The sequence below is a fragment of the Amborella trichopoda genome, chromosome 8, assembly GCF_054954075.1.
Source record: "Amborella trichopoda isolate Santa Cruz 75 chromosome 8, AtrichopodaSantaCruz75HAP2 v2.0, whole genome shotgun sequence".
NCBI lineage: Eukaryota > Viridiplantae > Streptophyta > Magnoliopsida > Amborellales > Amborellaceae > Amborella > Amborella trichopoda.
The window spans coordinates 3,552,667-3,617,575 of record NC_142343.1 but is presented as its reverse complement, the minus strand read 5'-3'; the positions used below and the strand labels follow the sequence as shown (position 1 = coordinate 3,617,575).

The window sequence follows — 64,909 nt, the reverse complement described above, 5'->3', positions numbered from 1 at the left end:
CAAATTCACAGCGCGCACTGTATTTATTGGCATTGCATTTCACTAATTTAGGGGAGGTAACGGATTGGGTTCCGGACTCGTAAAAATTTATAGGACTAGGATCAGAACCAGATCTGAAGTTATCAAACCGAGATTTAAGTAGGCTTAGACCTAGACCTAGACTGACCCAAAAAATAAATAAATAAATATATATATATATATATATATATATATATATATATATATATATATATATATATATATATATATATATATATATATATATATATATATTTAAATATTAAGACTATTTGGGTCTACGTGGACCTGGACCCATATCCGGACCCAAATCTGAATAGTGTTCGGTCAAAAGATTTAGATCAGGATCCAGCCTGTTGGGTCTTATTTGAACCTATACCTAGACCCAAGTTGGGTCCGGTTGTCAGGTTCGGGCCCATTGCCACCCCTAATCACTATGTGAAAACAATGGGTGGCTGTGGGCAAGAGACGCATCATTGTGAAATGGAAAGGGTATCATTTTCATTTTGGCGTTTTGGTACACATCTTAATGAGGTTTTTGTGGTGCCGAGGTTATATGAAATTTGGTATGTACCCACTCCAAAACCCTAAAGGAAAAATCCATTTCTGGCACCAGGAAATTTCTTATTGGCCAGCAAATTTATTTCCACCCGTGATTGCGGAATTCAAACCTCCAAAACATGTGGAGATCTAGTGGACAAGACTTAAAATAGACGGTTCCAGATAAAATGTTGCAAGATATCCGGATTTTAGGGCTTGAAATATTATTATTTTTCTCCAAAATCAACAATCATCCAGGTGGAGATGATCGATGCCTAGGTTTCTTGGAGCCAATCTGCATTTTGAACTGAAGTTTAAGGTTCGACTTTATAACCCTACAAAATACTTTCCTCTTTAATACATATCAGTTCTTACTTAGATATGGTTTGGTTCTGTGATGTGAGATTCAAACACCCGATTGGTGAGACGGAGGCCTCAATTTGGTAAGTGAAACTATATAACTCAATCAATAATGTAATGTGTTTTAGGTTTGAAATGAAGGATTTTGATTTTGCCAACTACGAATACCTGTCCTATTAAAATAAATGATAATTCCCAGTAACTAGAAACTAGAAGTCCGTGAGTCAATAGTAGGTCAAGATCTTAGTTGTCTCCACACCTACAAATTTTGTTGTTTAGTTGAGGAGGCAGAGCCTCATTTCCAAAATGTATATGGGGTCTTAACTGTTAACCATTGTAAAAGGCAACAGCCATTTTCATCTACCTTCTCTATCTAGAAAAATACAAAAAAAAATAAAATATATTGGGTAGACACAACTACTACCTACAAATTATAAATGTTAAAATTCCTTTGCCATGTAGGTTTGGACTCTTTGAGAAGTGGGAGTAGTCAGTAGTGAGAGCTCCATTTAATGGAATAAAGAAAATTGCTAACACCTGGCATATCTTTGCAACGATATTTTCGGATAGGTAAACGAAATTGAGGACTTAGACATGGTGTAGTTGCATATGATCCTTTAAAACTATTAAGACATAATAAAATTTGTCAGGAACTTTTTTATAGTTTGATATAATGTGATTGTCAAAAAGGAAATTTATCAAAATATATTTAGGTTTATTTTTGATAAACTTCAAAAGGAAAAAGATTATACAAGGGTGAGGCCTTAAACAATCAAATTAAGGCGCACGCCAAAAATTTACTGCAAGAGATTGTTTTGGCCGAAAGACTCTCAATTCGATCATCTTGTCCTCAAGATGCATAGATGTGTGAAAATTTTATTTCAAGTCTTGAAAATAGTGCATCTTGTAATGTATTATCTAGCCCGTCAATTTCAAGTGTTCATAGACCTACTCGATCTACACTATTTTGAAGGTGTGCCTTACTTTGATTGGTTAGGGCCTTAGCCTTATAAAAACCACACCCATTTTGATGTGTCATTTAATGGGTAATTTGAAATTTGACTAGAATGATGAGCAATTTAAAATTAAACAAAAAAAGTAAAGGTAAGATGTGAAGTAGCTCAAATTATAGGTGTGGTTTGATAAGTTTCTCTTGTCAAAATTTATTGTATGAGCACCTGTGCCCATTTATTCGTAAAATTGAGCCTATTTACATTGGACTCTACATAGAATAAAAATTTGTAACACGCAGCTAAGATTTTTGTAGCCCTTCCACATCCACTTCTATACGATTTGCATGCAAGAATGCAGCATCTAAAGGGCGAATTCTGTTTCATATCTCGTCCAACACCAGCCTAAAGTTACCGGGATAAGTATCTTTTATCAACAATCCACCAAATGACGTTTTAACAATGGGAAAAGTTTATATATAGCTGAGGCTCTAAACAATCAAATTTGAGCCTACTTCAAAACTTTCACTATAATAGGTTGTTTCGACGCCCTAATATCTTCAAATTGATCATCTTGACATCAAGATGCATGGACATGAGGAAAAAAATGGATTTTAAGTTTTTGAAATAGTATATTTTGTAACGCATTTTTTGACAGTCAATTTTCGAGATTTTGAAGTTTTCAAAAATCTGTCGGTCTACACTATTTTTGAAATTTTAAACTTTATAAATAAACATGATAATATATTTTAAGGCTATCACAAAGATTTCTAATATTGAAACCACATTTCTCGACGCTATTTGAAGGTAGGCTCAGAGACTAGGCTCTATACAAACCGCTCCCAGAATTTAAGAATACTGGTCCTTTCTAACCACTAATTTCCTCTCATTAGAGACATGACGTTTGCATCATTAGAGTCGTATAAAGCTATCTTTCTTGGCCGAGGCCGAGTCGACTCGGTCAAGTCCAGGAACACGGGAAGAGAGCTAACATGTAAAAAGACCTTTGTTGTAGAGGCTTGTCCCCCATTCTCGGCTTCCATCATTAAAATATCGGGAAAAAAAAAAAAGGTCTCCATTGATGCAATTTTAAATGGGCCCCCACCAGTCCCAGTCCAAAGTTCCTTCTAAAACTACCATCAATATTAACCTTAATAGCTCATTCTAGGGACCAGACTCATTTATTTGTTCTCTTTTTTATTTTTGGTAAGTGGTTGCTGACAAAAATACTGTTGGAGTACTGATGAAAAAGAAGAAAAGAAAAAAAAAAACAAAAAAAGACATAGTTGGAGGTACTTGAATCTGTCATTCAGTAGGGAATGGGGTCAGCCCAATAGTGTCATACACAATCAAAATTTCCCTACCCTCTATCTATATAACACCAAAACATTTAGCTTTAGAAGGCAAAGCCATTATGGATATGCAATAGGATTAAAGTTAAAAAGAATATGCTTCCCTTGGGCAGAAGACCTACTTGGGAGGATATTTTCAATTTGAAATTTGGGAAAGATGATTTTTCTTAATAGAAAAAATTTGAATTTTAAGTTTCTAAGACTTAGATCTCACCCTTTAAAAATTGAATGGTCTCTACTCAACCTTGAGTCATTATTAATTTTAGGGAAAATATCCTATTATTCCCTATTTTTAACTTCTATATCTCATCAGACCCAAGATTGAAACTATTACTTGTAAGCAAAAGGACTCCATATTTTTTATCTTCCAACCCCCTAAACCCTTTTGACCATGCATTATTGACCTCAACAACTTATTAAATGACTCTATCTCTCTCTCTTTAAACCTTAATCTCTCTCTCACATCATTGTCTCTCTCTCTCTCAAAACTCCATCTTTCTCTCATATTATCGTCTCTCTCTCAAAACTCCATCTCTCTCCTTAAAACTCAAACTCTATCTCTCTCTCTCTAAAGCCCAAACTCCATCTTTCTCACACATATAAGAAGATGTTCTCGTGCTCGAGCTCAAGCTAAAGCCTTTGGCTGGTAAATTCAATGAGAAGCGAAGAGAGAGAGATAAAGTTTTAGGGAGAGACATGGAGTTTGAATATAGTGTCATTTTGATGTTTGTTTGGGTAAAAAACGTCCAGGGGATTGTAAGATAGGAAAGATAGAGACATTTTGCTTACAAGTAATATTTTCAATTTTTGGGTCTCATGAGATATAGTAGTTAAAAATAGGGAATAAGGAGATATTTTCCCTTATTTTTATATGCATAAAGGGTGCAAATAGGAAAAAAATTCTTATTAAAATTAATATATGGGTTGAATAGGTTACATCCCCTTAATTTGGGGTCCTAAAATTAATGCTACATGGATTTTTACCCGTGGGAGTAAATAAAAAGTACGCTCCCACTAGAATATAATATCTTTTGGCAAAGATAAAACTTGCAATAATACTTGTCCGACATTCAAGTAATCCAAACTAAGCAACCTACCAAAGAACAATACAGTAAAACACAGTTTCAATATAGAGATTGTATACAATCAGATTATTTACCTTTGGTATAAGAAGGTCACAATTACGTATAACTATCTGATGTAAAATCCGATAGCTTAAATGTGTAACAAAGTTCGAGAAAAAAATTTTGAACTTTGAACTTGGTCAATGAAATAAATGCAACTACCCAATTTCACCTCCAATGGTCGAGATTAATTGTGACCACTTTTTACCGAAGGTAAATAGTATTGTTATATACTTTTCCATATGAAAAACATATATAACTTAATTTGTAAATCTTTTTTATATAATGGCAGGAAACATATACAATAAGACCATTTACTTCTAGTACAAAAATGTCACTATCATTTTCTGTCCTTAGATTTTGAACTTGGTTGATTGAGGTGTGCCATTGACCGGGCTCAAAATTCAAAAAAAGATATCTCAAACTTTTTGATATCCCTCAAGCTATCGGATTTGACATTTGATGGTTAGAGTTAATTCTGACCTCCTTATTCTAAAAATAAATGGTCTAAAATAATGCATAAATTATATTATGTAAATTATATTTTATAAGATTTTATATATTTTGTGACCATTTTTGTGCATATAGATGATACTATGGAGAAGTTTACTTATATATTTGAGTGAGTCGCTTAAGAGTTATCGTAAAATCTAGACTGATTCATTTCAAATACTTCCGTGCCCACTACAATCATAAGCTATTTGAAGAGGGAACCAAGAGTCCTTTTTTAGGCTAAGCCAAAAAATAAACAAGACCCACAATAAACTTCAATTCAAATCCATCATCCATTTTGAGGAACCTACAAGACTATACCAAGAATTCACTAGTGATTTTAAAAAGGGAAAAGTTTATATAGAGCCAAGGCTCGAAACAATCAAATTGACCCTATTTCAAAAATTTCACTAGAAGAAGATGTTTTGATGTTCAAATATCTTCACATAGATCATCTCGACATCAAGAAGCATGGACATGAGAAAAAAATAGATTTCAAGTTTTGGAGATAGCGTCTTTTGTAACACATTTTTGGACCGTCAATTTTCAAGATTTTCAAGTTTTCAAAGATCTGTCAATCTACACTATTTTTTAAGCTTTAAACTTTATAAATAAATAAAAAAGATATCTTAAGGCTATCACAAAGATTTCCAATATTAAAACTACATTTCTCGATACGATTTGAAGATGGGCTCTAATTTGGTTGTTTAGAGCCTAGGCTCTATACAAACCACACCCTTTTAAAAATAGGCAATCCAAATCGGAATTGTTGGATCTACGTTGGAAATTGGTAGTAATGGGACCGGTTCGTAGTCGAAACAAGGAAATTAGCCAGTTCCTCATGGACTAGCACTAGCAGTATTTGTCAAGGAATCGGGTAGAAAATTTCGAATATCTGTACATGGGATTCAATATATACCTATACATGGGGTATTTTGGTAATTTGTACTATCTATCTAGGACTTGATATATATTATTGCGATGGGTTTTTTTAGAGTTAAGGGAGAAACGCAATCTCTTTGTAATAAGAGATAACAGGGAGGCGTGAGAAAGAGAGCTATTGTAGCCCTATTCTCCATTGCTACTAAAGAAACTCTCATCTCCCGTGGATGTAGGCACGTTGCTGAACCACGTATATATCTTTGTGTTGTGGTTGGTTGTTTCTTTTTTTTGTGTTTGTTTCTTCTTTTTTGTTTTTGTGGATTGCTTTTCGTTTCTATATTGGTTTCCACATTTTTTTGTTTTTGAATTTATTTATTTTTTTCATTAGGAAATTCTCCCAGCCAAATCCAGATAGGTAGACCAGTTTTGAATATCAAACATAATAGAAACAAAATTCAAAAATCCTAGTTTGAGAAATGCAACAATAGAAATATCATTCTTTCCTTTTGAAAGAATGTAACAAGATAAGAAAATGTGTATTACATGCAACAAAATAGGAAAGTGTCCATTATACCATTATATCACTATTATATATATAATGAAAGAACCGCCACAATGTTAGCGTAGAGCACAATTATTTCATGAGAGAGTTCCTCTCTCTAAAATTATTTAAAATCGACCCCAAATGACCCCTAAATGATGCCACAACCCTACAATTGAAGAAAATAAAAAATAACTTGCACAATCACACTGGGTGTAAATCAGAACAAAAAAAAAACTAAAGGAAGATGGGAACTCCACATAAATTTTAATAAGAAAAACATACCAAGAGACAGTTTACTTTTAATACAAATAAGTCATAATCAAGCTTATCCATCAGATTTCAAATTGGGTGGCATTAGTAAGTATATCATTGACTAGATTCAATATTCAAAAATAAATTTTCAAAATTTGTGCACACCCCAAGCCATCCAATTTGACATCTAATGACTAAGAACAATTGGGACCTTGTAATAAAGATAAACAGTCTTGTAGTATACAAACTCATTTCTATATCGTAATTACCATAAACGTTTTCTAATATTATTGTAAATTTTTAAAGAGTTGTATTGCATCATGTGCAAGTTGGTTCAAGTGGAATGCTCTAAAAAAACAAAATGTAGGCTCAATAGGACATGGTTGGAAGTAATGAAAAAATATATGGTGGCTTATGGCTTCATTGAGGTAAAGCCTGGATAGAGCACAATAGTGGACCAAGATTCATGTAGCCGGCCCCAAATAATTGAAAAGAAAGATCGGATGATGATGATTTATTGCACACCATTACTTGGGAGCACTATAACCCTCAAAAATTCCAATGGAAAAAGGCCTTACCTCTACCATTTGGTTGTGACCATCCGATGAAGCCACCCCTAAGATTTGGTTCTCTCTCTCTCTCATAAGAGATGCACCAATCGTCTCTCTATTGATTGTATAGATTTTTGGGTGCTCTCTCCCATGTTATGTTTGCATAGGTTCTCGGGTGCATTGTTGGAGAGTGTTCTTATTGTTTAAGAAAGGGTTTGATTTTTCAAGTCCCATGTTTTGAGAACAATGAATTGAAGAGAGTAAACAAAACCCACTAAGCTTACAGTTTCGAAAATTGATTCCCTAGTGCATGGTGCCCTAATATTTAGCTATTCCCTATGCACTACCAAAAGCCAAACACTAGTTGGACATTCTTAGAGACTTCTCTAACCTAGAAACCCCCACTAAATTTGTCTGTCCCTTTTGTGCCTCATTTATTATTCTTTTGCCATGAATGAAGTGCAAGGCATGGATCTTTTATTATTAGACATTCCCGTTCCAGTGAAACCTTTTGGAGTACAACTTGCAATTGATAGAAGGCCCTAGCTCTAGAGGCAATGTCTACTCTGGGATGATCTGAACCGTCCATCCACTACTCTAATGTCCCCTGTTCTATGGTTGGACATGGGTTTGCATCTTTTCGGGAGGCAAACTTTTTTTAATTTCCTTGATTGGGTAGTGGTTTCCTATCCTAATCCTCTAAACCAAGTACATATATTACTTAATTTCCTTGATTGGGTAGTGGTTTCCTTGATTGTGCGTCTTTATTCTTTAGGAAAAAGTTTATATAAGGATGCAACCTTATAATGTAGAACTACGGATGCACCTCAAAAATCCAACTGAAAATGTATTTTAATGTTGAAAAACCCTTTGATTGATCATTTCGACATCGTGATGTATGACCATGAAAAATAAAAAGATTTTAAGTGTCAAAAATAGTGCATTTTACAACATAGTATCTACATCGTCCATTTTCAAGATTTTCATATGTCTATAGATCTACTTGATTTTAACCATTTTTTAAATTTTAAAATTTATAATTAGATATAAAAATAGATTTTGAGATAATCCTAAGAACATTTTACGTCAAAATTATATACCATGATAAAATTTGAAGGTGCACCTTACCTCTACACCTACGGATGCATCCGTATGCCAGCTGCACCTTATTCTTTAGGATACAACCTTTGTACACCTTTCTATGTGTCTCCATCAATATGCATTCGGAGAACTGCAGTTATCCAGTCAAGATTGAATAACAGAGAATAATTGAGTACCATGTCTATATGATCGTCAATTATGTCAAATAGGTCATTAATAATGTGTGACATTATTAACAGCCTACTTCAAGATTGAATAACAGAGAATAATTGAGTACCATGTCTATATGATCGTCAATTATGTCAAATAGATCATTATTAATGTGTGACATTATTAACAGCCTACTCTCAACTATCTGATACATTTGGATGTCTGCATGCTTACTGTAATGAAGCACCCTTATTCTTTAAGGTAACCATGAGCAGTAGAAATTGACAAATATTCAATGGACACTACATAATCAATAAAGATCCCGGCTAGTGCATTAATCTGTCCATGTAAGTACAAGTACAGCACTTGTTTGGAAGTTAGTGGTTCCCATTCAGATCACATATCAAAACCCTAATAAAATAAGCAGGCAAAATGTGCCATATCATAGTAATGGGCTTTTTGTAGGCACCACGTCTACATTAGTGTATAAGACTAAAAGGGGTGGATGCCCATAGTTCCACAAGGGGATGGACCTTGTTTTTCTATCCAATTTAGGGATCAATTGACCCAAGCATGTGCATATGTTCTTTGATTCCTTAGCTATAAGACAACAGAGTCCATAATTAAAGGGGTTTGGAGATGGGAGGTCATAAAAATGGAGACCAAGCTGTATGGGGCCACAATCTTTGCCATAATTCCTTCTCCTTAGGAGTGGGGCTCAATCCCAACACTACTATATTGACCAATTTTTGAATGAGAGAGCATGATCCTTAGTTTGCAGCCCTTGATTCTAGTGGATCTAAATCTAGACCGTTGGTTTCAGCGGCTGGTCATCTGTCACAACAAGCCAGCCATGGTGTCAGTTGTTAGTGTAGTGCTCATGCGATCTCCTTAAAGTGATTTCTCCCTCACTTGGGATGAGGATTTGGTAGCGTGGCCACTCCCACTATTACTTCTATTTTTAAGATCTCTACCTTTCTATCTTTATTTAAAAGAAAAAGTTTATATAAGGTTGCAATCTTAAAATGTAAAATTATGGTGAACTTTAAAAATCCATCATAAATGGTTGTTTTGATTAAGAAAATTTTTTTAATTGGATATGAAAAGAAAATTAGATTTTGAGTTCTAAAATAGTGTATCTTGGAATACATTATCTAGATCTACTTGTTTTGAACTATTTTTTAAGTTTACAAATTTTATAATTATAGATGAAAATAGATTCTCAAGCCATCCTAAGATTTTTACCACAAAGTTACATTTATGATAAAATTCGAAGGTGTGCCTTAATTTGATTGCTAAATATTGCAACCTTATAGAAACCACTCCCTTTCAAATAAAAGGGTGTGGTTTCTATAAGGTTGCAACCTTAAACAATCCAATTAAGGCGCACCTCCCAATTTTATCATAACATGTAATTTTGGTGTAAAAAATTCTTATGATTATTTCAAATTTTAATTTCATATCTAATTATAAAATTTTAAACTCCAAAAATGGTTAAAATCAAGTACAACTATAAACATAGAAAAAACTTGAAAATGGGCGGTCTAGATAATGTTGCAAGATGCACTATTTCTGCGACTCAATGTCAAGATGATCAATTAGAGGATTTTTTGACATTAAAACAAATTTTTCCAATGGATTTTTGAGGTGCATCTTTAATTCTCCATTTTAAGGTTGCAACCTTATATAAACCTTTTCCTTATTTAAATGAAAGGAGAAATTTAATACATAAAAGTTTGGCATAAGCTTTAGGCTCTAGGACAGAAAAAAGTAAAGCCCCATCTCAAATTCTCAGTGGAAATTGTAGTACCAATGTTGGGAAACTGTCGGATAGATCATCTCACATCGACAATTATGAATATGAATTTTGGCTCTAAAAATAATAGAATTTGTAACATGTTATTTAGATTGTCCATTCAAATGTTCAACGATTCACTAAATCTACATAATTTTTTGAGCTTCAAATTTCATAATGTTGAAAATAAATATATTCCAGGTCATTGTAGAGTGTCTAATGTCGTAGCATATTTTATGAGCAGGTTTTGAGTTACAGCTTAGACCTTACGCTAACCATGGTCATCAAAGGCAGGCCGAATCAACGGTTTGACCAATCAAACTGCTGACCGGTGCTTTTGATGGTCTCGTCTAGAGTAAAAATCAAGTTCCATCGAAAATAAGTCAACACTAGTGTATGACCGATTTGGCCAATGGTTTGCCCGATTCAATTGGCCAAACAATGTGGGCAACTTTGTTCTAATATATTATATATATTAAACTAATGTTCATAGTATTTTTTTTAATACTTTTAAAGTCCAATCAAATCAATTCAACAGATGATCCGACCGATTTTGACTGAACTAGATCTCTCGTCTTGGGTTCATCCTGACGCTAACCACACCCTTTTATACATAACGCAAACATGTTGGCATTCAACGATTTATTTATTTAATTCGTTGAGATTATTTTCCTCTTATTTACTATTTAAATATGTTAATAGGAAAAAACCAATACCCACCCATGACCACGTCTTTTATTTTATATTTTTGGGTGGGAAAATCGAGTTTCAAACCCCAGCTCCTGGAAGTTATAGACCCAAGAGCATGTTAGGAAGATTCATTGGTCAATTTCTTTTTTATTGCAACTGCATCCTCGAAAGGATTTCCTTTATTCATTTATTATATTCTTTAATAAATTTATATTTTTGGATAAAACTCCAACCCAATGTCTACCTAGGCACTTTAAAACATTTTGTTTAGAGCCCAACTCAAAGCAGACCTTTAATGCTTTGAAATAAAGTTATCCACTATTGGATGGGGCTTTTACGAGTCAGCCGACGACTGATACTGTACATATGCGGCTCCCCCATTAAACTATCTTAAAAATGAATTTCTAATATAACATTTTAGAGATTTATGATGATCATGAACATGAAAAATAAAATAAAAATTACGATATTTAAAATGTGAATTTTTTGAAAAAAAAAGGATACACCTTGTGAGCCTTACCGTCATTGGTCTCTTGCACCTGCTGACTCATGATAGACTTTTCCTTTGCTATAACCCCTTTATTGGAGGTTTAAAGAGAGAGAGAGAGTGGGAGAGGGAGAACTGACATTTTTTTTAAGAGAGGGGGGGTACTTTCATTTTGAGAGAGAGAAAGAGATATTAGCTCTTTCATTTCTAAGAGAGAAAGAGAGAGAGAGAGAGAGAGTAGTTTTTTTTAAAGAAGAGAGAGTAGTTTCATTTCTAAAATAGAGAGTAGTTTAGTTTTTAAGAGAGAGAGTGTGGAGGTCCATTTCTAAGAGAGAGAGAGTAGTTTCATCTTTTAGAGAGTGAAAGCAGGTTCCATTTTAAGAGAGAGAGAGAGAGAATAGTTTCATTTTTAAGAGAGAGAGAGAGAGAGAGAATGGGTTCATTTATTTATTCAAATTGCAAGGTGACATCTAGCCTCGGCCATGTTACACACATTAATAAAGTAAATCATCCAAAACCTAGGTTGACTGAGCCAACTGGCCTCTGCAATTTTGGGAAATATAAAGATACCTCCCTTTGAAAACGCACGCATAAAATAACAAATTTAAAATTGTAATGTGCAGTGTATATTGCTCAGCTCAACCCCTTTTATTTTATTTTCTTTTTCTTTTTCTTTTGGCTTCAATATTCTCCCCTTTCATGCCCAGTGCCTGCCACGTACGAACTCAGACCAATGTCAAAAGCATCCCTGCTTTTTCTAAAGTATGACAAAGTTGCCCTTAACTCATGACGAATCAACTGACTAAATATGTCCTTTTAATTTTTTTTTAGACTTTAAAATTATACCTGTCACTTCAAACATACTCTTTATCTAAAGATGATTTCAAAGTTGTAATCTGCCCAAAATGTGAGTTTCCTTCGCCATTTTTTTCCTTAGCCTCTAAGTTCTTTAAGGATTCAAAGCAAAATTACTTTGTTGCTTGGCTTACGTATATAATGAGATTATTTATATTTGGTATATGAAGGTCGCAATGGAGCTCGAGCATTGGATGTAACATTTGGTGCTTACATTTGTTTTATGGATTCAAAAGAATTTAACAAGTGATTGTGACCTCCTTGTACCTAAAGTCTACATTCCGTTTAATTCCAACCAAAAAGGCAAAGAGAAAAAAGAAAGATTATGTGTGTTGTGCATCTAATCCCTCATTCAAAAGACTTAATGAGGAAGGATTTTTTAATCTAGATAATTATTTTCAAAATAAAAAAAAATGATTTCTTTTTTTTATGCTGAGATCATGTCCTTCAACAATTGGACATTCTCTTTTCAATCTGGATATACTTAATTTTTTTTTTTTTTTTTTTTTTTTAATTGAAGTTCATCGATAGGTTGAAGAGGTTAGACCTTGGGTCCTAAAATTACTCCTATATCGGGTTTACTCGAGATAGTAAATGGGCATTGTACTCTTGCAATAGTTTTTTTTTTTTTTGGCAAAAAAAAAAAAAACTTAAAATCAAACAAACATGGTACATGGTCCTAGGGGAGCATATGAGCCATTTATTCCCTCAAATGAAATTCTATTTAAGAGTACTTTTAGGAGCTAAACTTCTAACCTCCTCAACCCAGTTACTATTCTCACCGAAAAAAAGTTTCACACACTTTTATAACTTTATATGTGCCTCAAAAAATGATGTTTTACGATTGAATTAAGACTTTCAATTTTTTAACTATCGAAGTCTAGGTTCTAAGACCCATTGTAAGAAAAATTGGGGCGGTCTGGCTTCTAACTTTCAAGTTAGATTGGAACCGGCGAGTGACCTGTTTCTGTTTTGGATGGTTTTGGTGATTGACCGGTATTTTAAAAAAGTTAAAAAATATATATAAAATCTCAAAAATAAAAAATTTGGTTTGTAGTATATTTTTTAATATTCTTTACATTATGGTAAAGATTAAAAAAAAAATGTCATTAATACTCACGTTAATTCAAAATCGATTAGTTAAATTTTATATTTTTCATTAATTTTAAACTTCATTTTAATGTGTTTTGCTATAGTTATTCTTTATATACTTTTCATATCTTTTCATATTTTAGTAGTTTTTTTTATCTTTTTTATTTTTTCAACTCTTTTTTTTACTTTCTGGGACTTGCTTGGGTAGAACGGTTGAATCAACCGGTTTACCGGTTAGGCCTGTTAAATCGCTTCTAGACCCATGTCTAGTTAATCATTCTGGTTTGATTTTGCGAACACTGCTAAGAGCTCAGATTTTTTTTTTTATTCAAAAACTCATTTGGTGATTCTACAATGGATTCTGAAAATTTAGATAACAATTATTTTTATAGTAGCTTTTCTTAATTAAGTGTAAAGTATGCTCCAATAGTATTTCTCTACATTCAATAATAATGTGCTATGAACAAATTTGAAAATTTGAAATTCATGTGGAATTCCAATGGATTATTGGCATTTGCATTGAGAAATGGAGTCTAGACAAAATCTATATTAACGATTATTTTTTTTTAATTTCAGCTATAACACAAAGTTGTTATTTTCTTGTTATGTTCTTTTGCTCGAGGGAGTAAGTCCAAGCTGTGTTGCCCGAGTATTTCTCATCAATAATATAAAGAAATTTCATCATTGTCAAATATTTTTTTCAACTAATTGAAGTCGGCTACATAAATTCTAGTATGTCATTATGCTCTATTAAGGGCTATACCCTTAGAGAGGTCATAAGTCTCCATGTATTTTCTCAAACTTCAAAACACATCCATATATATATATTCTCAATACTTGAACTAACTCACACCTCCTAACAAGTATCGTACTGGCTCTACACTACTTGGCCAACCTACCAAAGTCTACTCCCTCTCATCTTATCGCCGTGGTGACACCTAAATTTTTTCAAATGTATTCATTTCTTGATTTGCCACTCATCCATCAAATATTCTCATATCTGCTACACTCATTTTATGGGTATATTATTTTTGAACCACTCTATATTCTGCGCCATAGAGCAAAGCTAGTCTCGCAGTTATCTTATAGAACTTATTGTTCAGCTTTATTGGTATGCGACAATCAAATGAATTTCTGGTTGTACATCTCTACTTCACCCATCTCAACTCTAATTCTATGTACATGTTGACAGTTATAGAAACCAGATACTGAATTTCCTATATTGTATATTACAAAATATTAAGTTTCCTATATTGAGTTTCTTATTTTGTGTGATTACAGTTGTATTAAGTTTTGTTTCCTAAAAAACAATAATTGTAACTCTATAAATTCCTGATAAATTAGAGTAATCCCTATGAATGAGATATTGGTTCACCCTCTATGGACGTAGGCACTATTGCCTAACCACGTATATGCCTTGTTGATATTTCCATCTCTTCATTATTTCGATTGTCGCAAATTCTACAGTGCGGCATCTTCCTCAATCTCTATTATCGTCCTAAGATATCGAAAGTGCGATTTGGATGTCAATCTTAACTACTTTTTCGTCTCTACTCTTATTATTACTAAACTTGCATTTCATATATTATGTCTTAGTCAGGCTAATTTTAAGACCTTTAGATTCTAAAGAATCCCTCCAAAGTTTGAACATTGTGTTAACGCCAACTCAGGCTTTCTTGATCAAAACTATATCATCTGCAAACAATATGCACTGCAGTAACTCGTCTTGTAGGTGTCTAATTAAGTCGTGCATAACAAAGATAAAAAAAACATACCCATTGACAACGAGTAATTGCAATGAGAGATGGGGTCTAGACAAACAATCTACATTAATTTTTTTTTTTTTTCGTTTATAATTTCGACTGTAACACAAGTTGTTACTTTCTTGTTGTTTTCTTTTGCTGGAGGGAGTAAGTGTGGTGTATGCTTTAATAGTATTTATTTGAATTCAATAATGTACTAAGAAAATTTTTGAAACTTTTGGAATTTAAGTGTAATTCCCATGGAGACTTGGCATTTGCATTGAGAGAAGCAGTCTAGAAAGCAATCTCGATGAATGATTGTTCTCATACCTAATTTCGACTATAGCGCAGTTGTTAATTTATTGGGTAGGTTAAAATTTGAAGTTAAGACCTTGTATTGAACCCTTACATACCAAGAGAATTTAATAATGAATCATGTTTTGTTTTTTATATTTAAACATGGGTGGGGTTTGTATAGAGCCTATGCTCTAAACAATCAAATTAGAGCCTACTTTCAAATAGTATCGAGAAACATGATTTAAATACTGGAGATCGTTTTGATAGCTTTAAAATATATTTTGATTTTTATTTGTAAAGTTTAAAGCTTAAAAAATAATGTAGATTGATAGATCTATGTAAAGTTGAAAATCTTGAAAATTAACGGTAAAAAAATGCATTACAAAATACACTATTCCCAAAAGTTGAAATCCATTTTTTTCTCGTTTCCATGCATCTTGATGTCGAGATGATCAATTTGAGGATATTTGAGAATCAAAACAACCTTTTCCAGTGGAAATTTTTAGGTAGGCTCTAATTTAATTGTTTAGAGCCTCGGCTTTATACAATATTTTCCCTTTAAATATAGTCCTATATACGTCACATTTTTCAATTAGGTCCCATTTTTGTTAGAATATTTGTATTTTATTTTTATCTCTTTTTTATAATTAGATTAAATTCAAATTTGATATGCCCATGCACATCGTCATCATGGCGTATAAAAACTATTTTAAAAATAATTCATAGTAAATATAAAAGAGTAATGATCCTATTAGACCCTCCCATACCCATGTGTGTAGGACCCCAAAATATCACCATTAAATTTGGTACAAATATCTAAAAAATGTATCACATGGGTGTGGGACTTGAGTTGTTTAGAGATATGTGTCAAATTTAATGGTGATGATTTGGGTAAATAAAATAATCAAATTATCCTTGAAAACTATAGAGATAGTCCGGCAATTTATTAATTTCAAAATATTTTTCATTTTTTCTATGTCTATAATATACACTTTATGTTATTAAAAAATGGGACTTGATTATAATGTTATTTTTAGGGAAAATTACATTTGTACTGTTATATATTATCGTTAAAACAAAAAGCCCAAAAAATACGTAGTATTTACATGAAAGGAATAACCCCATCATTTTTTTTATTTTTCCAACTTTGCCCCAATCCGATGTTTCAAATATCGGACCCCTATTGATTTTCATTTTTGTTACCACACTACAATTTTTAAGGTACCCCCCAACACAAGCAGTCTGATGTCAATGTGAACAGAAAGCTGTCCAATGTTTTCAAATATCGGACCGCTTGTGTATGCAGACACACGAAGGAAAATATGAATAAATAAACAATATAGGAGAGAGAAAATATACTTTTTTTAAAAAAAGCTCTAACACAAGTGGTTCGATGTTTGAAACATCGGATAACACTACAAATTGTCTTGGTCCATTTTTTTTATATAGGATGGCCTTGTGAATATAAAAAAAAAACAAAAATGAAAATTAACAAGCAGGCTGACGTTTCGAACATCATACCGGGGGCAAAGTTGAAAAAAATATGATATCATATATTTTTAGGCTTTTTTGTTATAACAGTGAAATAATGTAGTACAGAAGTAATTTTACCTTATTTTTAATAAAAAAAATAGAATATAATTTATTTATAGATTACCTGTATACCAAGAACCCCAACCACCAAGCCCAGAGCCTCATATTGAAATGATTTAATGCCACAAAGACGGTAGTTGCCCCTTGATCATTTCCTTCACTTTGTACTAGGATAAAAAGTCGGTGGCATTTAAATTTGGGGAGCAAATTTCAGCAATGGAGAAAACGCATAAAAGGCAATACTATAAAATTATTACACCAACAAAAGAAATATATCCATAGAAAAAACAAACCTTTCACGATAAAGGAAAAAAAAAGAAGCAAAAATACCGAATAAATTTTATGGAAGCAAAGATCCAAGTGTGGCCCCCCCTAATAAGAAGAGGTTAATGCGATCCAAAGGGGGGGAGTGGAGGTGCCCTCATTTCGACTTGCTTTAGGTGGCCAAAAGCAAGAAAAAGGAGGGGCTGGAGGGTATCATGGAAGCTTAAAGAACACTCAAAACACACACCCCTTAATAATTAGGTCACTTCCATGTCTACCCCACCAAATTAGGGCACAAACCCTCGTATTCTATACACCTCCCATCAACCCATTCTCATAAAAGCAGGCCATCCCCCATGGATACGATAGACCACAGTAGTGTAGGTCTTAGATATCGGGATCGGCTATTGGAGTACGATTTAGAGTCATCCAGTTTGAATCGGATCGATGTGAGTCTGATAGTACCATATTTTACCAAAAACAATAATAAAAAAATAGTTAATCAAGAAACTTTGTCGATTTATAGGGTTTTCTGACAAAAAATGGCTAGCTTCTTGAGGCATCAACCTCTTGACCATCGATGCCCAAACCCCTTTTCTTAGTCAATCATTAATTTAAATAAATAATATTTACCATAGTGCGGTAGTGAATGGTAGACTATCCCTTCCGTACTATGTACTATACAAAACAATGTGTGCAGGTGCCGCACACCACTAGTGTGTAGCACTAGGCCATAGAACTATATGTGATCCATATAGCAAAGGATGATGATGGAGAGAAAATGGGGATCTGCAACTTATCAACTAAATTGCATTGTGAGGTCCACTCCCCTAGCACATTGCATCTATTGAATGGAAGGTGATGACCTCAAGGTCCTAGGATTATGATGAGATATTGGCTTATTCATAGTGCCCAGGCACCATGCATCGTTAGGTATGATATGGTACTCGATGCAATTTCTCTAAGGCTTAGGTTTTATAAAAACAAAGGTAAACGTCGACTAAAATCCCCATCCGAAGAGTATGTGAATATTTATTTTTAAGGTGAAATGAATTGTCTACATAATATATTATAATATACATTATTTTTAAAACTTAAAATTTTTTCTTTTTTATTTTTTTTTCACAACCATATTTGCCTAAAACTAAGATGATCAATTTAAAAGTTTTTCAAAACAAAAACTGCAATTTTCCTTAAGAGTTTCCAAAGTGGGACTTTACCTACAATATTAAGGTGAGTACCACATACCGTTACTATGCTCCCATCCCAACCACCAAAAGGACCAAAATCGCCAAACCTTAACCAAAAACCCTAGTCCCCACCCGCTTCAGTGAAATTTAGCTATTTATGCCACTCATTCTTCTAGTAATCCACCCATTTGAGGGCAAATATATAATTTTTTTTCACTATATTCCCACCCATGTAATAATAAATGGATTACTAGTAAAGTGGGTGGCCACACTAGCTCTTTATGCAAAATCAGAATAAAATCTTTTCCGACCGTTGAGCCACTTTCAAATTTCAAACTCGGCCGAAAGCCGAAAGCGACCGTTACGAAATCTCGGTCCCCACCGAAATTTCGGCTCCTCGAGATTCATAAACAAGGAAGCAGTAGGTGGCCGTGCAGGCTGGCCGGCAGACAAGCGGCCTTTTTCGGCGCTTCTTTTCCTACTCTCTTTCTCTCTCTCTCTAAAATATTCTCTCTCTACAATTGCCCTTTTTTTTTTTTTTTTGTGAAAAAATGTTTTATTAAATTGGGTTTTGAAATTTGGTTAAAATCCAAGTGATGACGCAAGCTGTCTTCGGGTTGCAACCCGTGCAGTCCTTTTCGGCAGGTAAAGCACGGAACTCATCCAAATTTACTGAACTCTATTTAATATTTCGGCCCCACGTCCACTTGAGACCCCGTCCCCCTGCCATGTGTTATGATTTCATTAATTTTTTTTAGGATTAGTAATCGAGGTCAGGTTTTTGATATTTCCACCTAAAACATGGTAACAATTTGAAGGTGTAGGTTTAGTGTTAGAAGCTCTTACGATGATCTGAATTCATTTTAGATAATATATTACGATATATAATATTTTTAAGATTTTAGTTTTATTTATTTTTTCATATCCAATGTCTGGAAGTTGATATAATCAATTTGAAAGTTTTATGACAATAAAGCATTATTTTTAATTAATTATTGAGGGGTGCCACATAGTTCTAATATAGGATCAACACTTTAAAAATAAATATTTTCGTTTTTAGGCATTTATAATGCGATATTGCTTACTTGTAGTAAAACCAGGTCACAATTACAACTAGCTACCAATGTGAAATTTAATAGCTTGGAATGTGTGCCACAAAGTTTGACAATATTTTTTAAAAAATATTAAATACGATAAATGATACAACCTCGCATCAAATAGTTGAGAATGATTGTGACCTCCTTACAATAAAAATAATTAATTTTATTATATTGCCTGATGCACATTGAGAGAAAATTTCGATTATACTGGGCTTCGATGAGTTAGAAATATATATATGGAAGTTAAATTTCATATATGTGGAAGTACAAATTATTTGGCCTTCTTCAATACGTAATGAGTGTCGCGGACAAAAACTATTTGAATTATTTAACATTTTATTTGTTACTTTAAATTTAATCTCAACAAAACATCGAAAAATACATAATCACGAGTTAGATGATAATTAATCAATGTGTACTTGAGAAATAAATGAAACATTAAGAGGTTGGTAGTCTTTTCATATATTAGTTTGATACAAGGTAGTCACAATTATTTACAACTATTTAATCTGAAATTTGATAGTTTGGATGTGCCACAAAGTTCGAAAAAATTTATTTTTAAGCTCGAGCTTAATCAATAGAATAATTGCAGTCACCAAATTTTACATCTAATGATCAATATTAATGTAACTACCTTATACCAAAAGTAAATAGTCTCATTTTATACTTTCCCAAATTTTATTTATTGGGTTTCATTACTTCTTATTACTTCTATTTAGTAAGATTTAAAAAAAATTCCCATATTAGAAATGCATTTAGACGATGGTGGGTGTAAGTAATAAATATTACTCTTTTGACATGGGTGGAGCGTGGGTGGAAATAATAATTATTGTGATTTATTTGATAGGGAAAGATTCTTTTGTGATCCCTCATGCGCCGTCTGACGCCGGCAAACACGGTACGCTTTCGTGGGCCCGGACGCCTTCATGGACGCCGTTAGGAATGACGGAAAAATAGTCGGTTTCCTTTCGTCCGAAATCCACTGAAGCGCGCCGAAATTTGTTTCTTTTGTCAACTTTGGTGGTTGTGTTTTGCGCTTGTGCCCTCTTTTTGTTGGCAGCGGAACGGGAGTTGGAAATTTCGGTCTTTTGGTTTTCGTTTCGTCTCGGTCTCCCAAGACTTTGAATTTCCACAGGGTCTACGTAAGATTTCGTATTCAAGCGTTTAGAACTTCCACCGGTATTGTCAATTTTGCTTCGGGTGCTTTTGGATTTTAGGCTACGCATCCGTGAAATTTGTTTAGGGTCGATTCGGCATAAGCTTTGGTCTAAACAAAAAAATATTTATATAAAAATACTAGTTTTATTTTTTAAAAAAAAATATATATTTTTTATTATTTGAATATAAAAATATTTAAAAAAATTATATTAATTTTTTAAAAAATTCAAATTTATTCCCCAAATTAGTTAAAACACCGAATTAGTTCATTTTTATCACCTAATCTTACACTATTTTCCTGGTGGGTGGAAGCACTATTTTCTTTGCAAATTATAAAAACCTTGACCCTTTTATTTAATGGAAAATATAGCCTTAGTGGAAATTTTCTTATTTTTAATTTTCTGGGACCATACACCAATCTCGGTACGGGTGTAGTGTATACAATAAGCGCATTTATGTTTGTTTGGTGACAAATTTAAACAATATACAAATATTGGGACCAAGCTTTCTCCATAAATCTCGCCTTGTAAGGAGGTTGTCGTGGACAAGAATAAATGGAAAAATGAAAGTGAAGAGCAATAACTTTCCCCGAATTTTTAACTTGTTAGAGTTTCATGAACAAAACATAGAAATGCACCACATTTTCTTATTAAGTCTCAACTGTTCCAATATTGCTTTCAATAGTAAGTTCAATAATAAATTTGTCAGTAGTTAGTTGGGCAGGGGAAACTAGAGAAAGAAACCCAAAGTCGTATAAGTTGGGAAAAATGGTAAAGAAGAACTTGGCGAGGACTGCACAACACATACTTTTTTTGAAAAAAAAATGTTAATTTAGGGAATGGAGCTTGGAACCGGTGTCATATTGTGGAACCCACCACTTTGAGCATCTATGTCTTGAGTTAAATTTCAAAATGCTCTATTTAGTTTGGAACGGTTATTTAGAAATGAACAATTCGACTTATAATCGATTGAATCTACATGGGAGTTGGTTTATTTGTTAAAGCAAGGGGATCATACTCAAGAATAGATGAATTGGAATTGAATCCATAATGGTTTCGTGCATGATCCCTATCACTTATTTAGTAAAGTAGGAGTTTTTTCCTAAAAAAAACTAATTAAAAAAGACTAAGATGCTTATTGAGAAAAAATTCCTCCTCCTCCATGGCAAAGCCAAAACAAAAAGTACAATAGTAGCTTTATTTGGTTATTTTTTTGTATCAGGACTAAATTATTTTATATAAAATAAAATAATATAAGATCAGAATTGGTGTAGCCGACCCCAATTATGTGAAAAAAAACTATGATGATGATAATATTGAGGATTTGATGTGTACTTTGTCTTAAATATAAGGTTCTTTAACGGGAAAAATAAGATGCGGAGGGTTGTTGCCTCGACATAGGGTACTAGACTCCATTTCCATTGTTAATACTCTTAAAAAAAGGGATTATTCGGCTATTGAGCTATTTTAAGTTATTTTTGGCGAAATATTTTGAATAAAACCAGACTAACATTTTAGAACTAAAAACTGATATATGACATTGCCTTTTGGTCTATTCTGGACCGGGACTGTCGCAAATATGAAACGCCCGGCTTTCGCAATTCCAAGTGTTCGCCAATTAAAAAAAAATTACCGAGACGAAAATCAGGTAAAACTCGGCGACCCAATCAAAATATCGTGGCGCCTTAAAAATTTAAAAGAATTTAAAGCTTGGCGCCATGTCCAACAAAAGTGGCCTTGAGTGGACAAACGGCGGTTGCCCCCTCACGTCAAGTAGATTCAGATTCCAAGATAGTGGGGGCTCTACAAAACGGTTATTTTTTTTTAAAGGAAAAAGTTTATATACAGCTCAGCTCTTTTGATGCTCAAATATCAGATAATATCGATTTAAAGATATTTTGATATAATAAAAAAATAAATATAGATTGTAAATTTTGAAAATAGTCCATTTTGTAATATATGTTTAGACAACCAAATTTCAAGATTTTCAAATTTTTATAATTTTACGTTATTTTTAAAATATTAAATTTTATAATTAAAAATTAAAATATAATTTAAGACTATCACAAAATTTTTCAATATTAAAACCATACTTCTTGACATTATTTAAAGGCGGGCTTTGATTTTATTGTTTAGCACATCAGCTCTATACGCACCTTTATTTTTAAAGAGCAAAAACTTTCTAAATAAAATAAAAGATATAGAAAAAATAAAAACAATAATAAAGTGACCCTTTTTTTGTCGGCACTTAATAATTTCAAAGTTTAAAGCTTAAGATTTTTAAAAATAAATTAGTTCATTTCAAAACTCACAAAATAAGAAACTATAATTTTGGCGTTAAAAAACTACCAAATCGATCATTTCCACCTTAACTATTGTGGTTGTGAATAATTTTAGGATTTCTAAATCGTAAAAATAATGTATATTATAATATTTTATTTTTCTCTAAAAATAAGTGTTTACAGGTCCTTGCAAGATTTATATATTTTTCTAACTTAATGTTTGATATTGATTTTGAAGTTGTCATAGATATTTCTTATGCATCTACCCAAAATTTATAGAAATTTTATGCCCAAAATGCTTTCAAAGATAATTCGTGGAGGTTTTACATTATTTTTTTTTATAGAAAAATGGTTTGAGAGTGCTACAGACATGTCAAAATAAGTAGAACCTCACCTCATAATTTGTTCAAAACTACAATCCGAGCATTCGAAAACCTTTATATCGATCATCTCGGCTTGAACATAATACAAAAAAGTTAAGATTTTAAGCTCTAAAAATCACATATATTCTAATAACTTATCTAGACCATCAATTTCACTCTAAAATTAAGTCTTTCAAGATCCACAATAACGGTATCATTTTTTTTATTTTCAAAATTTATTATCGGTGTTGAAAATGGATTTAGATCCATCATGAATATTTCCATTGTCGAAATTACTTTCAAGATGAGGATTCATTTTATTTTCATAAAACTAAAAACTTCATCCTTATTTGTAAGGCTAGACCTTATGGAAACTACATCCTTCCATTTGAAAAAATTGGAAGCCTAAATAAAGTCCTGGAAATAGATAATGGGATTTGATTGGACAGAGTAATGGCGGGAGAGTGATGTAACGTCTTTGTGGTCGTACCTTCTTTTACATGAATTTGTCTGAAATGACCCTAAAATTTAGTTCAAATTTCTGTTATAGTGTCACAAAGTTACTATTATACCCCTTGACAGTGGGAAAGTAATTAAACATTCGGTCAAATCATCCGAAATTCCATTCAACATGCGGCGAGAGTTCGAGTGGAATCTCCCGTCCAAGAATACAAACACACGACAATGCCGTGAGGACGGGGCCTTGGAAATTTCGGGAACTTTTCGGCCGAAAGTTTAGGCGGTGGGACAAATGGGTCATTCGTGAAAGACCAAGGGTATTTTGGTCATAAAAAGTTGAGTTTCGAATAGTTTAGGGTTTTAGAGAGAGGAGGGGGGATGATGGTGATTTCTCTTTTTTTTTTTGTAGAGAGAGAAAATAAAAAGCGGGGATGTAGGGTTTATTTACAGATGGCAGGGTGGTTGCAGAGAAGGACAATTGTCTGAGCCAACCACTGAGGGCAGAGAGAAAAGAAGAGAGAGAAAGAGAGAAAGAAGGGAGAGAAATTGAAAAAAAGAAGAGAGAGAAAGTGGCGCCAGTTGTTGCATGGTCTCTGTGTGTAAGATTTTTGTTGCGCCCAAGCTTTCAAACTCCCCCCGCCCCCCCCTGAAACCTTAATAAAGCTGCCCCTTCAACATTCTTCCACTTGGACTCCTCCCCCTCTTTCTCTCTCTCTCTCTCTCTCTCTCTCTCTCTCCTCTCTTTTTATTAACCCCTGTTGTATTAACGCCTTTATCTCTTTCTCTCTCTCTCACTCTGCTCTCCTTTTGTTAGGCAAACCGTTTCTTTTTCCCACTTCTTAGCACTTTTTATTGGGCCCCTTCTCCTGCAAATCCAGCCCAGCCCCATCTGCCCTCACCTGATTATTATTACTTCTCTAGCCAGCAAACCCTTTCTCTCTCTTCATATACCTCTCTTCCCTCTTCTCTCTCTAGGGTTTCTTTCAAACGCTTATCCACTTTCTCTCTTTATTTCCACGGGCGTTTCCGCCATGGCTGAGGATTTGGACGATGGGGAGTTCTGGTTGCCCTCTGAGTTCTTGGCGGACGATGCTCTTTGGATGGAGAACAAGAGGGTTTCTCACTCTGGTGGTACTGGTGCCTTCTTTCCCCATGAGTTTCCTTACGGTGATGGGTCCTGTGGGTTTGGTCATGACTCGAGCCTCTACTCCCCTGTCGAGTCGGTTGTTGGTTCTACCGAGACCGAGAGTGATGAAGAGGACTACATATCAGGTTTAGCTCATAGGATGGCGGGGTCGATGCTTGATGATGACGAGAAGATGAATATGGAGCAGTTTCCATGGCTTAGAGATGGAGGGTTTGGAAACCAGAAGGTAAGATTTTAGAGACAGAAAGCGTTCCTGACCATGCTCATTTTGTTGGATTTGGTTTTTCTTTCAAATGGTTTTCTTGGGCTTTATTCCAGGTTTTATGGGGTGGGTTTATCTGAATCTTTTCAGTTAGGAAATGATTTAGGAGAGTTTGTAATATCTTGTCCTGACTTATTCGCGCTGGTTTTGTGGTAAACGTTGTTCCTTCTTTTCCCTTTGATTTATTGTTTTTCTGAGGCGTATTTTATTGTTTCAAATAGTTTTCTCTCATTTCAAGTGGTTTTGGGGCCTTTCCTTCTCTTCTCAATTAAGCGTGGCTCCATTTTTTCAGATTTTTCTTCTATGATATGGTTTTGTTTTCACCTGGCGTATGTTCTATGGTTTTTCTTGAGCTTTTGAGTAGTTTTTCCTTGTGAACTTTTTCTCTTTCTCTCTCTAGATTTGTATTTTTGATGTTTGGGGTTTTGATGTATATGTTTGATTCTTTAGGACATATTTGGTCGTTCCGCTCTAATGTGTTTGTTTTGAGCAAATTTCTTTTTTTTTTCTCTAGATTTAGAATTTGCATGGTCTGCGTTTCCCCCTTTAGTCACCAAATGATCTGTTTGTAGGGTTTTTTTCTTTCTCTCTCTCTCTCTAGATTTGGCTGTACTGAGTAGTTCTTTATTTCTATATTCAGTCGCCAACTGCTCTCTCTGGTTCGCCTCAGTCCACTCTATGTGGAATAGGTAGCTGGTCAGGTTGTAGCAATGCTTCAAATGGAAGCAGAGGAAGCTCTAACGGCCCATCTCAAGTCTCTTCTCCTCCTTCAACTCCATTAAACCACAAGGAAGATGCTTGGAATCTTCTTTACGAGGCCGCTGGTCAGGTTGTTAGACTTAAGATGAACGATGAAGCTTCGAAGCTCCACAGTCGGGGTCTTTTGGGCCCTCCAAAGAGGCCTGGTTCCATTAACAAGTGTGCTTCTCATGTGAAGCCTCCTGCTTATCAAGCTTTTTTTCCGCAGCAGGCTTCAAATTTATTGCCGGACAAATCCAAGGAAGCTAGTTTCCTTGTAAGTTTCTCTCTCTACTTTACCACTCTGTGCTCTCTGTTGTTCACTCCTCTTTTCTACTTTCTCTCTTTACTTATGCCGTTTGCTGCATTTCCTCTCTCTAGCCTTTTCATTTGTATTCTTCTCCAAATCTCTCTCTCGAGCCTCCTCTCTTATTTTCTCTACCTATTCTCTTCAATTTCTCCATTTTCTGTGAATTTTTTGTTTCTTGTTTGTCTTCTTAGTCTTGTCTTTTTTCTTGTAGTTACAGCAATTGAAGCAGCAGCACGCTATGAAACAACAGAGTGATTTCACAGTTTGGGCACGGCAGGCAAAAGCCCAACAGACACAGCAGTTACAGGGACGAGTTCGTTCTTGCTCTTTTGGTGCGAGATCTGGCGGGAAGCCATTGGGGTTTTCTTCCCCTGCCTGGATTCCTCCTCAACAACAAATTGCAGGCTCCGGTATGAGAGCCGTCTTCCTCAATGGAACTGGTTCGAGGAGAGAGAGCGGGGGAACTGGTGTTTTCCTTCCTCGACGAGCTGGGAGCCCGAATGAAATGCGCAAGAAACCTGGTGTGTTTTCTCAGTGGTTCTCCTTTAGTTTCAGTCGATTCTTTATCTGGTTTGTTTATGGAAGGGGGGGTTTTGGAGAGAGTGGTTTCTGGCTTTGGTTGTCAGTTTCCTTCAACAATTTGAACTCTGTTTGTTTAATGGTTTTTGTGCAGCGTGTTCGACTGTTCTCCTTCCTGCCAGAGTTGTGCAGGCTCTGAATCTCAACCTTGATGACATGGGTCCTTCTCAACCATGTTTCCAGAGTGGTAGCGCACTCTCTTTCTACTTTTGTGGTTCATTTTACTTGTCACAATTTGGCTATATCTCTACCCTTTTGTGCTTTTGCTGCTTTGTTCTATCTATCCTTTTGTTGTATCAGTCTTCAACTCTTCTGGACGTTTGTCTCCTTCTCCCTCTTCGGCTCATCTCTCTGTGCCTTTTCTCTCTCTTGTGGCACGGGTTCCTTCATTCATGGGACCTTGTCTTCTTTCCATACGCAATCCGTTCCATATATTTCTCTCTCTTCCTTTTGATGTGCCATTCTTTCTCACTCATTCTAGAATGCCTGTGATTTTGATTTTTTCCAAACTTGTATTTGCAGATGCTTATCGAACCGTCGATCCGCGATATCAACAGAGCAGGAGCTCTGTCGTTGCGAATACTAAGCAGCAGCGAGCCATCAGATCTCAACCCACCCCAACTAACCCTGAATTCAGCCTACCTCAAGAATGGACTTATTAACCCCCCCCCCCCCCCCCCCCCCCCCATCTCTCTCTTGGCTAATCTATCCTCTCTCCTCTCCGATCTTTTTTTGGTGAAAAGCATGGGAATTTCCAAGACAAAGGAAGAAGATACAGGGGGATAAAGTATATATACAAGATAATAGATATTGAATTGGCAGAATGTTGCTCTAGTGTTAGGTGAAAAAATAAGTCTCGTTTTGTTGAGGAAAGATGAAACAGTTTGTTTTTTGATGGGGTTTTCTTCTCTAATAAGTCTCAGTCTTTTTGGTCGGTGGCCCCTCGACTTCTCATACCAGAAATTAGGGGGTGCAGGAAAACCCCAAAATCCAAAATCCTCTCGGATAATAAACCTCTCTTTCTATTACCCCACCCTCTCTCTCATGTTTTTTTTCTTTCTAGTCTTCCGTACTGTAACAGCCGGTTTTGAAGGCATGCAGGGTTGGTAACTGTAACTGGTTAATGGAAGTAAATGAAGATATTCGGTGGTATTTTTTTTGAGTGTGGTGTTTTTTTTTTTGAAACCACTTTTAATGTGATGGCGGTTTCTGGAGGATGTGATATTTTTTCTCTTTTACTTTTGCGGCAGATCCGATTTTTTTTCTTTATTTGTTCTGCAATGTTATTGAAAACGGTATTTGAAAATAGTACTATGGATGGCTACTTTTGAGAATTTGAATTTGAATTTCGTTTTTGGTGTTGTCCTGGCTGCTGTATCTTAGTGTTGTCGGGTAGTCCCGCGTTGCGAGGTGGAATCTGTGAATTGTCGAGGAAAAAGTTGAACAACTGGGGTTCGGAACGATTGGTGAAGGCGTGTTGGAATTTGAGTCTGTACTGTGCTCTTGCTGGTGCATACTGTGGTTGTACCCCAATTGCAGAACATTCTTCGGGGGCCTTCTTTTGAAATTCTTGAAATCATTCGTGATCTCGAAAGGAAGGTTTTTTTTTAAATTTTAGGATTTGAACCTTTTTAGATTTTGATATTCTTTGATAGAATTTATAAAGTGAATGCAAATTGTAATATTCAAATTTATTGTACTGTTTTCTGAAGAACTCGTTTCCCGAAACATGGGGACTTAAAATTGGTGGTGGATTTGGTTTTTATCGGCATGGAATCTTCTTTTAATCTGCTGGCACATCGAACTTTTATCTTTCGGCGTAATGAACTTTCAATTATGAGGTGGAATGGGATTTGTTGACCAGGTTTTAGTTCTGCCAAAATGAGTCCTTTTTCGAGTGAAATTCGTTGGGAAAAATGGTTTGAAAATGTCTTGTGAAAGAGGGGTGCGAGGGATTGAATTTGAAAAATTATAGTTAGGAAGTTCGAATTTTGGTTATCATTTTGAAATTTGTTCAAAAAAAAAAAAAAAAAAAAAATTGTTGTTTGATTATATATTATAATGGCAATGGCCTTTTGGTATTTTTGGGGTTTGCTTATGGTTGAAGCATGGTGGGTGTGTCATTGCGTAGGCTTAACGTGAATGGAGCGAGTCCTGATTGCGACTGATGCTGGTCTGATTACCTGGTCAGTCCTCTTATTTTATTTTATTTTGATTTGGAACTTTGGTGAACCTCTGTGGTGAGTACTATCTGCTGCATAAGGACCTGTTGGTACTGTTTGGATGTTTTATTTTATTAATTTGTCAAAAAAACCCCATTAGTTGGTTTGAGTACTAGGCTAGTACCGACGGAGAGGTGATGGCCTTATTTGTGGGTGTTCGGTAGTCAGCTTGGTTCTGATTAGAGAGAAAGAGTGAGGGCAAAAAATAGACAAGTATCCGTAGTGTTCTTCTCATGGTTTTCTTCATTCCAAGCCTCCTTTAGGCATTCTCAGTGGTGACTCTTTCTCTCTCTAAACTCTTTCTTTCTCTCTCTCTTTAACTGGGGGGCCATTGGTTTCTAAATCCCTATGAAGCTCTCTGCGTATGAGCTGTTGTTGTTTTTCATTCTGTGTTTATGTGTGTGTTTTTTGGTGATTTTTTTGGGGGGCTGATGCCTATGCCGTTGGTTGTTTTTGAAAGGCATTTGGGGCCTTTTTCACTTTGAACTGCGCTTCACAGTTTGTGTATAAAACCACTCAGCCTGCAACTCTGTAATAGATAATGGTATAGTTTTTTGGCCTCCAAATATAGGGAAAACCTTAGTATTTATGAATATATTATACCACCTTTATGGGATCAGGGTTACTAGACTTCTTTGAGCAAGATTAGAGACTAGGGTTGAATTGTGTAATTGGGTGGAGGTCATGGCCATGGCTCCCATTTCTGCTCTATTGAATTGCTGCTCTTTTTCTCGCATGGTTAGTAGCACGCATGCAGTCTTTCTCAATATTGGAAAGATGGATGCCAAAAACCAGAGCTCTCTCTCCATATAAATGGAGGGAAACAAAACAGAAGAGCTTCCCTAGACAAACAGAGAGAGATTGAGGAATACATATTCCCTAAAGAAAAAGCCTTAAGCTTCCCTAGAGAAGGCATTGAGAAAACCAGAAAAATGACGTACCTGTTTTTACTCTACAACTGCCTTTGATGCTTTGTGAGCTTTAAGCGAAAGAGGGGGCTTGATCTTGGGAGAGCGAGGTGTTTTTGATAGTAGCGGAGAGTTTTTTCGCAGCAGAGCTGGGTTTTGAACGAGCGAGAAATAGAGAGTTTCTACGCAGCAGAGCTCTAGGTTTTGAACAAGGGAGAGCATAACTCTGTTTGCAAAGCTTTTGACAGAGAGAGAGAGAGTAGAGCTTTGAGTTCTATTTTTGCGCATGAGAGAGATCAGAAGGAGATGAGGGAAAAGCAGGGAGGAGAGGGAAGAATGTGAAGGTTAGAAAGAGAGAGAGAGGCATGAAAAACGTAACTGAAGTGGAAAAAATTCAAGTCTAACTTGAATTTTTTTGGATGGCAATTTTTGCCTTGAGATAAGATTTTTTTTTCTTGCAATCTAAAATTCTTACAAAAGCATGCAATTGTCAAAACGGTCAAAGTCACTTTCACAAAATTTTTAAATTGCAATCTTAAAATATTTCAATTTTGAATACATCCAAACTGGCCCTAAAGTAGATTAAATGCCTCCTCTCTCTACGATGTGAAATAACCAAGAAATGCATCTTTTTCTTTAATTTGGTTGGTCGTTTTTCCTTAGTGTTGAGGAACTCTTTTGTCACTGATTTGGACGTAACACCTTTTTCAGTTTTTCTCTAAAAATCTCGTAATGTTGTGTTGGGCTTTCCAGAGATTGTGTACATGGTTGCAGCCTTAAATTGTAGAATTATGGTGCATCACAAAAATCCATTGAAAAATGGTTGTTTTTTTTGAGCAAATAGGACAAGGAAAAGTTTATATAGAGCCGAGGCTCTAAACAATCAAATTCGAGTCTACCTCAAAAATTTCACTAGAAGATATTGTTTTGATGCGTAAATATCTTCAAATTCATCATATCGATATCAAGATGCTTGGACACAATAAAAAAATGGATTTCATGTTTTGGAAATTGTGTATTTGTAATACACTTTTCAACCATCAAATTTCAAGATTTTCAAGTTTTCATAGATCTCTCGATCTACATTATTTTTAAAGATTTAGACTCTATAAATAAAAATGAAAATATATTTTAAAGCTACCAAAAAAAATTTCGATATTGAAACCATATTTCTCAACACCATTTGAAGGTAGGCTCTAATTTGGTTGTTTAGAGCCTACGTTGTTTTGATATGGAGATGTATGTATATGAAGAAAAGAGGCAAGTTTTGTATGCTTTTCTTATTGTATAGAAGTAATATGCTTCCCCCCATCTTGCAAAGTCCAATCTAACGGTTGAGGTTGAGATGGACCCAACTACAATGTCGTGTCTCTATACTGTTTTATTTTTTATTTTGTCTATAAAATATTATAAAACCAAAATTTAGGCGTTTATTCTTCTCTTAGCTTCGCACTTGTGAAAAATATAATGTAAATATTTTTGAAAAAATAAAATGATTGAAATACCCTTAACAGTTTTTAAGGCAGTTTGGTCATTTTATTTTATAGGAATATTTATTTTGTATTTGTTTTAGGTGCACTCCATTGAGATGATGAGATATACCAATTTCACATTTATATGTTTTATAGAAAAACAATGAAAATTAAAATACTATGAGGTATTGGATCTCGATCAAATGGTAGTGACTCACTTGATCTAAATTGGATGGCGGGAGAGAGGGGAAAACGTATAACTTCTATACAATTGGGGAATTATAGAAACCTTTCCAAAAAAAGAACAAAAAAAAAGATTCCAAGTGAAAAAATTAGTGCACCTTACGATATATTATTTGGACCATATATTTTCAGAATTTTCATGTGTTTATAAATCTACTTGATTTAAACCATCTTTAAAGTTAAAATTTTTTATTTCTTGAAATGAAAATAGATTGGGGCCATTGTGACGATTTTTTATCACAAAATTGCATCTTATCACAAAATTTGGAGGTGCGCCTTTAGTTTTGTTGTGTAAGGTTTCAGCCTTGTGCAAGTCCCACACGCTTTGAAAATTGCTAGGGTTGAGCTTGTTTTCACTAGTGTTGTGAAATCTGCTTTGCGACGCCCCGAAGAGACCGAAGCTTTTGGACTTTTGGCCTAGACTGTAGCAAAGTGAAGTCTGGTGCCGTTGATTCAATCGGATTCGAGCTGCTATGGTCATATTCAGGTTTGCTTCGAGCCGATTTCAACCGAAGTTTTGGCCTCTTCGACCTAAAGAAAAGAATATTTATATAAAAGTATTTTTTAATTTTTTTTTTTTAATTTTTAAATGTAAATATTAAATTTCGTTAAATTTTGTAAAAAAATCCGATGTAATCGGCGCCCGATACCCCAAATTGCTTTATTTTTCTTATCAAACCCAAATGAATATGACAACATTAGTTTTTGCGATAAGTTAGGTCTTCAACGAAACGTGTAGGCATCCATTTGCCCCTCCTACCCTCGAATGTTGGCCGAAACGTGACCAGATATTCCCTCTCTCTCTCTCTCTCTATCCCTTGGAGTGGTTTCCATTAATATAGAAGACAGGGAATTGGAATTGCAGAGGTACAGAGACACGAGAATGGTATAGCGTGCTCTTATCGACAAAGGCAAAATTTGTCCTGTGAGATTCTATTCGATTGGTCACATATGGATTGGTTTCCCAACATGATTAATGCATGTGAGTCCTCTTCTTTCCTTTCTCTCTCTTCAACACATACGGGGAGGCGATATGATCAATGTATCCCCCTCTCTCTCTCTCTCTCTCTCTCTCTCTAGAAGCATGTGAAGTTATAAATAGGGGATTAAATGAAGACATTGCTGCATAGTATTTTTGTCAGGGTTGAAATGTAAATAAATACATGCCCTATCGGTCATGAGATGGGTAATGCAATATTTAATGCTTCCTCTTCTTTAATTTTCTCCATTGAAATGGACCTTCCAGTGGCCCCACACATCACGCGGCTCTTTAAACTCTTTAAGAAGGCCAAAACATTTTATGCTCCCAACGGAACACATTTTTTATTTGGTCCATGCGAAATTCTGTGGTGTTTTTTTTTGACCTAAACGTTTTTGAGTTAATGTTTTTATAGAATAAAATTTCTGAGATGAGCAAGCTAAGATGGTGAATGGCAATATAAAGAAAGATGTAATTTATAATGAATACATTCCAAGGAAGTTAAGGTAGCTCCGATAAGAGATAAAAGAGGGAAAATAGACCAATGCAATTTGTTCATATATATAGCTTTGATCTAGAATGATTCCGGTTAGGAGGGGTAATTTGGTTCAAGTGGAATGCTCTAAAAAGGCAAAAAAAAAGACCCCAGAACCACATGGATAGAAGCAGTGAGAATATATATTATGATTTATATTTTAACTGAGGGTGATAAAGTACAATGACGAAATATAATTCGTATAGCCGATTCAAATATCGGAGACAAGGCTCTAATGATGATGATAATCATAGTTTGAAAAATACCTTCCTCGACACAGCAACCAACCCTAAAAAAATATGAAAATTCTTATGTTTTATAAAACCGTAATAGTCTCGAGATTAAACAAGAGAGCATCCAATTTTCTGCACTAAAAACAAGAGACTGTCTAGTTTTTGGAGGATCTGATCTAAGAGTTTTAAAGCTTCAAAGCCAAATTTTTTATTTTTCTTTATTTATAAAAAATCTCATTCTAAGGTGCATCTATAATTCATATCCAAAAATTGCCGCTATTTAGGTCTTGAGGATATAGATGCACAGCGTGCTCCAGGTGGGAGCATCTATAAGAGAATACTGCAAATCTCTTTGTCCTTTTGTTTTCTATTTACTTTTTCACGTGTGAGCTTGTTTCCTAGTACCACATCTACTGTTCTCCATGTTCCCTTTGAGCAAGTAGGGTTTAGTCCCACAACATTACTTCCGGAGATCTGGCCCAATCTAAATTTTCATGAAAATTTTTTATATAAGTCCGAGGCTCTAAACAATTAAATTAGGACGTGCCTCAAAAATTTTACTATAAAATGTTGTTTTGATGCCCTAATATCTTCACATTGATCATCTTGACTTCAAGATGCAAGGACATGAGAAAAAAATGGATTTCAAGGTTTGAAAATAGTGCATCTTGTAATGTATTTTTAGATTGTCGATTTTCAAGATTTTTAAGTTTTTATAGACCGCTCGATCTATACTGTTTTGAAACTTTAAATTTTATGATCAAAGATGAAAATATATTCTAGGTCTATCACTAGGATTTTCAGTATTAAAACCATATTTATCGATACTATTTGAAAGTGCGCTTTACTGTGATTATTTAGAGCCTCAGCTTTATACAAACTCACCCTTTCATCATTCATTTAGAAAGGATCCCCAGATCTAAGGATGGAATTGGTGGAGATTGACCTACTTCTTATACTGAACTACGAATCAATTTGATTTCAATAAACTCATATGGTTCTATCATATAGCTGGTTGATCTGCATAGTAGGCTTCATTTATTTTTTTTAATTTTTAAAATTTAAAGATATTTATTTATTTTTATCAACTCCGACACCATGTAGAGTGGTTAGATCTGCCCAAATCAGCGATTCAGATTGGTCCAATGGATCACCGATCCGAGTTTCATAACATTTGTCCTAGACAATTTGACCGATTAATAATAAAAATAAATGATTTCGTCTTATGTGGTATGCATCGTTCTACAAGTTGCTGCACAACAGTATAGGATAGGGTTTTGGTGTGTTTGCCGACAAACTGTGTTCAATGTGGTTGCTTTCCGAAAATCTATCATTGACATGGATTTTCGATCTAAAGTTTTAAATGCAATGGATTTTCAATCGAAAGTTTTACATGTCATTAATATCGAGCACCATGTTCATCACTCTTAAAAGAAGTAAATTTTAAACCTTGCAAACAGATCCTTTTTTAAATTTCGCTTTTGGAGCATTTTTTAACTGTTCAATTTAGTCGTTTGGAAGAATCTATTAAATTTCTATTTTTTTAGATTCATAATTATAGTGGTCGAGATGATTGACCGGTGAAATTTTATATCCAACATCTATCTTTAATATGGAATTTTAGAACATGGCACATTTGAGCTCTTCACAATAGTATAATCTGTATAGGATGAGGTTTCTATGAGGCTTAGGTTTTATGAAAACGACATAAAACCTCACCTCAAATCCTCGTTCGAAAAGTACATTGACGATAAAAATATCTATGATGGCTCTAAAATCAATTTTCAATGCCAATAATAAAATTTTAAATTCCATAAATGGTAGTGGATCTGTGAACACTTGTTTTAAAGAAAAATAAACGGCTCAGACAATTTGCTCCAATATACACTATTTTTAGAGCTTAAAATTCTAATTTATTTCACAACTATAATGTTCAACTCGAGATGAACGATGTAAAGACTTTCGAATGCTTGACTTGCAATTTTCGACTGAGTTATGAGGTCAGGATCTACTTATTTTGATTGGGCTGCAGCCCTATCAAACCATTTTCCATATGTATGGCTTCGAAACATTTGTACTCCATAAAAGGGAGGGCAGAGATGAAAGTTTCTACTGCTTCAATCTCCCATTTGCGGAAAACGCTTGATCTTCATTGTCTGTTGTCGATGGTGGAGTAGTATAGTGTAGCATATCTAACGTACTTGTATCCATTGTTAGAAAAACAAGGTGAGGTTAGATCGGAATGGCCGGTCACGATTTTGGGCAGTTTTGGTGACTGATCGGTATTAAAAAAATAAAAAAATAATATATATATATATATATTTTAAAATAATGAATTTGATTTGTAATGCATTTTATAATATTCGTTACATTATGGTAAATGTTAAAAATTGTTTTGTCATTAATACTCATTTTAATTAAAAAATCATTTTGTTAAAATCTATTTTTTTCAATAATTTTCAAATTCATTTGAATGTGTTTTGTTTTAATCTTTCTTTATATGCTTTTCATATTTTAGTATAAATTATTTTTTTGTAATTTTTATATTTTTTCAGCACTTTTTTTACTGCTCGGGACTTGCCTAGTTAGAATGGTTGAATCGGCCGGTTTACCGGTTAGGCCGGTTAAACCGCTTCCAGGCCCATGTCTGGTTAACCCTTTCGATTCGATTTTGCGAACACTGCTTGTATCCTGAACATGCGCCACCACATTTGGTATTGAGCAATGTTTTCCTTGGTCGATGGTGTACTAATACACTGTAGCGTACCTAACATACTTGTATCATGAATATGCGACACCACATTTGGTATGCCTGACCATGGTTGGTTGTCCTTTGTTGATGGTCGAGACTATCAATAGTTTACTGTAGCATACCTAACATACCTGTTTCAAAAATATGCGATACCACATGTGGTAGGCTAAACTTTTCCATCATTATTTATGGAAAGTGTACTTAGGCTTGGGTGGGAGAATGATATCTATTTACGAGATGATAACAACAATCACATAATGTTATTTATTTATCAACTTTTTTTTCATGCGGCAGGGACCATATGTTCTCCGGGATATATAGCATCCATATTAAAGATGGATGCAAATAGGTGGTCCATCTAAAAACAATTGAAACTAACGGTCCAAATTTTTTCTTAATATATTTATTATTTTTAATATTTAAAATTTATTTATTTTTTCATATTCATGATCTCCATGTTAGATATTACTTGTCGTTAAAAATGAGGTAAAAAAGTTCACTTAAAAAATGGATTTGTAAGCGGCGACTCATTTCTACATGGACTCATAGAAACCGTGTCCTTTATTTATATTTGGTGTAAAGTATTAGTTTGGTAGGGGTGTGGCTTCATAAAACCACACCTCAAAATTTGTTAGAAAACTATAAATTGATCATCACCATCTCTACAATCAAGGATCTTACAAAGACAAAAAAAAAAAAGAAAAAAGAATAAGAAGATTGCAAGCTCTAAAATTGGAACACTCAAAACGAAAGTTATCGAGCTCTGAAAATGCTACATCTTACAACAGGTTCTGGATCATACATTTTTTTTAAGGAATTGTCTACAAAGATTCCATTTATCTTTTGCACATAGAGGTCACAATTCTTTTTGTCCCTTAAATTTCAAAATGGGTGGTTGTAAGAGTGTCATTGAATAGACACAAAGTTTCAAAACGAATATTCTTAGACTTCGAGACTCATCCCAAGCCATCTAATGAGTGAGAATACTTGTAACCTCCATGTATAGAATATAAATGGTCTCTTTATAGACAATCATTTTAAAATGGTTTTGGGTCATCCATTTTAGGTATTCACTAATCTGATGGGTATATGTAATTTTTGAAAGTTCAAATTCTAGAATAAAAATTGGAAATAGTTTTGCCATCACAAAGACTGTAAAACTGCAAACTTACAAAAGCCAAACCCTTTTGAGGTATTATTGACTATTGTATTATGACCAAGTCTCTTGTCAAGAGATCTTATAATTTTGAGTGAAAGCATTTTTAATTATGGAAATTTCCATTAGGGTATTTGAATCGAACCTTGCAACACAATAGTCAATCCCCTTTTGCGGTATGGACTATTGTCATATGACCCAGTCGCTCTCGTCAAAAGATCTTATAGCTTGAGTGAAAGCATTAAAATTTCCATCTGGTTACAAACCCATAAAATATGTTTGAAATACATGGATTCTGCCAAAATTTCCAAAAAAAAAAGCATGCTCTCACTAGATAAAAGTTCTAAATCATGAAGAAAAAAAAAATCTTATATACCATGAGAGAAAGTGTGAGGGGCAAGTGAAAAATCCAAAACCAAATCTTAATAGAAGTCGCTATTTGCTCTTGCAAAACCTAAAGGGTGTGTTTTGTATAAGGTTGCAACTTTAAACAATAGAAAATAAGACGCACTTCCAAACTTTGTCATAAGATGCAATTTTGGTATTGAAAATTTTAAAGATGGCATGATAATCTATATTCATCTCTAATTATGAAATTTTAAACTACAAAAATAGTTCAAATCAAGTAGATCTATAAAACGCATAAAAACTTAAAAATGGACGGTCCAGATAATGTATTGCAAGATGTACTATTTTTGGGACTTGAAAATTTCATTTTTCCATATCCATATATCTTAATGTTGAGATGATCAATCAGATAGTTTTCCAACATCAAAATAGCATTTTCCATAGATTTTTGAAGTGCACCTTAATTGTAAATTATAAGGTGTCAACTTTACCTAAACTTCCTCCAAACCTAAAAATCAGAGATAAACCCTAACCTTGATATGGATACTTATGATTGAATAACGAGCAGATTAGTCGCTCTTATTTTGAATGTTTAATAGAGATACTTATGATTGAACATCGAGCAGATTAGTCACTCCTATTTTGAATTAATAATTGAAAATAATTTTTTTTAAAAGGGACGTTGTCAATCATGAATAATCAAAAAGAAAAAGAAAAAAATGAAATCCATATACTATCTGAGAATGGGAGAGAGAGGATAAGGCATCAATAAGAGAGAACATGAGAGACATATTCTCTCTCACCGATGTAGATGTATGGTTTGCTGTAGATGATAGAGTGGTTGACTATGTTCTATCTAAAATGTGGAGCCTTCTAATATCTCACAAAGTACAAATTTTTTTCTAGCTTTTAGGACGAGGTAAATTGCCGACAATTGATAACCTAAGAAGAAGATGTAAGATTTTACGTTATATATGCTTGATGTGTAAAAATGATAAAAAAACATGTGATCACTTACTTATTCATTGCCCTTGCATATATTACATGTCGATGTAGGCAATTTGGTAATTGGATTGGACGAAATTCTACCTCAATCCCCCAATCTCCAAAGTTGGGAAGTCTTTAATGTTGTCAATTATGTGGAATGTTTGGAAGGAAAGAAATAGAAGAATGTTAGAAGGTTGAAAAATCTGACGAACAAAATTTTGGTAACCATTCTAGCTACAATGGTCGAATGGTGCTCTGGTTCGAAAAGAGTGTTGGGGAATACGTAGGAGTGATCTTATTTACAACTTTGAACATGTCGCGAGAATGAAAATCCAGAGAATCGACATATTAAAAAATAGGAATCCCCGACCCATGCCCACCATTAAACTAAATTTTGATGGTTGTCTGATTAGAAATCTAAGAACAAAAGGAGTTGGGGGATCATTAGAGTTCATGAAGGTAATGTCCTCTTTATGTATTCAGGGCCTTGTGGGTTTCTTACTGCAGATGAGGAGAAGGCCTTAGCTATCTTAGTGGGGCTCAAACTCCTCATTTCAGGAGTACAAAGTGGTTGAAGGGGATTCATAGACTGTAATCAATAGGGTTCACATGTCTTGTGCCACATGTTTTGCATATAAATATAGAGCACCCTGCATAAAAGTTGGCATACTTGTAAAGAAAGAAAAAAGATTAATGAAAAGTTTTTAAGGTACTGCTTGAGGGGTAAAAGGAGAGAGGAGAGTAAATTAATTTGTTAGAAACTCAATTGAGCGGCCAACGAAGGAAGCCAAATGTAGATATTTAAGTCAGTGTTTCAATCTAGATTGGGAATCAGCTGGGACTGAACTTCAGAAAGGTATCGGTGCTAGTCATGTCCCCTTCTAAATCCTATTTTAAAATTTTTATTTTTATTTTTTAAATTTTGGATTGCCGATTCAGACCGATCCAACTAGATTTTCATTATGGATTATTTATCCCATCGGTTTGAGCTTTGAGATACTGATTTAAATGAGGAGAGATATAGAAAATAAGAGAAAAGGAATGTGTCAAAAGAAAATGGGATTATCTACAAAGAGACCATTTATCTTTTGTACATGGAAGTTACAATCATTCACACTCATTTGATATCAAATAGGATGGCTTGGGGTCATTGTATTATTTTCTATGTAATATTGACATGGTTCATATGTATATATATAGTGTGTGGTTTGTATAAGGTTGAGGCCCTAAAGAAACAAAATAAGATGCACCTTCAATTAATATTGAAATATGTTATTTTGGTATCATAAATCTTTATGATGGCCAAAAATTTATTTTCATCTCTAACCATAAAATGTAAAGATTACGTATTTAGTTGTTTTTTTGGGAAGTACTAGATATTTATATATTAACTTAATGGAGCTATGAAAAGCCTATTTTAATAAAATATATTATTTTAATAATTATTTTATTTTATTTTATTTTGAAAGGTTCTTATAAGGTGGATGCTTATGAGAAACTTGGAAGGAAAGGGTCATGCCTCTATTTTTTTTTTTTCCTAATTACATATGGTTTTCCCAAAATGTGAGGTCTCTACCATACTTTGAGCAATAATGCTTATTTTTTTAAAAGTTTTTTGTATGGTGCAAGCTTTTCAAAAACATGGAGGGAAAAAGAAGTAACACAGAAATTTCAAAAGTCAAGGGCCTCTAATTGTTCTTTTTATCCCAAATATCCAAATACAATTTACTAAATATGGTTATATATGCAATATTATTAATGACACTGAAACTATCTCAACTATCCGCTTAGATCAACCAATTTTAAAGAAACAAAACATAAAAAGAAAAAACATATATCATTGCATAAGGTAAGGGGCATGTAGTCGGGTTTCCCTACCATCCTTGCTCACTGTTGATTCCATTTTATATTATGTCCTATGTTGAATTTAACAATAGGTGTGGTTTGTATAAGGTAGCTGCCCCAAACCATCAAAGCAAACACTATCTCTAAATAGTAGCGAAAGATGGATTTTTCGGTAGCAAAAATCTTTGTGATGGCTTGAAAATTTATTTTTCACTCTAATTATAAAATTTAAAAATTTAAAAATAATGTAGATTGAGCAGATCTATACACACTAGAAAATATTGAAAACTGATGACCCAGATAATGCAGTACAAGATCCGCTATTTTCCAGACTTGGAATCTATTTTTCTTTCACATCAATACATCTCGAGGTTGAGATGATCAACTTGAGGGTTTTTCAACATCAAAACATCTTCCGGTGAATTTTTAAAATGCGCCTTAATTTAAATGTTTAGGACCTCAACTATATATAAACTTTCCCCGGAGTACTCGCCACATTTGCCATGATGCAAAGTCGTGCATGCTAGTCCTAAAATGCGTAACCATTATTGAACGTTCTTTTTGTTGAGTGGGTTTGCTTACATTAAATCTAAATTCCTTTTGAGTTACCCCTCCTCCTCCAAAAATAACAACTCTTACACGTGAGTGGCAATACTTTGTCATGCTATATGAGAGAAAAGGAAATCTATTCAACAATTTCCTTTTTCTATGATAAAATAGCTGGTAGTTGGACTTTGGACATAGTGCTCACCTAACCATGGAGCACATGCTCACCTAACCATGGAGCACATGGCCTTCACCCATTCTTGGTATATCCTTTGTAATTCACACATTTTAAGCTCATTCCCTTTATTTGTTTTTATATTTTCCCACCAATTGAGTGACTAGCAACGAATAGGGGTTGGCTTTTGATTAGTAATGTTTCAAGACTCGGTCGAGTTTTACTTGAACTTAGATAGTAACTCGGCCTGGCCCTAGTGGCGAGGTGTGAGTACCTTGGTACAGTGGGTAGTCACAAAAAAAGGGGCAAAGCCCCCCTTATCTCATCTCTCTTTCCGATAGGAAAACCCCCTTTCAATTATAAACCAATTATTCTCTCTCCCCCCTAAAGGCAGATGATTTCTGACCCATTTTCATTCTTCTCTCCCCCTCTTGTCTCTTTCTCTCTCCCTCATTCTATCTTTTTTCCATTTCTCTAACCCTCACTCTCTCTCATATGTTGTTTTTTTTTTTTCCAATGTTTAATTATATGGGTCATTGCTCGGACGAGTCCACTTGAGTAACTTACTTTGGCCAATGGTAAATTGCAAGTCGCGGGAGACCTTTAAAACACTGGTTTGAACTAATTGAGTGGTTTATCATTATTGTAACTTGTGAGCATGGTCCCTTGTATTGTCATATTATTTGGAAATAATGCATGAAAAACTGGACTTGGTCCAAGACTCAGCCATGGACTGGGCTGAGCAAGCACATCCAGTTTTGGGTTGGCTTGGCCAGTCTCGTTGAGTCCCGCTTAATTGGCCTTAAATATAAAAAATCTAGGAAAATCAAATAATGGTGCAATTTCAAAAAACTCATAAAATTCCTAATGTATGTTGATGAAATTTTAAAAAATTTAAGATGCTTAGGATATTTTATCCATCAAAGTGGAAAGCATTCATTCAACAGGGCAAACAAATAATTAGTTCTATTAAGGCATTTATATTTTAAAAGGGGATTGTATACAATGAGACTATTTACCTATTATACAAGAAGGTTATAATTGATTATAACCATCCGATGTGAAATTTGATAGCTTGAGGGTGTTGCAAAGTTAATGCAACCACTCAATTTCCTATCTATAAGTTAAGATTAATTGTGACCACATGTAAAAAAGATAAACAACACGTATTATCATAACAACTGTAAACTGTTACAAACTTAAAGCAAACTGAAAGCAAACTTGTTACAGACTCAAACTTAACTAAGCAAACTTGAAAATAACAAAAATCAAAACGACTCAAAACTTACAGGCTCATAAAACAAAACAAAACTTACAGACTCATATAACAAAACAAAACTTACAGACTCATATAACAAAACTTACAGAGTGCAGATACAGTAACTGCATAATAGTTTCATTGTATACTTTTCCTTTTAAAACTGTGTGGTTTCTATAAGGCTGTGGCTCTTAACAACCAAAGTAAAATGCACATTCAAATAGTATTGAGAACTGTAGTTTTAATATTAGAAATACGTGTGATAGATTTAAAATATATTTTTATTTTTAATTATAAAATTTTAAAATTAAAAAATAATGTTGATTGAGTAGATATATGAAATCTTGTAAATATTAAAAATTGACCATCGAAAACTGTGTTACAAGATGCATTAATTCCCAAACTTGAAATCTATTTTATTTTTCTCACTAATTCCAAAACTTAGAAACCTATTTTTTTTTTCTTACGTCCCGAACCTCTTAAAGCGAAAATTTTAATGTGGACTCTAATTTTATTGTTTAAGTGAAAATTTTGAATTGGACTCTAATTTTATTGTTCAGAGGCTCGGTTCAGGTATAAACTTTTTCCTTGTTAAATATGCAAATCTCCATTTTGGAGGGAGGACTTACAAAACCTTACCATTAAAATATTTTTCAATGTCCGTGGGAGTCATCGTATTCACAGTAACTTACAGTGTACACGGTCCATGGCGCGATAAAACCAAACCACATCAGTCACATTTCTAGGGTTTCAACTGCTACTGCTTGTACCAGGTGCTTTCCATAAGATTTCATGGTTTTATTTTATTTTTACTCCTATGAAATCATTCGTATTATAAATCGTAATTGTTATGATTTGCTTTTTTGGGTATTTAGAGCTATTGCATCTAGTTATCTATGATTTCTTTCTGAGTCATCAAAGAAAGGTGAATTGTTTCCGTTGTTCGATAACGTTTAATTCTCATATTTTTCTTGATTTGGGTTTCTAGAGCCAGTTTTAATGCTCCTTTTTTTTTTTTTCTAGTTATCTCATAAAAGAAAGATGCACTGATTCCACGGTTTAAACTTTAAAGATTAATGTCTATGGCGCTTTTTCAGCAGTTTAGGGCCAAGTTTTTTTTTTTTATATGAATCGTATGTGCTGAATTCTAGTTGTCTATTGGGGTTTATGCGGGCTATTTTGAAAAGAGATTTAATAAAAGTTTTGCTTTGTTAGGTTTTTAATTAATTTATGTGCAAATTGAAGTATTTTAATGTTTTGTTAGGTTGGATATTTGAAAACAGTGAGCAGTGTTTTCTTTGCGCTGGGAAAATGGCCGTGGAGGAAGATGAGGAACAAGAATTTGTGCCTGAGAAGAAGAAAATTTCTAAAGAGGAAGAAAGAAGGTATCTTGTGATCCTCTTTTTTTTTTTTAAATGGTTAATTTTTCTGGTTCTCTTAACTTCTCCTGGTCAATAGCATTAGTTATACTTACTTTTGCTGTGGTAGACTAGTTTGATATAGCTCAATATATATAGCTATTTGATACATATATACATGCCTCATTTTTTTCTTTTCTTTTTTTTATACTTATGTACATTGGGATTGAACAAATATATTTCTTTCGTACATGTACTGGATAATCATTTTTGTAAAACATGAATATCATGTGTTGTAAATTTTGAATTTACTGTCATGTAAAATCAAGGAAGTCATGAATTCAGGACATTTATGGATTTGGTTTAGATTTTACATTTGTGAGTAGCTTATTTGAGATATTGAATATTTTCCTTTGTTTTGGTTAGGAAAAAAAATATGCCTCTTGGTGGTCTCATGAAAGCTATTATAAGACCAGGTGGGGGTTTAGAGAGACCAAAAGATGGTGATCAGGTAGGTTGTTTGGGCAAATTGTTTTTTTTTTTTTTTTTTTTGATAATTGGTTTAATTTGTAAAATAATTGGTGCCTTACCTTAATTTTTCTTGTGAAATAAGTTATTTATATTTATTGATATTTTTCTACAATCATATATCATTCTCTTGAATTTGGATGGGACATATGCATGGAAGATTTCTCTTTCTTATCTACACAGAAAACCTTTGATTATTATAAAAAAGAAACAATTCTTCCCAAAATATTTTAATTCATATTTGATTACCTATTGAAACTAGAAACATGCGTGAAAGATGTCTCATTTTTATGTATGGTAAAATCTTTAGGCCCTTAGCTAAAAGGGAATAATAATGAATCCCTTTAATTTTTTTTATTTATATATGCTTACCCAGCGCATCAGAAAACCAATTCAATTTTATGCAGGAGGTCAACAACTGAGGCTTTTTTCCTACTTAAGCAACTGATTGAGAAGTTTAGGGCGAAGAGAAAAGACATCCACATGGTCTTTATTGATCAAGAGAAGCTTATGATAGAGTATCTCGAGATTTGATTTGATGGGTGTTGGAAAAGAAAGGAGTCTCCAGACACTACATTATAGGTGAGATATGTACGACAGTACGAGAGACGCTAACTAGTGTGCGAATAACTTGTGTGGAGAGATGAGTGAATTTTTAGTGACAATAGATCTGCATCAGGGGTCAGCATTGAACCCATATCTCTTTGTCTTAGTTATGAACGACTTAACTAGGCACCTACAAGAGAGGTACCGTAGTGTATGTTGTTTGGGGATGACATAGTTTTAATTGATGAGACCCGAAATGACATTAACACAAAGTTAGTAACTTTGGAGAGATGCTCTAGAATCTAAATGTTTTAGACTTAGCCGGTCTAAGACATAGTATATGGAATTTAAATTTAGTAATAAACTAATAATAGGAGTAGAGATGAGGAAATAGTTTAGATTGACGACCAAGAAATACCAAAAAGAGTGCAGTTTCGATATTTTTGGTCGATAATCCAAAAATATAGAGAGATTGGGGAAGATGTCGCACATAGAATTAGAGCTGGATGGGCGAAGTGGAGATTTGCAACCGGAGTTTTATGTGATCTTCGTGTACCAATGAAGCTGAAGGGCAAGTTCTACAAGACAACTTTGAGACCTGCTTTGCTCTATGCGGCGCGGTCAAGAAACAACATACCTTCAGTATGAATGTAGCTAAGACGAGGTTGTTGAGGCAAGACAAGTGGGGATAGAATTCAAAATGATCGAAAAAATTTAGGTATGGTACAAATTGACGATAAGATGAGAGAAAGTTGGCCATATACAGCAAAGACCCGGTACAATAGTTGTTAGGAGGTGCAAGTTAGTTCAAGTGGAAGACTCAAAAAAGGCAAGGAGTGGGAGTAGGCCCAAAAGGACATGGTTGGAAGCAATGAGAAAAGACATAGGGACGTATGGCCTCACTGAGGGTATGACCCTTGATAGAGTAGAATGGCGGACCAGGATTTTTATAGCTGTCCCTGATTAGTTGGGAAAGGGCTTTGATGATGATGATACTTACCCATCGTATTGGAAAGCAATTGCAAACTCGTTGGTTTCTTTTTTTATTTTTTGGAATTAGACTTCATTATCTATTGGAATGGGAGTGCCAATGATTGCTTGATAGTTCTTCTTTAAATAATATTTGCCCCCTACTCTTGCTCTAGGTTCCTCTCCTCAAGATGCTTTGGGTTCTGGGATAATTCTCGTTAGGAATGTATAAAAATCAGGGTGATTCAAGAATTTCATAATGCTTCTCTTACATGGCAATTTCTTTTGAAAATTTGATTATTATTTTGTCATCTTAAGTGATATGCCTTTAAGAATCGTATGCTTTTTCATGAGGTTCTTCTCTGATTGATTTTTAACACTTTACCTCTTTATCTTTCCCTTGACATACTTGTGTTTGATATGATGAGCCTTTCTTTCTATTTTATTTCATGACAAATTTTCCATTTGCTCAATTTTTTTGCTAATTCATGGTCTTATTATTTTGATGATTTTATTGTTATGATCATTGAGAGAGTCTTGCAGTTTCAGAATGAATGCCGCTAAATATATTGGTTGAACATTTTCTCGCAATTAAGTTTCTGTTATTCAAGTAATTACCTTTCATATTGCAGGTTATTTTTCATTGCACTACAAGGACATTGAATGGAGTTATTGTGGATTCCACAAGATTGGAACTTGGAGGTATTTCATTAAACATGACAAACATTTTTCTCTCATTATTTATTAATTGTCAATATGGCATATGTTTGGTAACTCATATACTCAACTATTTACTTGTTTCAGGAAAGGGTAGACCGATAAAATTGGTGTTGGGCAAGAGCAAAATGATACTTGGATGGTCTGAAGGAATTCCTACCATTCTAAAGGGAGAAGTGGCTATGGTATACCAAGTAGTACAACCCATGTGTTTAACTTTTTCTAAGTATATGTAGCCCCTAAAAAAAAAAAAAAAAAAATGTTTGTTTTAGATATATGTTTACTTTGTTTTTCAGTAGTTGAAAAGTCCTTGGTTCCATGGCACATACAGCTTAGAACTTTTTATTTTTCTTTTTTAATAGCATATTTATCATGCACTTGTGTTGGGAAAGTGTGCTCTAAACACCCGGTGGATATCTTGTGAAAGATTACTCCTCCATCATCCAATATCAACGAAGAACAGCGACTATGAATTGTTCCTCTGTTCAAGTCTGCAATTGTTTGTCTAGCAGATTAATTGTTTATCTAGCAGAGGAATGCTTTATCTCCATTGTCTATCCTTGACTATAGAGGTAGACATGGAGTAATATATACTGTTGTACTCTTCACCCATACACACTTGCATTGCTTTAAATTATTACAAAAATTACCAAGAGAGTTGGGAAATGTTGAGTCGCATCCCTGCTTTATCCATCAGCTTACTTATTTGATTCTCTATTTTATATGTCCTGGATTTTGGGAAATGTTGAGTCACATCCCTGCTTTTTCTATCTGTATTTGTAACTTGGCATCTTAGTCTATGTCGAGATAGCTTAAGAAGAATTCTTATTGTTTGAACTCATCTTCAGTTTGTTTGATTATAATCATACTGTTTTTACCATTCGCTTAACTTTTATTTGAGTGATGCTTGAGCAATCTATTGGTGCAGCATTCACAATTTAGATTTCCATCACACCAAGCCCAACCATGATGACTGATACAAATTGAAGTTGGTTTTACCCATAAGGGATAAATCTTTCCATTTCTTTTTATTTGGAAAGAAATAGCAGATTTTACTTGGAACCTTCACAAATTTATGGTGTTGGATTTTGGACTGTAGTTGAAGGTGAAACCAGAGCTACACTATGGAGAGGCCGATTGTCCAGTTGTTGTTGCTGAGAACTTTCCTAAACATGAAGAACTTCATTTTGAGATTGAGCTTATAGATTTTTTCAAAGTCAAGGTAAGAAAGTATAAAAATATTTCCCACTTTTGTAGTTTGTATAGGTTTTTCTAAGTCAAAATTTACATTTTTTTAATAGTCATGACAACCTTTACTCAAACTTATAAATGTTTACGAGATGTTTACTATATGACGAGCACTCATATAGTCATATGGAAGTTAAGATCTTTGACACTGCTTTGTTACATATTTTCAGACATGGATGCTCTGCATCTACAATATCTTGTCTGGCACGTATTTATTTATTTGGCTGGCCGCAGTTTATTGTTCAAGCTCATAAGTTAGCTGCTTCTTGTTCCCTTCTCTTATATTCCACTTCTTAGACAATAAAAAAGAAAAATGTCCTTAAATTTAAGTTCTTATTAAAAAAAAAACAAGGTCCTTAAATTTAAGTTTCAGTGGTGATTTGTATGTTTCTGTCATCTTGCTTCTGCCTGTACATACCTATTGAATGTACAGTATATCTTTATTTTGAGTGTACCTAACAAAATCTTTTCTCTACCCCTTTCAGGTTGTCAGCAAGGATTTGGGAGTTATTAAGAGGGTACACCACTGTTATTAAATCACCAGCTTTTTTGACTGCTTTGAAAAGAAAATAAAATAACAGACATTTATTTGCTACGATTTTGATAACTTCCAAAATAGTAGTGCTGCTTGGTATGTGAAATGATAATTATGATGCTTCAGGAAATGTGTTTCACTTGCACCTGCATCAACATGATGCATGAAATAAGCAGTTTTTTTACCATGTTATATGCATGGTTCTTTATGGGTGTGCTTGTCAACTGTGTTGGACACTTTTTGTATGGACTGTGGGCCCTTTGGCCCTCCATTCTTCTTTATAGCTGTTGTGATGTTTTGGAATCAAAGCCACTCTTTCTATTGATGTGTTTTCTGATAACATTTAGAAAACATTGGATCTTTTGTTCCATGAAAAAATCCAGAGATGAATTGCATTGTATCTTTACTGGGGAGAAAGGGATGAAGGAAATCCTTTGTACTGATCATATCAAGTCATCATTAACATCATAAGAACCTTTTTCCAATAATTTGGGATCGGCTATACAAATCCTGGTCTGCCATTCCACTCTATCAAGGACCAAACCCTCAGTGAGGCCATAAGTCCCCATATTTTTTCTCACTACTTCCAACCAAGTCCTTTTGGGCCTACTGAGCCTTCCACTTGAACCAGCTCGTACCTCCTAACAGGTATCGTACTGAGTTTGTGCTGCACATGCTCAGCCACCTACGTCTACTTTCTCTAAATTACACACATGTATGTATATATTGCTTTACCCATCCTTGAAGGTACATCAATGAAAACAAGCATATCATTCCATTCCATTGTGCTCTTCTACAAACTGGACTGGTGCAACATGCTCCATTGTTTTATAGGACACTGAGGTTGCCTTTTCATTTATTGTGCACTTCTATGGTATTTTTACATCAATGTTTTGTCTGGTTTTCTTGCAAAGTTTTGCATTTGCTATGTATTCATTGTTAGAAACCTAGAATATTTGGGGTTTTCTTCCTGACATAAACTACATTTTCATACATTTGTTCAATATTTCATTGATCAAATGTGATTCTCCTATTTATGCGAACAGATATTAGTAGAAGGACAAGGCTGGGAATCACCAAGGGATCCATATGAAATAAAATCATGGTAACATTTTCTTTTGCTTTCCTCTTTTGCGTAAATATTGGTGCATGCACTGCGCGTAATATATCCCTCTATATGTGAAATAGTAAGAATGGCTTTCTGGGCTGGATTGAACCAGCCAGTTGATCTGTTTGGCCTGAACCAGCTTTTCTTTAAGTTGAGTTGACCCTTGAACCTTAAAAACATAGAGATCTATGTCCTACCCTTTAGAATTGAACCAATAGAATTAATTGAACAGGGCGATCTGATGCCATTCAAGTGGATATACCTCCCAGTTTAGTAGTTTGACTGCTCCACAATTTTTTTTGGGAGCTTACATGGTTTGGAAGTTCATGACTCATGAGTGGTCAGGGTTGTGGGTGCCACAACAAGAACTCTAGAGCTCCACTGCCACTAGGTCGCAAGTTAACATTTTAAAAAAAAGATGAAGCCCAATTTAAGGTTTTAAGTTTTAGGACGTGAAGTTTGGACCTGGTCTCATCATTTCAGGAAGAGGTGATCTCAAATTCCTAAAATGTTTCCATGTATATTTCGGTAGTCATACCATGTAATGTTTCAGGATTACGGCAAGGGCCTTTGATGGTGAAATTCTTCTGTCCCACGTGCAAGGAGAACCGTTTCATTTTACTTTTGGAAAGAATGAGGTTGGTAGGAAAGCTTCCTTTGCTTGCATTATGATTTGATTGTTTGTTTTACTTGTCGCCTTTTCAGCAGGATTCACGTTGCATTTGTTTTTAATCATAGTTGCTGCATACAAGCATCTCGGTGTTTCTCAATATGATGGAATTTACTCTTACTTTAGGATAGGTACCTAAAGGATTAGAGCTAGGAATGGGGACAATGACACGAGGAGAGAAGGCGGTGATATATGTCACCAATCCTTATTTAACTGATTCTTCTTTACTTCCAAAAGTACAAGGTCATGAAGAGGTCCAGTTTGAAGTAGAAATGGTCCAAATTATTCAGGTACACCCAGCATAAAGAAAGAATGTTTTATTTTAGTAAATGTGCATCTATCTGTATTGGTCTGGTTATTTATTGAATTTGTTTGTCCCCTCTTCCTGCTTCTTTTGGTATTATGTTTTACTTTTAAATCCAAGTGGTTCAGATATAACTAGTGCATGGAAATAGTGCACTTTTAGAAAATTCTTTTTGATATTCATTGAGTTCGATAATATCTGAACTGTGTTTCTTACCTTTTGCAACTTGTTTTGGGATTTTTTATATTAATTTTAGCTTTCCAGGATGGAAGTTCTGAAACATTTCTAATGGTCGTTTAACTCAAATAATGTCATAAGTTCACTGATTTATTGTTAGTGCTCTATATCATCTTGTTAAGGTCTTGGATTATGTAGGTTTGCTGGTGCAGATATTTGTCTAGTCTGCTCTTCTAATGTCAATTGCTGCTCTTTTTCTTAGGCCCTATGGGTTTCTAATGAGCTGTATATTGGTTTTTGACAGGTCCGAGACATGCTTGGTGATGGTCGCCTCATAAAGCGTCGCATTCGAGATGGAAAAGGTTATCATTTCTCCATAACTCCTCTGCATCCTCAAAATACAGAACATAGTTGTTTTTCAGGCTTCTATGAAGTGGCAGCGGTGAGGATGGCTTGGATACACACTGACAAATTAATTTGGCTCTCATTTCTTGTTTCTCTAAGTTTCATAGTTATGTTTCTTCATGAAATTACACACACTAATCTGTGACTCTTGAAAAAAAAAAGTCTTCTGCCCGTTGGCATTTTTTACGAATTGGAAGCTTCTATAGGTTAAGGTCTGCATATACATGTCAATGGTTCTGAGACCTAAAAAGGGGACATTGGGAATCTTTTATTGTTGTTTTTCTTGATTTTGCTCAGTCAATTTCTACCGTAAAGTAATCACCCGATATGAAAAGAAAGAAGCACTAAGTATGGATTTAATCTATGCATGTTTTTATGACTTACATATTTAATCTAGTTATGGAAAAGATACTGTTGAAACAGTCTAATATAGGAAACACATTCAGAAAACCATTCATGATGGGAGACCCTAGTCATACAATGATATTAGACTTTATGGTATCATAATATTTTACAAATCTTGGGTTTTCCAATTTTGGCATAAAGTTTTTTGTGGATATTTGGTCAAACAAGATTCATGTAGGCATAATGCTATGAAATTACTCCCTCTAAACTCTCTCCATGAGATTAAGAATAAAGGTTTTTGGGTTTTAGGGGTCTTATAGACCCCCAGACGGAGCGTTTAGGAGAGAAAGAAAGGATAAAATACATAATAATGTGAAGCTTGCCAACTTCCCAATGGCTTGGGTCCCAAGTAGGATTCTTGCTTGGCATATAAGTAGGACATAGGAGCTTCAAGCTGAAGTAGGCCTAGGCTACGCAGGTACATACCCACCCAGCTTTCCGGATAGTAGCACATCAGCCATCCTATCTTTGGTGACAGTGGTCATTAGATTATTCATTTTTGGGCCGTGTATATGAAAGCTAAAATGGTCTTCATATCAATTTTCCTCTCAATCTACATGCATAAATGGAAAAGATAAGTTGCAAGGTATTCCGATCTGTTGTAGATTCTCTCAATTTTGAAGCAAAGGTCATCTTTATAATTATTGGTTAATGTGTATCTCAGACTTAATGGTTGCAAATGTTCTCTTGCATTTTGTGAATGATTTGGTTAGCCTTTTGGCAGCGTGTGGCTGTTTAATCAATGTTTGCCTTTCTGCGCTATGTGACCTAAACTTGCAAATGCTGTTCTTGACTAGGTGAATTCCCGATGGATTGTCCCCTTCATGATAGCCTATTACGTGTACATTATAGGGGCATGCTTCTTGATGAAGAGAGGACAATATTCTACGATACAAGAGTCAATAATGATGGCCAGCCTTTGGAGTTCAGCTCAGGAGAAGGCCTTGTGAGTTCTATCTTTTATTTCCTTGAGTCTACTGCTTTTATGTGAATATTGCATCAATGATTGAACATAACTTTTCTCTTAATATGGTTGCTTTCAATTTATAGCAATCCAACTACAAAAATTGTTTTCACTCCATGCATTTCGAGGAAGAAGGTTTTTGGTTACAAAAGACCAAATTCAAATATAGAAATTAAAAGAGTTGCAGTTCTGTTGCTAATAGTGGCTGGAAAAACATATTAAATAGAGTCCAGTACAGAAATTTTTTTTTTCTGCAGTAATCAGGTTCCCTTTGTTGCAGTGGTGACTAATTTTTCACTTCTTTGTCCATTATGTCCTTTGTTTACCCGGGCAGTTATTCAAAGGGCTGTGTGAGCAACATTTTCAGAGTCTTCTTGGTTTCTCCTCTCTGGATTACTGATTCATCTTCTTTACCTAGTAATTCCCTCATTTTTTTTCTTTCTTGGCCAATAAGAATGGTTGTTGATCCAGAAACCTATTGTCATTCAAGCACCATATCACTAAAATACAAGGTGAAATCCTTGTAAATATCCTTCATGTGCAGTGAATGTTTTCTATCATTTGTCATCTTTGCAGTCCTTTTCCCCTATCGTTGAAAGACTCATCACTGTCTTTTAACTTTCAAGGGTTCTGCTAATTGCCATCTTACTTACATCCATCCTTCATCCTCGGGTACCTACGGCTTTTCCTTCATTGGGAAAGAAATAACTTAATAGAAATACATACTTGGAAGTTTAGAATAGAAATAGTAATGTGATTACAAGGACAGGAGACATATATCACTTCTTAAGAAGAATGAGAGTTGGGGATGGGGTGTAAATGGATTCCTATCTTGAATGCTTATTTGAGGCTTTTACTAGTCAAGAATGCTTTGAGGTTCTGATGCTGTACAATTGGTGGGCTTTGAATTGAAGCCTTCTTTGGGATGGGCTGGATTTCCTAAGGTACCCTGATACAAACAGATTCTTAATTGATTTTGGTGAAACATTATGGAACTTATATTTTTGCTTGTCATGAAGATTCCACCTGGTCAACATAAAAATCTTTCTTTCTTAGGATTTCTCTACCAAAGTTTGCTTCTGGATTTGAGGTGGTGATTCCTAAACTGAATGGTCTTCTTAAACTGAATAGTCTCGGACCCATGGTTTGACATTCATAAATCATTGTGGCAGGAGATGGGACCCTTGTTCCTGATGTGCATTCATACTTACTTACTTTGATTCTTGCTTCCATTATAGCGCGTGTATGTTAGCATTTGTGCATATAAACCCACAGTACAAACACAAAAACATAATCCATCCATATATATGTACATATTTACACAAATCTGCTTATGTAGGTAAGATACATAAGTATACGCATCCATGTATTCATATTGACATGAACATGCACATGCACACGCGCATATATGATCCTAGGAAAAGTGGATTCTATATAAATTCATGTACGCACATGGCTGTGGTTGCTCTTGATTTCATTTGTTAGGTTAACTAAAAAGAGGGAATAACTTCTTTCATGGCTGGCAGGTACCTGAAGGATTTGAAATGTGTGTTCGACTTATGCTGTCTGGAGAACTAGCAGTTGTAACATGCCCACCAGATTTTGCATATGATAAGTTTCCAAGGTATGATTGGAAGTCCTCAATTGCATAATTAGTTCAAAGATAAGAAATTGGAAGTACAATATAACCCAATGAAGTATATTCTGTAGCTTACTCCAAAGGGCATCAACATCTGTTCCTGCTGATGGACACTGGAGATTAACAACAGTGGGTACCACTGGGACATGCACGTCGGTCCAATTAATCTTGTCTCTTGTAATTGGGAATGAATGCTAGATGCCCCTTTGGAGTATTACTCCATTTGATTATGATATATTTTTTCCATACAAAATCTACTATAGGATGCCCTTTGGTCTAATGGATTGAAACACAGTCTATATGGGGGAGTTTGGAAGTTTGAAGTTTGTCCATCATAACGTCCAGCTTCCTTCCCCAAATCCAGCTTCCTTCCCCAAAAATTATCATAGTTGTTCTTACATGAAATATTATTTATGAACAGACCTGATAATGTTCCAGAAGGTGCTCATGTTCAGTGGGAAATTGAGCTGCTTGATTTTGAGAAACCAAAGGTAAGTCAGATTATGGTCCTAATAACTTTTCTTGGGGTTTGCTTGGTAGCCGGAAATTCGTTTAGTTGTGGTCCACTGTTTATATAATTAAAATGCCTTTCCAATTTTCAACGTGAATATTTGTCATTGATTTGTGATTTAGTCTGCTTGAACAAGCACATAACATTGGGTTTTCTTTTCGTACAATATTTTCATGGATTTGATTATGAGAGGCTCAAAGAATCTGGTTATCAGGGCCTGCTGGTTCATCCCTCTTCCATGGATCCTTGCAAGCCCAACCCTGAGCCTTCTAAAACTGATGTTTCCTACTCCTGTCCTATAATGTAGTATGTTTATTGTACCCCATCCAGTTGCCACCTATTTTGTCCACATGGATACTTCAAAAGTAGGTTTGTAGATATTGTAGCTTGCCATATGCACTTTATTCAATTTATGCTGATTATTTGTAAATTTACATACTTCGGCATCAATTTGGGTGTGGTAATTGGTTGAAGCCCATGGCTGTGGTTTTACAAAATAAATGAACAAAACTTTTAATTACCAAAAATGAAAAACTTATGTGCCTGTAGTGTACTGTTTTTTTGTTCATCGCAGTGTTTTAAAACCCGGTGATTTCCGATCCGGGTTGCCGATCTAGATGCAGAATTGGCCAGGACCGAATTGGTTCCAGAATGATGTGGGTCCTGGCGTGGTTCCCCACTAAAACCCTCTTCATTTTTTTTTTCCTTTTTCCCTTAAGCTTATCTAATATTGTCTGTGGTCTCCCCTAAATCCCCATCCTATAAACCTCTTTTTTTATTTTTATTTTATTATTATTATTTTTTGGATCACCAATCTAGATGATGCGAGAACAAGTCGGATCGCCAATTCAGCCGATTTGGACCGGTATTCATGGTAGATTGCACCACCCATTCGTTTTTTAAACATTGGTTCATGGAAAAGTTTAAAAAATCGCCGATACGGATTCAAATTGGCCGATCTGGATAGGGAATCGTCTTTGCTGAACCGTTTCGCACAATGTATTGGAATCCGGCCATGGCCCCTCTGGGATCAGCAATTCTTGTATTCGGCACCAAGCTTTCATGGGTTTTTAAGCTTCTGATCCATTTTTGGCATCTTTTGATCTTCGCAGCCATTTTTAGATAATTATTGCTCTAAAATAATTGAAAATTGCTTATATAATCAGTATTATATGGATTTTGAGAAACAATATGAGATTTGGCAATCAAACTAAGGTTTTTTTGAAGCTTTTGTAGAAATCTGCCCTCCCATTGATTTCAGCCTCGATTTGTAATGAAATTTCCTAAAATTTGGTTGTATTGAAGAGAATTGACTCATACACAATATTCTAGTGCGAATTTGTTCGATTGAACTAGGATATCCCATCAATTTTGCTTCCAAAGCCAAGAAACCAAAATGTTCCTGAAATTTATACAGTCAACCAAAATCGAAGAGAACGGTGCGAATTTGGGTTGATTTTCATCGAATTTTAGTGGGGTCTATAGAGCTTTAGCTCTCATATAAATTAGGTAAATTTAATTTTCATTTCTTTTTTTTTTTTCTACAATTTTTTTTTTGCATGAATTTACCACAAATTAAGGTTTTGCCATTTCAATCTTCTCTTCCTCAAATTTGAATCAAATTTCTAGAAAGAAATTTGATTCAAAATGATCGCAGCCAACGTAAAACTTTGCTAAAACTTATCATGAATCCTAAACCTATAGTATCTTCTTATGCTAGGGTCTTCCCTAGAAGCTACGTGTTGTACCTGAGGCCTCATTGAGGCTATGGCTTTTAATAGAGCAGAATGGTAGACCAGGAATCGTGTAGCCAACCCCAATTAGTTGGGAAAGGGCTTTGACAATGATGATGATTCAAAATGATCGTAGTGGATCTTTCTTCCATTAAAGATCCAATACAATATATAGAATCGAAAAGAGCTTGGATTTTGGTCCAAAATGTGGACCGGTTTTTAGGATTTTGAGAAGTTGTTTTTAAAAAAATAATAATTTTCAGAATAATATTAGGGCTTTTGATGCATTTAGGTTATTGATGCATATGTTGTATGATTCAATATTTTTTTTTCTTGAATTTTATGTCGTCCCTTTTCATTTTTTTAGGGGGAAAAAACATTGTTTTGTAGATCTGTTTTAATATCATAATATTAAGGCTTTGGATTGCATTTAGGTTATTGATGCATATGTTGTATGATTTAATATTATTTTTATTGTCTTGAATTTTATGTCCTTTCTTTTCATCTTTTTAGGGGGGAAAATTGTTGTTTTGAAGATCTTTTTTAATATCGTAACATTGAAATTGATAAGGGGTTTTATTGTTTTAAATTGTATAATTTGTAAGTGTTTGTGTTTAATATTTTTTGAATCATGTTTAGTGCATTATTATATTATATTTTAATTATAAATTAATAACAAAATCTCATTATTTTCTTTATTATAATTACAACTTAGTAACAAAATCCTGTATTTTATTTATTAATTTGTTTGTATTATAAATTACATAATGTGTTTTTTTTTGTTATAGTTGTAGCTGAGATTTTTTTTTAAATTAGATGATATTATAAGACAATTTAAATTTATTCATATATAAAATAATAATTCCAATTTTAGAGAATAGTACTAGAGTTGGATAGGTTGTGATAATTTTGTTTGAGTAGACAGAATTAATAAATGTTTGATGAATTGGATCCCAAATTAGGTGAGGACCATCAAATTAATGGTCAATAGACATCCAGACAGGGGAACTATGTCTCAATATTCACGTATTTTTGTCAAATAATAAACTACATAATGCATCACCCCCAATTTTGTTTGGGAACTTAAAACCTCACTATTTTCATGGATTTTTAGTATTTTTTGAATTTTTTTGAGGTCGAGACCAGCCGATCCGGATCGTCGAGTCACCGATCCAAACCTTTTTTTGGGGTGGTCAATCCGGGTCATGAATCTGGTTTTTAAACCTTGGTTATGGTTTGCTAGGAGATCCTTTCTAAGGCAGTACTTACGAAGATTCTGATTTGTTCCGTTTGCTTTTATGTTGCAGGACTGGACAGGTTTAAGCTTCAATGAGATCATGGATGATGCAGAAAAGATTAAGGTTACGGTAAGATGTCATAGCTTCGTTAGTTTTCTGAAGCATTCGACCTGGTGAATATGCACATTGAGCTTGACTGTCGCATCTTGGACTAGTTGCATGCTCCTAAATGACATAATAGCTTTAAATGATGCCTTGCACATATCATTATCTTCATAATATCTGAAACTTGAGACTATCATAGGATATGACAATTTGATAGAATGGAATGGATTTATTATTGTCATGAGGTAGAAACTCTAATGATGCAGTGCTTTGCTTGTAATCAGGGGAACAGGCTTTTTAAAGAAGGAAAATATGAACTTGCAAAGGCCAAGTATGAGAAGGCAAGCACTAAACAACTTTTTTAGGCTAACTTGGTACAATTCTATGCAGATTTATTTACCCAGAATGCTGATCCTATGAAAGAATGGATAAAATTAACAGAATTAGTTTAAACAGAATTCATTTATCTTAAGAATATGTAGCTAGTGTAGGGAGAATGATGAAGCTGCCACATATTCCTGCTTTATCATGTACCATCTACACCTGTTCGCAATGGGGTGTTACTTTTACCACTCTTTTTGAAATGAAAAGGAACCAGAATGAACTTGAAATATGAAGTTATTATCATAGAATGGAATAGTATAGTATAATCCATGCGGCCATGATAACGATTTTGACTTGACAGTCATCTCCATCAAAGAAATGGTTTGTTGGTGATAGAGGAAGAGTGGGATACAAGTTATTGGTTTTATGACATTTTGTAGGACCCTCCTTCACTTTCCAACATATTAATGGGATTGGGTAGCCCTTGGAACATTCTGAAATCATGACCATATGGATCAAATTGTATTTTGTAATAAACTATATTTGAGTTTTCAAGATGTGAAGTCTGCACCATGCGAATTGGATAAGGAAAGTACACTAGATTTGAAGTCCCTGCCATGTGAATGTGCAAAGAAAGGTATATTACAGTCCAAAGGACTGTGGAAACCATTGTCCATTGGGTGATCATCGTCCAAGAAGTGTATGGTGATAGAGAAAGTGTGATGCCCACCAGAACTGGGCATGACCCGTGGAGGGGTTGCACTCTCCAATATTCAACATTGATTGGACGGTCATAATTCTGGTGATACATTGTCCACTGGATTATAATATATCCCCATTGTGTAAATTAATATTTACCTGAAACATGTGGCTGGAGAGTTTATTGCTTCCGAGTTCTGACAATTGTGCTCTCCTCCTGTGCATCTAGATGACATGCATTTGAATCTTGGGTTCCTACTAGCAACCCAAGTCTAATATCTCTGTGAGGAGGTATTATTATTATTATTATTCTTTTTTATTTGGGTAATATCTTGGTGAGCTTCAAGTTTGATGAGCCATTTGCTTAATTTTTCAGGTACTTCGGGAATTTAATCATGTTAACCCACAAGATGATGAGGAAGGGAAAATTTTCGTAAGCACAAGAGTAAGCATCTCTGCTATTGAACATAAAATGTTGTTGCATGTTTTAATTCAAGCAATGACCTTTCAATTTTTATGTGGTTCATGTCCATTGAGATCATCACTGTCCAGTGAGATAACATTGACGGTGAGGGAGTGTGACCTGCAGTTAGAGTTGCGTCCTGATCTTATGGGGCCACTCTCTTTATCACTGTCCATTTCTTCAGATGGTGATGAGCCCAGTGAGCCAGGAGCCATTGCATTCAAGTATGCTTTCCCCTTATTAATAATACGTCTTTATGAAGAATAATTATTAGGTTTGCAATAAAATGCTCAGATTCATTTCTACTACATTTCCTGGGAAAGTAATTCAAGAAAAGTTTCTCTTTGCCCATGCTTACTGCTATTCTAAAGGTAAGGTCATAGAATCAATCTAACATGATTTTTTTGCAGAACTCACTCCATCTAAATGTGGCGGCATGCCTTCAGAAAATGGGAGAATACAGGAAATCTATCGAAACATGTAACAAGGTATTTGGGAATCATAGGCCAAAATCCTTGTCCCACGGCATTAAATATTCCATCATGGAGATGTAGCGACAGAAACAAAATATATGAAATTTATCTGATGCCATGAAGAAAACAAATATATGAAATTTATCTGTGAAAAGTAAAAAATTCTAATTTCTTTTTTGACCTAGATTTAGAAGATACATGCTTTGGTGTGCTTCAAATTGCAGTACGTATATAAAGGTCATGCTGAACATCAGGCTGCTTTTTTATTTGCCAAAAGATTTATTGCTCCTGCATATACAATCCATTTACTCCCCCAGGTAAAGCCCAATCTAGGAGTAATTGTAGGTATCCGAATTTAACTTCTTCAATCCATAGAGTAATCATAATTAAAAATATTTCAAAATCATATTCTATGCACTTGAAAAAAATAATGTCTCAAAATTGAACAAAGACTGTCCATTTTTTAAAGGGTGATATACGAGTGTGAAAAAACTAAAAGTTAAAATTTTATCTTTTGAAACTAATCATCCAATAATTTAGGTGGTTCCCAAAATTTTAGATTGAAAAAATCCTCTCAAGTGTGTCATCTGCCTGAGGAATAGGTGTATAATATGCTCCTCAGGAAGCTTGGTATATGCACTATTTTTTAATTTTCCCATATCTCTGGGCATCAAAGCATCCTTATCACTTCAATTTCATCCATATTGCTTCTGTTGAACCAAGGCCCATGTGCGAAGTAGTTTTACTCAGTTTCATGGGTTTATAAGAAGACCCTGGCTCAACTGTTTTATGCGTAATGGTGTCTATAGAAACAATTGCACTATGGAGTAACAATTGTGTCATCTGCCTGAGGAGTAGGTGTATAATATGCTCCTCAGGAAGCATGGTATATGCACTATTTTTTATGTTTCCCATATCTCTGGGTATCAAAGCATCCTTATGACTTCAATTTCATCCATATTGCTTCTGTTGAACCAAGGCCCATGTGGGAAGTGGTTCTTCTCAGTTTCATGGGTTTATAAGAAGACCCTGGCTCAACTGTTTTATGCGTAATGGTGTCTATAGAAACAATTGCTGATAACAGAAAATAGTGGGGCTTAATTATATTTGACATGCTGGCTATGAATAAAATGCTATAGAATGCGCAGAACTGTTTAGCCACGAGCCATTTAGACTGAGAAACCTATAGCATACATAATCAAACCTATAGCAGCCTTTGGTTTTGGGCTTCATTTTTTCGCCCAGATAAATCCCAAATTTCCGAAAGATGTAGAGCATATTTGCAGTTGGTTGTTTTAGCTTTAAGTTAGACTATAACCCAGACAAAACTTCATAAATCATGTTTTATTCAGGTCAAGGCTATAATTTGAAATGGCTATTATTAAAATCGAAAAATAACATATCAAAGAAGATGCTTGGTAAAATTGGAAATGTGCTAATTCTTTCTCCTTTTTTATCAGTAACCAGATTTGCTATTCCAAGTGTGGTTCTTCATGGCTGTCTGCCTTGAAATTTTAGAACATTTTTTTTTTCCCTATTCATGAACATTTGAATTAGCATATCCTTTTTGTCTGATCATAATCTAGTCATCTACAATTAATCCATGATGTGTTAGGTTGGTGGAGATTTTTTTTTTAGTTTCTCTTTCCTTTACATGCTAGAATTCTTTTACTGTTAGAAATGCAATTGTTGATTGTAGTTGAACTGTTTACTGGACTTCTATTCTCAAGGGGATTGTGAGCTCAATTTTTTTGTTATAAGCCTCTACTCTTGTTCCCAGAGTCTTCTATGCAAACACAGCTGATCACTAAGTTTGTGTCTTCAGGTATTGGATGTTAGTCCTGCGCATGTGAAAGCTCTCTATCGCCGTGGCATTGCATACACATCAGTTGGAGATTTTGATGAAGCACGGGATGACTTTAACACGGTGTGATTTCCATTGCAGACATCTCTCTCTCTCTCTCCCCCCCCCCCCCTCCCCCCTCCTCTCTCTTTCCACATACACACACACTCGCATATAGGATAGTGCATGCCCAAGGGCCCGGATTTCATTTGAGCTGATTGGACAATTACAGTTGTGTTAATGTTTGAATTTAATTAATTAATTTTTGTACAGATTGGATTGACTGACCTGAAAATTTGAGCATTTGTGCACCTCAACCTGGGCATCTCTAAAAAAATATAGAAAACTAATTCCCAAAAAATAAATTGACCAAAATGACCTTGAAATAATTGCTGATAAGTCAGGGTATTATGGTTATTTTTATTTATTGAATTTCTTTTTAGGAGAACCCAAGTGAGACACATGCATACCCTCTAAACTTCAGATCACTCCAATTTCTAACGACTACACCATTTTTGCAGCCTGATGGGCCCAGATTAACCCATTGGGCATAAACTATTTGCGATGTGAGCTGGCATGTCGAAGTGCTTTCCTACATAGACACATGAGGCTATAACACCACATAAAGGATGCTTGTGCTCTTATTTTTTTCTTTTTTTGTTCGGGATGGTAAACAGATGATAAAAGTCGACAAATCCTCAGAAGCTGATGCAACTGCTGCACTGCAAAAACTAAAGTTAAAGGAACAGGTGGGACAATTCAGTTTTGCTCTTCTTTTTTATTATCTTTGTACCACTCCTGATTTTTTTGAGAATTTTGAAGTTTCACATTAACTACCCAAAAATGAAAAAGTTATTTCTCATTAAAATCCATTGTTTATTACTTGTCCTTATCCTCATTTTGACAAATCATTTCACTCTTGGGGGGCCCTGCCTAGGCTCAGGTGATCTATTGAAAGAAAAAGAGGTACTGAAAATCACAGTAACAATTTCGTTTTTCTTCTAAGTGCAGGAAGTCCAAATTAAGTCCCGGAAACAATTCAAGGGCCTCTTTGATAAGAAGCCAGGAGAAATCTCAGACGTTGGAGGTGAAACAAAAGACGAAATCCAAAAAGAGGAAATCCACGAAGAAGAAACTGAAAATCCAGATAAGCAAGAAAGCCTTCAAGATGAGGGGGAGTCGGAAGAAGATAGAAGAGAACCCAACCGTCCTCGTCTTGGGTTTTTTGCTCGGTACTGGCCTTTGAGAACCAGGACGCTCAGCTCTCTAAGACTGGGAAAATGTTCTATCCTTTAGATTGAGATATTGTATCTTGAAATGTATTATTTTCAAGGTTAAACCACATATTGGCATGCATTTTTGTTTAAGGTAACTGGTGACCTAAACGTGTCTCATTCATGAAGCCATAACCTTTGCATGTGTAACAGTACCAACTTTTGCATTTGTCCACTTAATATTTTGGACAAAGTTTTTAGGGTAAAGATGAGGCCATCTGCAATTGGGAAAAGGCTATGATGATGATGAAGAAACCATCTGCATGTGGAAGTTCACCTTTGATATGAACTGCCTTAAGGCGTCTGTGCCTGCACCTTGTTTTGAGTGCAAGTTCTTGCAAAGTTACATTATGGTGATGTTTATCTGTTTTTATGTTTTTTTTTTCTCTTTTCCTTTGTTTGGAAGTGTAATGAAAGTGTCACTATTTTATGGCTGTAGCTTGGGCAGGGCTGTGGCTCTATTACATTGGGTATATTGTGCTTCACAACCCCATTGGAAATTGCAGTTCCAGCGAAACCCTATTGATGGTTTGTAATTTTATTTTTTCGAGGTCAAGATGATCGGTTTGCAGGTTTTTGGATGTTGAAAGTTCATCTTTTTGATGAGATTTGAGGGGTAGAAAAGCCGCCCGCTCTAACAAATACTTTCCCATATTTCCACTTGCACACATCATGTGCATGTGTATCTCTTAATTAGATCTCTCTCATTAATGTGCATATGGACATTATTTCAAGAAAAAGTATACAATGAGACTATTTAACTTTGGTACAAGGTGGTCATAAATAATCTTGACCATTGGATGTGAAATAATATTGATGTATTTATTCCATTGATCAAGTTTAAAGTTCAAAAGTAATTTTTTCGAACTTTGTGACGTATATAAACTATTGGGTTTCACTTCGAATGGTTGTAAATAATTGTGATCTCTTTGTATCAAAAGTAAATAGTCTCATTGTATACAATTTTTTATTTCCATCTACATGTGAACATGTTGAGCAGTTGGGCATGTATATAATTTTGGTTGTAGTATCCAAGATGAACTTGTGTATATGGTTTTTAGCATGTGTGGATATTCTAAAGACATGATAACTGTGCTTGACGCTTAAGAAATTAGATAATTCTAGACCTTTTTTGTTGAAATCTAGTTGGAAAAGTACTTAGTCGTCATCATCCGGGCTTTATTCCTAGTATTTAGGGTTAGTTGTATGAATCTTGTTCCATTCTTCCTTTCTGTTAAGGACCATGCATTATACGATAGGTCTCTAAGTCTTTTCTCACCATTTTTCATCTATATCTTTTTGAGTGAAAAAGACATTGCTAGACTGTCAGTTTATTTTCTCTCATCTTATCACTTATTGAAGTCATATTTAAGTTATTTTTGATGTATTCATTTTCAAATTCTATCATTTCTTTTTTGCCATTTATCCATCTCAATATTCTCAGTTAAGTTACACCAATTCTACAAGTATATTGTTTCCTAGCTGCTTAACATTATGTATTGTAAAGTATAATTGTCTTACTGCCCTCTTATAAAACTTCCTTTTCTATTTCATTAGCGTGGGACGAACATATAAGACTTTTGAAGCACATATGTACTTTATCTAACTAGCTTTAATTGTATGCGTGCGGCAAAAGTACTTAAGATCACATAAAATCCTACCCCATCTTTTTTATGTACAAATGTTTTTAAATTTAGTTTTTTTAATGTTTACAGATAAAAAAAAAAAAAAAAAAAAAAGAAGAATCGGTGTTTTTGAAACTGGTATCCATTTCTAAACATTGACACGGGTCCTTGTTGCATAGCTACAGTCTTGCTTGCCTAAAAATTAGGTTCTGCAAAATGGTTAAATCCCCTTGTCTTTTATTATAGCAATAAGTACTGCTGATGTATTCTACGTGGTGTCGTACCTAATTATGTAATCCTAAATATTTAAAATTTTTAATTTATAAGTCAATGAAATATGCAGAGAAAATATTTTGGAATTCACCTTTTATGGAATCAGTATTCCAAGAGTAATCAAGTAAGTCATCAGATTTCAGATTGTGATTTCAAAGCCTAACTTGGTATTGCCTGGCTCGATATTTCATAAAACTCAGTACATCTTTCGTGAGTAACTTGGCATTTGGTACTTTCGAAAGACCTTGTATTGATGAATAGCAATTCCCCAAAGAAGATATTCAACAACACCAATTTCAGTATCAGTTAGAGGTCCAAAGCCACTCCTCAAAGGAAACAAGTAATAATTTGGAGGATTGTCTACTGAGATATCATTTATCAGGTCACAATCATTCTCAT

The 64,909-nt window shown here is 34.5% G+C and overlaps 2 protein-coding genes across 18 annotated transcripts; both read left to right on the top strand.

Annotated features, from left to right (window-relative positions):
• The first annotated feature begins 24,526 nt into the window (after positions 1-24,526).
• On the top strand, positions 24,527-27,879 carry LOC18440207 (TIP41-like protein). Of its 7 annotated transcripts, none has more exons than XM_088873396.1 (5): positions 24,527-25,054; positions 25,761-26,105; positions 26,356-26,659; positions 26,812-26,904; positions 27,240-27,879. In XM_088873396.1, the coding sequence occupies exons 1-5, from the start codon at positions 24,713-24,715 to the stop codon at positions 27,377-27,379; spliced, it is 1,224 nt and encodes a 407-aa protein (XP_088729522.1). In that variant the 5' UTR covers positions 24,527-24,712; the 3' UTR covers positions 27,380-27,879. The 7 variants fall into 7 exon arrangements, with proteins under 7 accessions (XP_088729522.1, XP_088729521.1, XP_088729519.1 ...); XM_088873395.1 differs by having other exon boundaries at positions 26,350-26,659; XM_088873393.1 differs by having other exon boundaries at positions 25,731-26,105.
• A 15,174-nt stretch (positions 27,880-43,053) lies between these two features.
• On the top strand, positions 43,054-63,254 carry PAS1 (FKBP-type peptidyl-prolyl cis-trans isomerase family protein). Of its 11 annotated transcripts, none has more exons than XR_016060374.1 (22): positions 43,054-43,149; positions 43,660-43,761; positions 44,161-44,245; positions 46,410-46,479; positions 46,582-46,679; positions 47,594-47,716; positions 48,228-48,260; positions 49,324-49,382; positions 49,939-50,023; positions 50,187-50,345; positions 50,841-50,898; positions 52,144-52,292; positions 53,837-53,934; positions 54,371-54,440; positions 57,501-57,560; positions 57,821-57,877; positions 58,936-59,004; positions 59,149-59,246; positions 59,433-59,510; positions 61,321-61,422; positions 62,016-62,087; positions 62,350-63,254. XR_016060374.1 is itself a non-coding variant. In XM_088873390.1 (22 exons), exons 6-22 carry the CDS (start codon positions 46,623-46,625, stop codon positions 62,632-62,634), a joined length of 1,614 nt encoding a protein of 537 aa, XP_088729516.1. In that variant the 5' UTR covers positions 43,054-43,149; positions 43,660-43,761; positions 44,161-44,245; positions 44,670-44,844; positions 46,410-46,479; positions 46,582-46,622; the 3' UTR covers positions 62,635-63,254. The 11 variants fall into 11 exon arrangements, 5 of the variants coding, with proteins under 5 accessions (XP_088729516.1, XP_088729517.1, XP_020526602.2 ...); XR_016060376.1 differs by having other exon boundaries at positions 61,860-62,087; XR_016060378.1 differs by lacking the exon at positions 59,149-59,246 and adding an exon at positions 44,670-44,844 and having other exon boundaries at positions 61,860-62,087.
• The last annotated feature ends 1,655 nt before the right edge of the window (positions 63,255-64,909 follow it).

What these genes read in the sequence shown, in the direction of transcription:
- LOC18440207 (XM_006850359.4), top strand. Translation starts at nt 24,713, where the DNA reads ATGGCTGAGGATTTGGACGATGGGGAGTTCTGGTTGCCCTCTGAGTTC. An exon ending in CCAAGGAAGCTAGTTTCCTT is followed by an intron (nt 26,106 to 26,349) that starts GTAAGTTTCTCT and finishes TTTTTCTTGTAG; the next exon opens with TTACAGCAATTGAAGCAGCA. An exon ending in TGAAATGCGCAAGAAACCTG is followed by an intron (nt 26,660 to 26,811) that starts GTGTGTTTTCTC and finishes GTTTTTGTGCAG; the next exon opens with CGTGTTCGACTGTTCTCCTT.
- PAS1 (XM_020670943.2), top strand. Translation starts at nt 43,688, where the DNA reads ATGGCCGTGGAGGAAGATGAGGAACAAGAATTTGTGCCTGAGAAGAAG. An exon ending in TAGATTTTTTCAAAGTCAAG is followed by an intron (nt 47,717 to 48,227) that starts GTAAGAAAGTAT and finishes TACCCCTTTCAG; the next exon opens with GTTGTCAGCAAGGATTTGGG. An exon ending in CAAAGGCCAAGTATGAGAAG is followed by an intron (nt 57,878 to 58,935) that starts GCAAGCACTAAA and finishes TTAATTTTTCAG; the next exon opens with GTACTTCGGGAATTTAATCA.